The 72,089-nt window shown below is 34.4% G+C and overlaps 1 long non-coding RNA gene across 1 annotated transcript; it reads left to right on the plus strand.

The window, feature by feature from the left end:
- Positions 1-27,583: 27,583 nt before the first annotated feature.
- LOC138923576 (uncharacterized) lies at positions 27,584-42,171 on the plus strand. The gene is made up of 3 exons (XR_011437343.1): positions 27,584-27,718; positions 37,138-37,269; positions 38,731-42,171. It is a non-coding gene; the product is annotated as an uncharacterized lncRNA (long non-coding RNA).
- Positions 42,172-72,089: the final 29,918 nt, after the last annotated feature.

Below are 72,089 nucleotides of genomic sequence, written 5' to 3' on the forward strand. Positions count from 1 at the left end.
GAGCGTCTCCTTGTTTGAACTAAGCTGGGAATGTGCACAATGGGTGATTCAAATTTTTCATCACCCTATACATGTCTGCATATGACCACAAAAGTGACATGAGTGTTGATTTTAGAGAGTAGGCAAATTCACAAATATGGAATGTGTGAATAATGAGGATCAACTGTATATATATGCATATATTTATATATAACTAGATAGTAGAATATTTACTTTTATTTTTTCTAAAAATATTTTTCTATAATATACATATTGTCTTAAAAAGTGAATTTTCTGTTTGTGTAAGTCAAAACCAGTGAAATATCAGGCAAGTTTATATGGTTCTAATAAATATTTATCTCTTTTCTTTGCTAAAGGAAGAACACAACCACAAAATTAATTCAAAAAGAGAAAAGCTTTCATTATCAAAAAATTCACTCATAAATTGAATGTCAAATTTTGATACTATCAGATATATATCTTCTTGCAGTATTTGTTTAGTTTCTTATTCATATCACTTTGATTACTGAGAACATTATACTTTTTCTAATTATATTTATCTTAACAATAGTGTTATATTCATAGAAACATACATTCAAATTCAATAGAAGGGTAATTCAGAATTTAAAATAGTCATTTTTACTCCTCCTATATCCTACTAAAAGTCCAATTTTGAGTTTCTTTTTTTGATTTTTGTCCACCAAAAACATGTATTTTGAAATGTTTTTGATTAAACAAAATTTAACTGCTTTCAATTCTGAGATAAACATGAAACTACATAAAGTATGCATTATAATTGAACAAATAAATTATGACTATTACCACGTGGATTGTTTGTTTTCAGTATCTTATTTGAAACATACCATCTTTTCCAATGTCTTCATGGGCTTTTTATATGTCCACTTCCAAGATCAAAGACAGCAAATAGAATATTGCCATGCCCATGAAGTCTTTTTTCTTTTAAAGATTGGCACCTGAGTTAACATTTGTCGCTAATCTTCCTTTTTTTTCCTTCTTCTTCTTCTCCCCAGGGACCCCCAGTATACGGTTGTATATTCTAGTTGTGAGTGCCTCTGGTTGTGCTATGTGGGACGCCACCTCAGCATGGCCTGATGAGCAGTGCCAGGTCCATCCGCACCCAGGATCCGAACCAGCAAAGCCCTGGGCTGCCGAAGGGGAGCATGTGAACTTAACCACTGGGCCACGGGGACAGGCCAGCCCCTGCCCATGAAGTCTTAATGGTAGGTATGTAGTAACATCTCCTTGGGATTTTATTTTACATTTCTTTGATTACAAATGAGGTTCACAACATATTTTTTCTCTATTTTTATTGGCTTTTGTGATGTCTATTTCAGTCTTTCTCTCTTTTTTTCTATTTCTTATGTATTCCAGAAATTCTATATTCTGGATTCTGGACATTTATCATTTTTATGAGTTTTAACTATCTTCTCCCATTCATTCTCTTTATGCAGTCATTTGAAGAAATGAAGTTCTCATTTTAATATAATTGAATTTATTAACCATTTCTTTGAAAGAGTGCATTTTATATCTTATTTAAAACATATGTAACTTCCTGGGGTCATGATGATATTTCAATAATATTTTCTGGAAGTGTATTGATTTATTTATTACAATAGGTCTATTATTGACTGAAAATTGAATTTTGTTATGTTATGGTATGAGATGGAGATGCAAACTTATTTCTTTCCATATGGATGCACAATTGTCCTAGCACCACTTATTGAAAAGAGTGTCTTTTCCCAATTATCCTGGGGTGGTATTTTTGACATAAATCTGATATTTACATATAGTTGGATCTGTTTCTAGCATCTCTAAACTCTTGCATTTTTCTATTTGTACCTTACTTCACTATTACTACATTGCTTATAAAGTTTAGATTTATAAAAGTGTAGATAATTGTTTGGGTAAATGCTCCACTATGTATTTTTTAAATCTTTTCTGTAATAGATTTTTATTTAAATTTTCTTGCTATGTATAGCCGTATGCTACCCATTTAATTTTAGAATCAATATTTCAAGTCTTATAATAATTTACTAAGCAGCACATTTATTTTCCTATCTTTGTTTTATTTTATAATATATTTCTAAAAGAAAGTTCCTTTGAATAAATATAACAAAACTGTGCAAAACTTTTATAGGGAAAATTTTAAAACTTCATTGAGATACATTAAATAAATAGAGAAATACAACTTGTTAATGGATTGGAATTATTAATTATTTTAAGATTATAATTATTATAAGGTGAGCACACATGTAACTACTATTTTCATCAAGAAACAGAACTTTAACAGCCAGTTCAGAAGTCTCTCATGAGCCTAAATCCAATCACAGCCACCTCTTCTCCTCCTACCCTAAGTAAAGACTATTCTATGATGTTAACACTTTCTTAGTGTCTTTTGATCGTTTTGTCATGCAAATGTGCATCACTAGTCAAATAATTTAGTCTCTCTCACTAACATTTTGTGCCTTTCAAGTTTCTCTTAATTTACAACCCCACTTGTTCTTTCCTTTATTTTATGTTGTATCTGCTGAGAACATGTACCCTCTAACATAAAATTACTCTGTTTGAAACTTGCCTGTTTTATTTTTATATTCTATGTTTTTCCTTCTATTTATTTTTCTTACCTTACTGCATTGGTTAGACCTCCTGTACAATGTAGAATAGAAATGGGGATGATGGGCGTCTTTGTCGTTTTTCCATTTCAAAGCCCAATTTTCAATATTTTGCCATAAAATGCATTCGTTTCTGTAGGTTCTATGTAGATAGATTATTAGATAACAAAAATTTCCTTCTATTCCTGCTAAGAAACATTCTTCTTCATTTTAAACAGATGTTTAATATTATCAAATAAGTTTTGCAACTATTCAGAGCTCACTGAACTTAACCACTTGGCCACAGGGCCGGCCCCCTTTCGGTAATATTTTAAAAGTATATTTCTTCATCTCATTTTGGTAAATAATTTGACTGCAATTAAAATTCTAGACTTGAAATAACTTTTTCTCAGAACTTCAAAGGTCATGCTTTGTTGTCTTTTAGCTTTTCATACTGCTACTGAGATGTCTGATGCAAATTTTGCTGTTTGTTGGAATCTTGCATATTCAAGAAAGAGAGGCAGTGTTTCCTTCTAGGTAGATGTAATATTTTACTGAACGAAAATATCACATTGTTTGCAGAATTTGGTCTCCTTCAGAGTTGGATGGGGGATGTATTTGGGGAGGGGTTCACAGAGATCTTCAAATGCATCTGTAATTACTTCTTTCATAAACAACAATATTTGAAGAAGTAGGTACAAGTTGAAATACATTAAATATAGTTTGTATTATTCTCTGGAGTCTTCTGAATTTCCAACACACACATACATATATGTTTGTACGTATCACATATTTGATGACAGAAACCACATTTCTTTGCAGATTTATTCTTTGAAACACAATTACATCACTTTGCAATTTTTCCTTCAAGTTTAGTCTAAATACAATCAAGAACATACACAAAATAAATATTTTCAGGGAATGATACCAATCAATGCATGAATGTATCGATGAGACAGAAGTTAAATCAAATGAAAGAGACAAAAATGATGCAAGATTAACATGCAGAAATGTTTATGTATCATCAATTTTACTAGAATTTATTAAAATTTAAAGTGTTACCGCTAACTTATGCATTTGTTAAATGGAGAAATTTGTCTGTAGTGTGAATACGTTTGGTAGAATACATTTTCACAAGTAAAGTGTTCCTTGGATTCTTCTCTATTGGTAACGTAGATAAATGACAGAGAAATAAAAATTGCATAATTGTGAATAGACTGAAAAAGTTTCTTTCATTAGTTTGCTTTTGATTTATCAACTGTTGTACATTGGTGCAGCTACAAACCTTCCCAATTTGAACTATTCTTCTTGAACATGTGATGCAAAAATTAATTCTTCACATAAAACACAGCGAGGAGATGTGCCACTGTACTCATTAGCTATTTTGGGGAAATGTTCAGTTTATAAAATTGTCAAGTTTCCTAGCGATTACTTTTCCATTGGAACAAAAATACATTTGTGTGGTTTTGTAATTATAATCATCTCTGTGTGTTCTCCATATGCTCTACTACTTGAGGAACCTATAGTCTTCTTGCTGCTTTTTTGTTATTAGAGTTTATTTTTATGTTTTTAGATTTCCTAGATTTTCTATTTGGGCAGTATAAGACTTCTGAAACCCTGTTTTTACCTTTTAACAATAGCTTTGACATAATATATTGGAAAAATATCGAAAATAAAAAAATAAGTAGACAAGTTTTAAATATTACCAGCACCCAGAAGTTGTCACCCTTAACATTTTGGAATACATGTTTTCAGTTTTATCAATGTGTAAACTATTTTTTAAGTTATGCAAGAATTAAATGATCCCACATATCTTTGAAAAATAAATTATAAAAGTAGAGAGAAAGTTAAAGTTCCCTAGATATCAAAACTCATATAGATTTCTCCAGACATAGGAAAGAGTATCAGCTGATAGCAGCAAAGGAAAATTGAAGTCCTCCTCTGTGTCATTTCAAGACATGGAAGGGTTCCATTTTGTTTGATTTGTCTATTTGTGATTTTATTCACCAAAGTATCCTTACTTAAATTATAGTTTCATTACATAACTTGATGATTATTAAAAGTATCTGCCTTTGTTCTTTTATTCAAAATTATCTTATCTACTATTACATATAAATTTTAGGATTAGCTCTTAAGTGTCATAAAACATCCTTTTAGGATTTTGATTGCAATCATGCTGAAAGTATAAAAGAATCTGTGAAGAACTGATACTTTTCCACAAAGCCCTTACATCCATTAACATGGTATATATCATCATTTATTGAAAAGTCCTTTCAGCAATTGACAGACATGTGTCTACTTTTTTTTAAAAAAAAAGATTTCTGTTCCTCTGGTATTTATTTTATACCAACAATTGCCAATATTAATGTAGTAGCAGCTGTCATTTCAAGAAACATAAGTTTGTTTGTTTTACATTAAGCCTATATGCAAAATGTTAGTGCTGAATGAACATAAGGCATTTTTTAAAGAATGAGGGATATTCCCTTCAAGCGTTAACTTTGACAGATGTCATAAATTGTGTTTTTCAATTCTCTAGAATTTTTGAAGAGGTAATCATATTATCACAGATTTGTTTGTTTTTTATGGGGATTTTTGTGTTTAACACTAACAAACACTTTATGATTCATAGAGTTTAGAACACTGAGGTAGACATAAATTAAATAATTTGCAACAGATTCCTGCTACTCAAAGTTAGGCTCAAAGCCCATAGCATAGACTCCTTAGAAATACAGAATCCCAGGTCCCATCTCAGGTCTATGACTGCAGGCCAGGTAACCATTAGTAAATTGTGAGAGCGTTTTCTGAGACTATTTTCCAGACTGCTGGTCTAGAAAAATGAATAGATGTAATCTGAACATATAATAAGTCAATTGTAAATAACATTTTACAATTCTTAAAACAATACCGTACATATAATTTCATTTAAACTCACAGACACCCTGAAGAGTAGAATAAACATGGTGTGGAAGATGAACTCCATTTTAAAGATAACGAAATTCATGTTCAGAAAAAGTAAATGATTTGAACAATCTCCGAGTTGATAATTACTGGTCCTATCTTCAGAATCCTAGTTTAGGGCTGTTTTGTTTCTTAGTCTTCTATACGGCCACATCTTTGAAAGAATACGACCAGTGGTCACTATTCTTTTCTCTTTTTGCCCTATTTTTTTGAAGTTCCTTTCATTCTGAATTATTTTTATAACGTTTATATTAGTAAACACTACTATATTATTACATTAGTGAATATAACATTTATATTAGTAAAATACTGTATGTCAGTACAACTGAACAGTGTTATTATTGGGCAAGAATAAAATCACCACTAATTCAACCTGCTGAGAGACATGACAATGAGAGAGATATGGTGTGCTTTGTAAATCCTAGTAGCAGGAGCTAGATTCCTCTATATGACATTGGAAATCCTAAAACTCCCCACAGGTCCAATTTCAGCTATTATCATTAAAATGCTATTGTGGCTTTTACAAGACTTTACTAGGTATATTTTCATAAGCGGGCTTTAATACAATCTATTCACAGGTTTTACACTTAACTATAATTTCAGCAAACAACCAAATAGGTTATGCAATGACAAGATGAAAAGTGATTTAATGCCATTGTATTCGACATTGAACTCATGAACAGACAAGAGTATTTAAGAGAAGGACGTGAAGTTTTTACTATAAGGCATTTACCATTTATTAGTTTTCTTGTTTTCAGTCATTAAGATAGCTTCATTTGCAGCATACACGCTTTGCCAAAGTATTAATAGCTGCATCATTAAGGATACAATAAATGCATGCTTTTGAGGAAACTGAAAAAACAAATTTTGTGAAATCTATTTGATTCAGAAAGATTATCACTGCAAGCACAGCACGTCGGTCAATTACATGAGAAGCTAAAACAAAAGCGTGAAGAAAATGCCTAAATACTAGAATACTTACTACTTTCTGATTCTAAAAAGTAATTAATAAGCAAGACAAAGAAAGGTATAATGCTTAAAGAATAAAAAAAAGAAGTTTACTGATTTTTTTAAAGAACCAAAACAGATATGTTACACTCTCTCTCTAATTAGGCTTTTTTTCATGGTCGTAACTTTATTTTAGAATTATTACACACTATATGGTTAAAAAAGACATGTTTTGGGCATAAATAATCTTTGGAAAATGCTCACAACAAATACTTTTATCAGTGATTGAATTAGTATTATTCTGCATTCTCTTCCTATTGTATTGTATATACTCTAACATATGCATGTGTATAAATTATTGAAAGGGTTGAACTCAAGGGGATTACAAAATAAAAGTGGCTTTATTTTATCAACAATCATTGCCTTTTAACCAGAATAATGATGAATAATTTAGAATGTTTATCTATTGAGTGGGTGATCTAGCAGAAAAGAAGAAAGGTTGAGGGAGGGGAAAAATTCAGTACATCAATAAAGGAAAAGAATTTCTGGCTGCAAAGTTGGCACTACACAGTTAGCATTAAGTAAACTTGAGTTTCTCTTCTCATAAATATTATGAGAACAAGTCTTAGCCTGATAAACTGTTTCTTAGTATTGAAACACTTTATACAAGATAGTGATAATTATAGGCTTTGGAATCCTAACTAAACTGCTTCCAAAGTATGGGATGTTATTTTTTAAAGGGCTAACAACTTCTTTAGACCTCAGTTTTCTCATCTTAAACAGATATAAGGAGAATACTTGTCAAAAATATGCTTTGGGGATTAAATGCAATCATTAATATTTTTCATCACACATCATTATTCTTTTCAATTCCCTAATTTAAATGAAAAAACAGATTTACCTTAAAAATACTGCTTTCCTTATAATGTTCTGAAGAGGTTTTTCTCTTTGTTTTGCAAGCACTATTTGGAACTAGAAGGTTGGGGCAACTTTTGTTTTATTTTCCCATATATTTTCTTTTTTTTTGGTGAGAAATATTGGCCCTGAGCTAACATCTGTTGCCAATCTCCTTTTTTTTTTTTACCTCTCCAAAGCCCCAGTACATAATTGTACATTTTAGTTGTACATCCTTCTAATTCTTCTCTGTGGGATGCTACCTCAGTATGGCTTGATGAGCAGTGGTAGGTCCTCGCCCAGGATCCCAACTGGCGAAGCCCTGGCCACCAAAGTTGAGTGCGTGAAATTAACCACTACATCACTGGGCTGGCCCTTCCCATATATTTTCATTTAATATTTTGTACTTTTATATGCTATCTTTGAATATTACCTTATTCTCTTTCTTGTAGCCATTTTATATCAGCATCCATATTCCTGGTATACTTGGGACTTGGGCTACGGTTGTACAATCTTTGATATCTCCTGCCAATGGAATGTGTAATGCTTACATCTGTGGAGTTTACTGGTGGATCCAATCTTCTTTAGCCACCTATGTTGGTGTCACAGTTTTGCTCTTGCCATTGTGAATTATTTTGCCTCTAAAATCTAAAATCTCAAACATAAAAGCCTGCACTATGTAACAAATTTTGTTTGTCTCACTTCTTCTTCATATTCTCTTCCAGCATACCTATTCTCAAATGCATTGTGACTTCTAATTCAGGGGTGAAAAATACTTTTTACCAATAGGCTACTAATTGATAGTGGCTGCTTGGAGCCCTGTACTGAGAATTCTGAACCTGAGGTCAGGGCTCTGCAGGGACCACTCGTGATCAATTATCAGTGTTTGAGATAAAGCAGAAGAGAATGGTTGCATATGTGTCAAATACATGGAATTCCCTCAACCTTTCCTATTCCATAAAACTATCATTCTTTTTCTGAATGCACCTTTCTCATTACATAGTATTCAGGTCAGAGGGTATTAGAAATCAGTGCTATCATTTTACCAGTTCCATCGGTTAACTTACATGTTGGCCTTTATTCCTACCCACTGAATGGTCAATTTTCTGCATGCAAGCTTCTAAATTTGGAGAAATAAATTTAAACAGCGTATTTATTGATTGCATTACACACTTCCCCTTGAACTTAGGCAAGTTTGTGAGTGTTGTAATCACTTAAAAAAAAAGATGTTATGTAACTTCTGGATTACACATAAAATGCATGACTCATTTCACCTACTGTTCTCTCTCTCTCTCTCTTTCCCTCTCTCTACCTCCTTCCCCCTCCAACACCTCTACCTATCTCTCAGTGCAAGTCCTTGAAACCAAATCCCCATGCTATAAAAGAAGCCTAGACCACATGGAGAGGAAGCATGTACGTGTTTGAGCTGACAATCTCAGCTAAGATTTTGGGTTATTGACAGTATCAATTGCTAAATATGTGTGTGAGCAAGCTCTTAAAATTGTACTGTGGATTACTGAGTGGCTATTGAGCACTTGAAATGTACTATTTCAAGTTGAGATATGCTAGAAATATGTACTGGATTTCAAAGATTTAATAGGATTTTTAAAAAAGTAAAACATTTCATTAATATTTTAATACTGACTACATGATGACATGATAACACTATGTATACTGTTAAACCATTATTACATTAATTTTACCTATTTCTTCTTACTTTTTCTTTAGTGTGGTGTTAAAAAATGATTACAGAAGACAATTTAGGTGATACAAACAAACTTTATTTAACACTTCATGAAGCACATAGTGTTCTTTCAAGAACTGCAAATTGGGCAGAAGGCAAGAAGCTTTTATAGTATAACAGATAAAGAACAAAAAAGAGACAATTGGAAAGTATCTGATTGGCTGGGGCACATCGCCAACCTTGTTTGGGGTGAGAAGGCCTGGAGTTGGCTTGGCCTTTGGGGATTGGCTGACTGGATATACAGCAGCTCCCCTTCTCTGTGAGGGATACGCTCCAAGACCCTGAAACCTTGGACACTACTGAACCCTGTATATACATGTTTTTTCCTATGCATATATACCTACGATAAAGTTTAATTTATGATTTAGGCACAGGAAGAGATTAACAACAATAACTAATAGAAAATCAAACAATTATAACAATATACCGTAATAAAATTTACCGTAATTCTTAGAAACCTCAGCATACGGTTTTGGGTTTTTTTTCTTATTAAGTGGAGAACTTTAAACTTTTCACGTAAAGGAAGCACTTTATGGCTTTTCTTTGGCACATCCAAATTGCCGGCATCACCGCTCTTGTGCTTTGGGGCCATTATTAAGTAAAATAAGGGTTACTTGAACACAAGCACTGCGATACCACTACACTGGATCTGATAACTCGGCTACTAAGCGATTAACGGGTAGGTAGTACATACAGCAATGGAAAGCTGGACTAAGGGGTGATTCACATCCGGGGCGAGACAGGGCAAAGCGGATTGAGATTTTATCATGCCACTCAGAAGTCATGCAATTTAAAATTTATGAGATGCTTATTTGTGGAATTTTCCACGTAATGTTTTTGGACCACAGTTGATCACGGGTGACTGAAACCATGGAAAGGGAAATCGTGGATAATGGGGAGACGACTGTACTGTGTTTCTGGTCAAGCAAATATTCAAAAGGGCAGGAGTGGCTCCATCTTGGGCCTAGAAATTTATTTCAACAGTGGTAACTACAATTTTTAAAATTACATATGTGACTTGCAATATATTTCCCTCAGACAGCAATGCTTTAGAGGGTTCCATCTGCCAGCCTTTGAGATGTCCCAAGTTTACTAATGCCAGCTTACCCTGCTGAGCTCTGTCCAAACCACAGATTTGTGAGTAAAATAAATGTCATTGTTGAAACTGCTGTGTTTGGGGTTATTTGTTGAGTATGTATAACCTAATCTCTGATAGTAATGAGAATTTTTTTTTAAATTAGGAAGTGTATGTGAAATATATTCAGATATTTAGAAACATTGTGAAATAAAACATATATACAAAAAGAATATGAAAATATCTATGTACAGTTGTATGTATAATGAATATTTATATAACTACCAGCCAGAAAAGAAATCAAACGTTACTATGCCTCAAAAACTCCCTCCTTATATTCCTTTCCAAGATCTCATTCCACTTCATTCCCTCCAGAAGTAACCAATATCTTAAATTCTATTATTTTATTTTCTTTGTTATTACTACCACTTATATTTCACCAAACAAAGCACTGATTTGTCTATTTTTCAACTTACGTAAATGGATTCAGGCTGTATATTTCTATGATTTTTCTTGGTTGACTGAATATTATTTGTAATTATTATTTGTGATTCATATTGATGCTTGTGACTGTTGGCTATTTATTCTCATTGCTGTCTAGTGCACTATAGTATGAATATTCTACAATATATATTTTTATACCCTCTGTTCTTGTTGAAAATTTGGGTTATTTCCAGGTTTTGGTAATACAAATCATATTTGCTAAAACATCGTGTATATATTGCATGAGTTTTGCATATTTTCTCTATATGAATATATTTTGCATATAAGTTTCTCTTATGCACATACCTAGTAATGGAACAGCTGAATCATGGTATATACTGATGTTCTGTGTTACCAGAATTAGGCATTACTACGCAATGCCCAACTGTTTTCCAATGTGGTTTTGCTAAATTACACCACCACCTTTTGTGGATGAGTTCCCTGTGCTCCAAACACTAGCAACACTTGGAAGTGTCAGAAATCTAAAGTTTGACTTCATGTTAGCAAAACTTGGAGTTGCCAGAAATCTAAAGTTTGACTTCCTTATGTTTGTAGAAAGGCATTTCATTAGAGTTTCAATTCATATTTCTTTAGTAAATAATTAGCTTGAACATCTTTTTGTATACTTATTAGCCATTTGTACTTTCACTATGTAATATTTTTGTTCATTTCTTTGCCAGTTTTTCATTTTCATTTTACTCATTGGTTCATAAGAAGTTTATATATTGTGGATAATCAGTCTAATTGTTCATATGCATATGCATACTGAAATATGTATTCACCATGGATTTGGTGAACAGAGATTCCTAATTTTAATGTAGATTAATCTCTCTGTTTTAGGATCTCCCTCTCTCCCCAGTGAACACATTCTATTGTCTTTTTAAATGATGTTCTTTTCCTTTCCCGTTTAGATCTTAATTTCACACTCAGAGCTTAATTTTGTTTGTAGTAGTAGGTAGTGGTCCACTTTCTTGCCTCCCTTCCCCACATCCCTTGCTTCTTTCTTTTCTTCCCTCCTTCCTTCCTTCTCTCTCTCTCTTTTCTTTCATTTCAGCATATGAATGGCCAGTTATCTCAGGAACATTTATGGATAGTTGCATGTTTTCACAGTGTCATGTAAGACCATTTCTATCACATACAATGAATTCATGTGTGTGGTGAGATTGTTTCTAAGCTTTCTGGTTTGTTCCTTTGATCTAGTTGTTTATCAGCATGCCATTACCATTCACTGACTTAATTATAATAGTTATAGTAGTTAGTGATATCTAATAGAACAGGTACAGGCACCTTATTTTTCTTCCTCAAGAGTGAATGTCTTAGCTGTCCTTCGACTTTTGTATTTCTTTATATTTTTTTTAATCAATTTGTCAATTTAAATGTCCCTCCTAAACTTTTTTGTTTTGTTTTGTTTTGGTGAGGAAGATTGTTCCTGAGCTAACACCTGTTGCTAATCTTCCTCTTTTTGCTTAAGGAGGAGTGGCCCAGAGCGAACATCTGTGCCCATCTTCCTCCATTTTGTATGTGGGTGCCTCCACAGTATGGCTTGATGAGTGGTGTAGGTCCATGCCCAGGATCTGAACCCTTGAACCTGGGCCATGAAAGCAAAGGAAACTGAATTTAACCACTACGTCACCAGGCCACCCCATCCCTACTAAACTTTTGATTAGAATTATCTTAAACTTAGAGAAAAATGTGAAATTTAGGCTATTTGGTCTTCCTTTCTAAGATGTGTTATATTCCTCCATTCAGCTTTTAAAATATTATTCAATTAAGTTTAATGCATTTTAAAATAAATGTTATTCACATCTTTATTAGACTTTTTATAGAAATATTCTTATATTTTAAAATGTGGCTTTAAAAAATGCAATAAATATTTCCAGGCCTAAATATTTATCCTATATCCATCAACCTATTTAACTTCTCTTAGCAATTCTAAAATTTAGTTGTATATTTTTTGTTTTTCATAATGAAAACATATTAATTTTTACAATCATATTACCTGCAAATATTGGCAGTTTAATTTTTGCTTTTTTCTAACCCATATTCACTTTATTTATTTTTCTTGGTATATTGTGCTGATTTTGTTTGTATGTGAGATATGACAAAGTACTACCAAAACCTTTGTATATTTTTACTATTTTTAATGCTACGACTAATACTTCATGATTTCTTACAGACTGAAATTTATTACACTTCTAGTTGCCCTTGAAAATGTAATAAATAATTGCTGGCCTTCTAAATTTTCCTTAATTAGTGTTTCTCTACATTTGTTTAAATAACATTATCCTAAAGATAATATATTTAAGACTTCTCAATATCTTTTTAAAATTCAGGTTTCCCAATGTTTAAGGGACAGAATGAATATTGATAGTGTCAAAATAATTAATAATAAAGTTGTTATGTATTCATGAATAAAGGGTTAGATTTCTGCAGGCTCTTATTTTCAAGTTTTAAAAGAGTTCATTTACAACATTCCTAAAGTAAATTTGATCTCTTTCGTTCTCTTCAGTGTAAATTATTTTTATTCACATTATCAGAACTGAAATATGATTCTATTTTTCTAAGATGTGTAAGGAATTACTTGGTCCCATTGAAGCCAGTAATCCCAGCTCCAAGCAGAAAGGTTTAATTTTATTTTTTTGATTACTTGATACAAAAACTATCTTCAGTGATGTTTTGTATGTTTAACAAGAAAGTAGTTAAGAATGTAGTTATAGGGGCTGGCCCCGTGGCTGAGTGGTTAAGTTCACACACTCCGCTTCAGTGGCCCAGGGTTTTGCTGGTTTGGATCCTGGGTACAGACATGCCACCACTCGTCAGGCCACACTGAGGCGGCATCCCACATAACACAGCCAGAGTCACTCACAACTAGAACATGCAGCCATGTACTGGGGGGCTTTGGGGAGAAGAAGAAGAAGAAAAAAAAAGAAGATTGGCTACAGCTGTTAGCTCAGGTGCCAATCTCTAAATAAAAAGAACGTAGTTATATATAAGGTGCTTTGGTTAAATTAAGAATGTTTTTAAAGATCATATGTGTTTAATCTAGTCAAATAATTAATTTTATAGAATCTTAACTGCATTCTTATTTTATCTGGCATAAAATATGTTTTTACTTTTGTTGAACTTTCAAACTTTCCACTTATGATATTGGCAATTTTGCACATAACAGTCTTTGAAAACTGTAGCTTTTATTAGTAAGTCTCTAATGCCAAAAATTCATGACCAAAATGTCAAACATTGGTCTGAGGTTGTCTTTCACAAAGTTCAATTAATTTTATTAAAAATTGCTTAATAAAATAACTACAAACAAAATAATTGAGCTGTCTCCATAAAGCTTTACCTTGATTCGTATAATTTCTTCACTGAGGGTCCAATCAGCTTACCCTGCTAAATATGGATAATTAAATATGCTAGATCTTTTCTGGCATGCTGGTTATAGAGATACACTCTCTAAGGCTTTGTGGCTTCCATTGTTCATGATAGTAATGCAGTGTCTGAGACATCCCGGTTGGTGCCTGGCCAGCTTTATTTGCTGCTAGAAAAGTACATTTTGAAAATGAAAATATCCTCCATTCAAATCAGCAATTGTTTGAAAGAACTTATAAATCTCCTCATAGAGAATTTCCAAAATGTGTGTAGTATTTTAATTTTTGCTTGCATATGTGGTGTGTATGTGTGTTTTCTAGAGACTTAGAGGAAAAACTGATATCTGTGGGATTTGGTAGTAAAGGGAAAGTGAAGCTAACCTAAATCAATTAAGAATTGAATTTGTATTGCTGTTCAGGGAATAGAGTGGGATGGTGAAGAGGGGGTTTTATTGGTCAAGTTAGATTTAAAAGTCAGCCTTTTAAAATGAACCTAAGTCAAAGAAATTGTCCATTGCTTTAATCTTGGCGCATAAAGTGAAAGGCTATGGATTTCTGTAAGAACCCACCTGGTACAATACTTGAGGAAAGTTACTGATTATAAAAATTATATTAAAAGACTTGTTCTCTCACATATCCCCCTTCCCCAAGCTGCATTTATTCTTAGCTGTAAGATTCTGAAGTTTATCTTACATCTCTATAACTGACGTATTTCAATGTTATCTTTATTTCACAAGGTTATCTCTGAGTTACCTTTATCAAAATAACTATGTGTCTAAAATCTTTGTCATGTTTTTACTTCCGTCTCCTAACCAACTTCATGTACCTCCACCCCATCGGGCCATCTTCCCTCTATAAGCACCTTTAACAGTTGGGAATGAACGTTTTCAATTTTTAAATCTTATTCCCATCAATTTCATATGTATATAAATATGCCTGTATATATGTATATATATGACCCTGAATGAGTGGGCTGGCCTCATCGTGAACCATCATCAGGTGCATAACTCTCAGTTGCTTATCCATCCTGAGGAATACTAAGGTGCACTTTCCTGTTGCAAATTAATGCCCGATTAATGCCTGCAATTTGGACTGTTGGCACATTTTTGTTTGTCTTTTATTCTTCTATGGTTTATGGCGAAATACTTCATGTACATAAAAGAGAGTTTAGTGTTTTTTTAAGTATAAAGTTAACAGATTTGTAGCACCAACCGAGTCAAGCACAATTGTGTTGCCAGCACTGCAGACATTTCCTGTTTACCGTTCCCTGTGCAAACACTTTTGCCTCTCTAAGAGTTAAGCATTATCTCGGCTTAAGTCATAGCCATTCCTTTGTTTTTATTTATATACTTTGTGTGTATAATTGAACCTTAAAATTATACTTTTGCACATTATAGGAATGGAATCTTACGTGGGTCTGTGCAAATTCTTCATTTTTTCTTTCTTTTGCTCAGCATTATGTTTATGAAATTCAACTCTTGTTTTATGTAGCTGTGATTTTTTGCTGTTTCTTGCTATATGTTATTCCATGGTGTGACTATACTACAATTTTGTGTCCAAATATTATTAGTAAATATTTTTAGCATTTCCAGTTTTGCTGTTGGAAACAAATATTGTTGTGACTATTTTTGTACTTTTCCTGGTGCACATAAATAAGGGATATACTTGAATGTTTTCCTGATGGCAGCTTTGCTGAGTGGATATATGAATTTTCAACTTCACTAGAAAATGCCAAATTGTTTTTGTAAAGTAGTCCAATCAATTTATACCAGCAAAATATGTTTTTTTCTGAGACTTTCTAGTAGTCACAAAATTGCTATTTTCAGACACTTAAGTTTTTGCAGATATAGCGAGTTGGTGATACATATCTTAAATTAAAACATACTCACAAAGAAATTCCAGGTCCAGATGGTTTCACTGGTAAATTTTTCCAAACCTTTAGGCACCACTATTATAGCAAATCTCAGAGGACTGAAAAAGAAAAAAAAAAATCCCCAGCTGTAGCTCATTTCTCCCCAAATCTTTTCAAATCTGAGGATTTTCAATAAATAAAAATTATAGAACAATTTCCGCCATGAACATAGATACAAAGCTTTTAAACAAAATATTAGCAAATAAAACCAATTTTACATTAATATACTATGACCAAGTAGGGTTTATTACAGAAATGAAAACTGGTAGAAAACATAGAGTTTACCAAAATCCAAAACAAAATGAAAAAATAAATGAAATATATATATATCTATATAGATATAGATATATATATACTCAGTAGATGTAGAAAAAAAGAATTTGATAAAATTCAATATTTGTTTATGCTAACAGCTGTTATGAAGCTTGAGATAGAATGGGATTCCCCATTTTGTTGGTTAATTTAATACAAAATGAACTTCCATAAATTCATCAGCCTAAGTAAACCATTGAAAACGGTTTAGCCTATGTTCTCATTCCTATCCTGTCTCTCTGTCTCCCTCAGCTATCAATTAGCCTTATCTGAATTCTGTGTTTAATATGCCTTTGTTTTTCAATCAACTTAATTGAGGTATAATTTACATACAATAAAATGTACCATTTTATTATATATTCAGTAAAATGATTTTTGACAAATACATATACTGTGAAACCACCAATATAACAAAGATATATAACACTTTCAACATCATAATGCTTCTTGGCACCCCTTCCCAGCCAAGACCCCAATGACTCTTTTTTTTTAACCTAAAGAAGGAGCCACCCAACATTTTCTGTGAATGAACAGATAGTTAATATTTTAGGCTTTGTGGGTAATAAAGTCTCTGTCGCAACTATTCAACTCTACTTTTGTAGAGCTTTAAAAGACCATAGACAATGTGTAAACAAATAGGTTTGATGCTGTTACAATAAAACTTTATTTTAAACCAGTAAGTGGTTGGATTTGGCCCACGGCACTAATTTGCTGATCATTGTTATAGAGTATCACACAAATGGAAACAAATTGTGTATTATACAATTGTATGGTGTTTTTAAGATTGTTTTAAGATTATATGGTTTTCAAGATTCATTCACCTTGTTGCATCAGTATTTGTTTCCTTTTTATTACTAGGTATTTTAATTGTATGGTTACACCACACTTTGTTAATCCATTCATCCTTGGATGGACATTTGGCTTGATTTCAGTTTTTGTATAATGTGAATAAAACTGCTATGAGCATTTATATACAAATCTTTGTAAGAAAAAAAAAGGAAGATTAGCCCTGACCTAACTGCTGCCAATCCTCCTCTTTCTGCTGAGGATGACTGACCCTGAGCTAACATCTATGCCCATCCTCCTCTACTTTATATGTGGGACTCCTGCCACAGCATGACATGCCAAGCAGTGCCATGTCCGCACCTGGGATCTGAACCAGCAAACCCCAGGCTGCTGAAGCAGAATGTGTGCACTTTGATGCGGGGTTGGTGAGCCGAGGAGTCGAAAGAAAGATTTCTTAGACTCTCAAGATCTGGCAGTAGTGCTCTTTTATTTAGAGAATAGTGTGGAATAGCATGGGGACAGGACCCATGGGCAGGCAGAGCTCCTGCTGCTGCCCTGAGCTGAGGGTTAGGGCTAATTTTATAAGGCATGGGTACGTGACTTATTTTTACTGGAAAAAAAAGAAAAGATGATGTAAAAAGTCATTAAATGATTTCAGTATAGATCAGCATGCAGATGAGGATGCCCCGGGCCTCTCTCCCTGGGGCAGTCCTAATTCATACCATAAAAAAAGTCCACTGGGTCATATAGTTTGGCATGTAGGCCAGGTCACCTTGGGCTTCTCTAGCTGGGGCAGCCTTAATCCACATCACACTTGATCGCTGCATCACCTGGCTGGCCCTGAAAAATATATTTTTAAAAATAATTTTCTCATGTTGATTTGTATGTCTAAATAATACATGTCGTTTAAATTTTTTTCTGAAATTTAGATGTCTATTATGCTGTATTTAATTTCCAAAACACTACTTTTTCATTCAACAAACAATTACTGAGATTCAGTCATGTTATTCAGGATGGCTATAGTTCCCTCTCCTCCCCAGTGTAGAATTTTCCATTGTGTGATTATAACATACCTAATCCATTCTTCTGTGGAATTTGGGTTATTTCAAGTCTTTGCTGTTATGAACAGTGCTCCTATAACATTATGGTGTATGTCTCTTATTGAACACACACTGGAACTTCTCATGGGTATTTCTAGAAATGAACACTTGAAACATAAATTAGGGAATATTTCAAGTGTACAAGTGTGGAAGAGGAAGAAATTTTCCTCTACCCTCTAGGCTCTTCTGGCTGGTCTAAGAATTAAATTTACATGAGACAGATTAACAGGAGAAAATCAAACAAAGCTTAGTGACATGGATACATGGGAGAGACCCAAGACTGAGTAATTTACCAAAATGGTCAAAGCCACCACCTGAAAGATCATCTTCAGCTAGAGACAAAAGAGGATGTTGAGGGTAGTGGTTTGGGGCTTCAAAGGGGAGGAAGGCATTCACATGGAGATGGAAAAGCAAATGTTTGGTAAACAAATGTTTGTCATGCCAGGCAGAGACAGTGGGACACAGAGAGGACTCTGATCTCCAGCCCTGCCAAGTTTCCTTGCCAGAGTGAGCTCCTATTCTTTGTAGATATCACTGGTGATAGCTCTGTTCCTGTTACAGGCCAGTTATCTAAATTCCTTTAGGCAGTTAAGGGGAAGGTAACAAGAAAAACTTTCTGAGTCTTGTTTCTTAAAAATAAACTTCATACTATAGAGATACACTTTGGGGTCACAAATTTTGTTCCCCTTTACAAGAAAATAACAAACTATTTTATATTCTGTCCAGTATCTGGTATGCTCAGATTTCTTAACATATGTCAATAAATGGGTGTAGAATGATATTTCATTGTATTATTGATTTGCATGTCCCTGATTGCTAATGAGTTTCAGCATATTTGTATCCGTGTCTACTCTGTAATTAGTCTATTCTTTGGGATTTTAGTTTCAATTACCACATATTTTACTTCTAGAATCTCTAAGTTTCTTACAAGTTTACTTTGAGATAAATGTAACATTTTGATTCCCTTTCTATATACTTAAGTAGCTTAGATTCATTTATTTGCATCTTACAAATCCATAATCTATGTCCTTGTATTCTATTATTTTATTTTTTCCTCCAATTCTCACTTATTAGCGGTTGGTTTCTGTATGTGCTTATAATTTTGATTGGTAAGTTCAAATTCAGATGGCTCATCTTGTTCTGTGGAAATCTTTTCCTCTAAGGATGATTTTCACCCAAAGTGGATTTCTGCTTGTTTGAGCTGCGCTGGGGCCATTCTAATCTGCAATTTTTCAAAGATGCTATCCAATCTTGATTTTTTTATGTAAATACAAATTCGCATAAAGGCAAGATTGTGGTTATATTCTCTCAGTGAAGACTTTGTCTACTCAGAATCCTGGCAGGGACATGAGAACAGGTTAAAAAGGTAGTACGCCAATGGCTTGTTCTTCAAGAGAAGTGGCTCTCCTCCTCCTTTTGTTTCCTATTTGTAACTTGTGTTAGAATTTGACCTTCAATTGTGTCGTGATTGGAACGTAGATTGTCCCACTGAAGACTGATTAGCACTAAACATATGTCAAGAGGAAATTATGCTTGATTCTGATGACTGATACCAGCCCAATATTTTTCTAGCTCTTTTCCCAACCACTGGAGAGATGCAACCCAGAAGGACACTCAGATTCTAAGGTTTTCTGAGGAAAAAAGAAAACAGTTGGACACTTAGGTCTGTTCCACCCGGACCTTGAAATCGATTTTCTCTTTCCCTACTATCTCTCCATCACGTCACCTAGTTTTATTTTTTTCTTACAATTAGATGGTCTAAAATGACTTTGTTTATTTGTTTGTTTTTTGTTTCCTCTTATTGGTTTTGCCCTGTTAGGTAGCAGGTCACCAACAGATATGCATTCTAAATAAAAAGGTTGTTTATAATTATTATTAAATATAACAAATTGTTCTGGTAGGTTGACTATTGCATTTAAATGTCACTCCCCCTTCCAATAAAAACATTAAACATTCCTTCTCATTGCCACGTGATATAAAGTGCCCCTGGGAAATATTTACCTTCACATCCCATGGAGGGTGGTTTAAGCTATGGCAGTCGCTTTGGCCACTGACATGTGTGACTGTGATAACACCACATCAAAGCAGATGTTTTAAGTGCCAGGGAGTGTTTTTCTCAGCACTTTTGCTCTTGCTGCCATGAGAAAGTCATGTTTGAAGAAAGGGTTGCTCCTTCAGCCTAGATCCTAGAAGGAGATGAAACTGATGGTATTAGAGGAAAATAAATAATTCTTGTTGTGAGGCACTGAGATTTAAGGGTCATTTACTCCAATATCAAAGCTGAATAATCCAGTACAGTCCATTTCCCTAGGAAGTAATCCTTATACACCATAATAAGTGGTCGCTTTAATCATCTCACACTGGGAAATAATTCATTTCTTCTTTATTCACTAATTTATTCAATCATTTATTTATGACTTAAGCAAGGTAAAATGAAGTATTCGTGGTATAAACAGATAAAGAAAGAGTATACAAATAAGATTTGAGTTGAAAATGATGAGTTGTACCTGACATGTTAAGATAAAGTTTGAAAAAATTCAAAATAGATAAATGTAATGTTTAACTGGGAGGCAAGTTAAGATTGCCAGTACAATATAATTTGAGATAGGCTATGAATAGTGTGTAAGCTTTTAACACAGGCTAAGATACCTGAATTGCAGGACAGAGATAAAAGCTTAAAGAAAAACCGAAGGGCTAAAATATCGATATTAGAATATGGAGGCAAAACCAAGAATTGTTTGGTGAGTGTGTAATTTACAAGACGGTATGGTGGAACATATAATTAAAATGCACAGTGACTAAGTAAACATTCCCTTTGAAACATTTAGGAAGGAAACATCAAGTTTCTTAGACTCAGATTTAAATACAGATATCAAGCTTGTATGTCAATAGGTGGACAATGCATCTGCTTAGAAATCGAAAGTAAATTTTGACAGTTAATCCTGTTAACCTTTTGGAGTATCAATTAAAATGACCCTTTAAATTAAGGATCACTTTGGGATTGCATCCAGGTCTTTAACTATTTCATGGGTAAAATGTCAAGATGAGTCACTCTCTTAAATGTGGAAATGCACAATAATAGATAATAAATGTACCCTGAGCAGATAGATTAACTTCATCAGGACACCAGTACTAAACTGAAGATTCTTAATTTAATAATGTTGCCCAGAAATACTTTTTGCAAAAAATAGCTATTGGAAATGTTTGCTTTAGTAGTATTTGAAGTCATGAAAAATGACTCATTTTGTAGTTTTCAGAGTAAACTTAAATAAGTAGTATGCCCTTCAAACCAGATACAGTGTCATCCTTTCATTTTGAAAATCTAGGCATTTAACCAAAATGAATAATAATTCTGTAAATATTATAATTTATAATATCTCACATTTTAACAATCAAATAATTTAACATATCTGAATCAGCACAGTCAAAAAAGAAAACCATGGCAAAATCTCCAAGAACAATAAAGATATATTTTCCTTCCTGTTCATTTCTCAAATCCCACGTGGATTGTATCTGCAGTCTTAAGAGACACAGTGCCCCAAACCTCGCTGTCCCTTAAGGCTCCATCACAGGGCCTCCTGAGACTGACAGGGGGATTTTAAAACATCTTCTGCTCAAATTCAAAGGACGCCTAGACTCAAAAAAAGAAAACAGATAAAGGACCTGAATAAAATAATATGTCCTATCTGTAAGTGTACATAGAATTATGCATGTTAAAATTTCTAAAACCTGTAGCAAAATAAACAATACCCATTGTTTTCAAATATCCATGAAATATTCACAAAGATTAATGGTATCTTGGCTGTTTTTGAAAAACTTCCACAAAACCTAAAACTGAAAAAATCTTGCACATTATTCTAATTACAATTCATTAAACTTTAAAAAATAAGAATAAAAAATAAGTGAAATAACTAATGTCTTCGAAAGTATTTATCTAATGATAAATAACAACATAGCGTGAAGAATCAAAACCTTCCAGGGGCCAGCCCTGTGGCCGAGTGGTTAAGCCCAAGTGCTCCACTTCGGTGGCCCAGGGTTTCGCTGGTTTGGTTCCTGGGTGCAGACATGGCACTGCTCGTCAGGCCACACTGAGGTGGCGTCCCACGTGCCACAACCAGACGGATCCATAACTGAAAATATACAACTATGTGCTGAGGGGACTTGGGGAGAAAAAAAAAGCAGAAAAAAAAAGGAAGATTGGCAACAGTTGTTAGTTCAGGTGCCAATCTTTAAAAATAAGCAAAACTTTCCTAATGTGGTCAAAGTAGTACTACAAAAAAATTGTATCCATGTAAATATAGTTGTTATAAAGCAAGCAGAAAAAACAATTAAATCATCTCCTAACACAGGTAAATGTGCATCAAATTAAGCTTTTAAAAATGGGAGAAAGAGGGCCAGCCCAGAAGCATAGTGGTTAAGTTCGCATGCTCTGTTTTGGCAGCCCAGGGTTTGTGGGTTCGAATCCCAGGTGCAGACCTAGCACTGCTTGTGAAGCCACATTGTGGCAGCATCCCACATAAAATAGAGGAAGATTGGCACAGATGTTGGCCCAGCAACAATCTTCCTTAAGCAAAAAGAGGAAGATGGGCAACAGATGTTAGCTCAGAGCCAATCTTCCTCACCAAAAAAAAGTGAGGAAGGAAATGATAAAGCAGAAATAAATGAAGTTAAAAAGAATCAATTTTGTGATAAATATTTTAAGAGATTCATTAATATATGATCATTTGGAATACAAACTTTATTTAGATCAAATATAGAATATATTTTTATATATACATTACAAATATAGTACACTATATTTTAAATTGTAAATTATATGGATTATATCTATATGAATACATTATATGCATTTATATATAGAATGTAATTACAGAAAAGTAGATTAAAAATGTTATAAGTTGGAGATTGGTACAGTTATATATCAATAAACTTGAAAAACCAACAAAAATATGTTGTTTTTTTTGGTAAAATATCAACACATAGGATACAAAAAGGCAAAAAGAAGTGGAAAAGTAAGTCAAGATCTACATCTAAAAATGAGTGCTATGTTCAGGAAGTTTTATAGGTAAACATATTAAATAATTAACTTTATAAACATTTATTGGGCACTTATGTGCTCAAGATATGTGAGATGCTAGAGTTATAAAGATGAAATTGTCTGGACTGAGGGAGTTTACATTCTAATGGAGGAGTGATGTATTTGAAAAATTAATCACAATAATCCATATATAATTTCTAACAGTATTAGTAATTCTGAAAAAAAAAAGAAATGAGGTCCTTTGCAAACCTCTAACTGTGAATCTGTCCTAGAATAGTGGTGGAATGATTTTGAAGTCTCCTCTAAGCTGTGGGACTGGAACTGAGATGCATATAATGCCCAAGGGTGGATGGTGTGTATGAAGATCAATTAGATAAATATACAGAGTATCTTAAAAAGCCTGGTATATGATAAGTGCACATACGCATCAGTTACTGTTATTTAGATATTTTATGCCACTTATCCTTAAAATATGCCTGGTTTTGTATGCATATAATTTTTTGTAAATATCTAAAAAATTCTAGAAGAATCACTTTACATGGTGAGAAGTTAGATGAATTCTCTGAATTAATAATCAAACAGTAACATGGCAAAATACTGAATTCCAGTTTAATAAAAACAAAAGTAAGCTTTGTATTTAATAAAGGGGTCAAACATAAAGTGGGATACATTGTTGGTGCATCATGTTAACTTCCATGTGTTCTTTTTCATCTATTTTCAGTTATCCATACTTTGATTTTGGGTGAAAATTCTTTCTTGCTTTCAATAAAATATTGATAGTAAAATTTTCAGAAAATCTGATTTTAATATGAAAATTATACTTCAACTTTCATTTAAAGTTTTTTTTGCTGTGTATCAATTATTTGAAGAACTGGCCAAGTCAAACTATTTAAGAGGAATTTCGTTTTAAATTAGGTTTTGGAAATGCCTGCTAAAGCATAGACCAATATTCCAGGAAAGGAAAGGACGTGTGAAATAAGAACAAAGGGAAGCCGTCCGTGTGACTTCGTATTTGAGTTAGCTTAAGAAAAATGGAGTGGTATTGACAGAAGACAAATGACTTCATAATAGCATCTGGAAAGAGCTTCTTTTAATGTAGTAAACAAATGTCATTCTGGCTGGACACATCAGAAAATAGTTTCAAAGAGAATGAATAAAATAAAAATGAAAGAGTTGATGTGCTTGGGAGAGCCAGTAGATGATTGAGCATTCCTCTAAAATAGTTATTTAAAATAAGTAAAAATAAGGCAACCGAAATTTCCCATTTTAGAAGGAATGTCTTGGTGCTACTCAAATACTACCATGGGTCAGCCCACTCTGCCTCTGGACAAATGTTTTCCAGATATTATCTCAGAGTTATGATTTATAAAATAACACTACAAATGATTTATATTATAACTACAGCTGGTTGTATATTTTAACTAGAGCATCATTCTGCTTTACTCAGATGGAAGTAGTTTCAATTTCGCATTATCGTCTTAGGCTATGATTTAAGCTGTCATTGGTGCCTATGGCCCACTCACATGTCTCAGAGGAGAAAGACACTATCTAGAACCAACACTAGTGTTCTATCCTTCTATAGAGACAGAAGATAGGGTAGAGAATCCGTTAAAGCCAGAAATTTAAAAAATGCTTTTCTAATAATGTCATCCTTTCAGTCCACTCACAAATTTTTATGGACATGCTTTCCTAATTTTCCCTTCCACTCACAAATTTTTATGGACATGCTTTCCTAATTTTCCCTTCTCCTTATTCCTAGCACCTAACCCTTGCAGGGTCATCCCCACTTCCTCTCAGACATAAACTTGAATTTCACATTCACACAAAACACTTGTCTTTATCTTGAAAGCTGTTTAAGGCACTCTTGGACATTTTTACTTAAAACGACTTCATGGGTATATAAAAATTCTTTAGGAAACTTCCTTAAGTGAGTTTTGAAAAGGACCCATAACTTAACACTGGAATCTCTCTAAACCCAGTGGAACAGCTCCCAGGACCACCTTGGTATTCAATGTCACGTGAGAAACTTCTTGTATTATGGCCCTCTCAGAAGCAAGCATGTTACATTAGCCCTGATTTATTCAGTTCCAAAGCAAGAGGGACAGCCCTAGATTTAAAAAAGCAAAACCACATGTAATTTTCACCATGTAATGGAGGGTAACAGTTGACACACAATTGGGGGTTAATTGAGAGCCACAAGCCAAGGGAGAGTCTGTATTCAGCTACACGTCTAAACAGCTGTTTTCTCCCAGGCTTTATTTCCTCCACACTTGCTTGAATTTCGTATTGTTTCAATGTATCAGAAACATGAGCCAGATTCTAAGGAAAAGTTTCATTAGGTTGAAGAATATTGGTTCTCTACTTGACTGATTATAAGAAGGAAGCCACTATGGAATTTATACAAAATAGATGTGCCTTATTTCCACATTAAATTTACTATAACTGATTATCTGGAATTGGCACCTAGACATCTTGAATTTTTTAAAAGTTCCACAGATTTTTTTTTTATAAGCCTTCCTGATTGCAAACTCCTGGTCTAGAAACAGTTAAGACCGAATTAAGGAAATTTTGACAGCTGATCTCCATCAGAATATGCCTTATTTTAGAGGTTATAGAATCAATGGCCACTCAATATTTTAATTTGTTGTTGTTGAATATTGTTTTCTCACATAGACCTTAAGCCCAGTGTTGATAGCATTCTCTAATTGCAGCCTCTGGAAAGAAGAAAGCAATTCATACGGCTCCTCAGCGTGCAGCTAAGAAATGAGGTCCTCCCTTTCTTAAGTTAAAAGAATTGTGAAGTATCTCTAAGGAAGAGACAAAGATAACTATCACTAATTTGTCATACGTTATTAAAAAAAACTAATACATTTTCTGGAACTTATGAAGCTGCAGGAAAACTTTGTGGCTTCTCTATTGCCTGCCCTTTTGAAATACCAGACTGTGTGTGTGGAGCATAACCTGAAAACAAAGACTAACAATCTTTTAAGATGCGTGTGTTGCTGCACATTACATTTTCTATGCCAGCCCAGGGATAATGCATATGCAGATGCAGAGTGAATCTGAATTTTTCAGTTCAATATTTTCTTCCAGGAGTAGTGTTTCCATATCAAAATGTGGCTTATGTATACCTCAAAAGGCCGGCACATGCAATTCCCCAAAGCAATGATCAAAGGAGTGCACATTGTATTCTCTGCGTCTTCTGGACTTTATCCAAACTCACATTCATATTAAGTGGGTGTCCGGAAGATATATTCATAAATCATCTGTAGATCATGAGAAGCATATTCAACTAGTATCCAAGGGCATAGAAGATGATGCGGGTCGCTTTAATTTGAAATAGAGAGTTATTCTGAGGTGCCAGAGGTCAATATTGCTTCAGGATGAGGCAATGATCCAAGCTTGCCTCTATAATCACTGTAATTTCTTATTTAATAAACAGAGTCACCTGGTGATGTTTTATAATTGTACCTTTCTCAGAAGAGTGCTTCTAAGCCTTGGAAGTACATTTTAATCATTGGCTAGGATCCTACCACAGAGAGTCTAATTTAATTGATGTTGAGTAGAGACTAGAAATACCTTTTTTTTAGTCCAGGTGTTTCAAACATTTTAGAATAATCGTATTTATCCTAATAGCTGTTGGGCTATAGTAATATAAAATCTGAAAACTTGTACATAAATGAGTGATCCAATTGTACTTACGTGAATATCATGAAATGTGTCAAGTTCATAAGAGAACATATGAAGTGACATGCAGGGCTGGCATTTCTGGCTTAAGGGTGAATATCATAGAGACGGAAGGAGTTTTCCAATTTTTCCCTAAAAGCTCTGCTTATCTTTTATCATAAAATTTGTGACGGGATTTTGCAGTGTTGGAACAGAACTGAAATTGACAGGAATTTTGATATTTTGCCACGGTAGGAAGGACTTTTACATGTGAAGTTTGTTCAGGATATCTATTTTAAACTATTCTCATGAAATTAATTGTTCTATTTCCCAGAGTGGATATGGTGGCAACTAAAATATTTTCTACGATTTCCATGATACTGTAACATTTTCTCATGTTCTCAAAAGCAGAACTAGTCTTTGGCATTTTAAAAATTATCCTAGGAATTGATGGGTGTAGACCAGATAATTATCCCCAACTATTCGTTCTCTCCCTGTAATAGAATTAAATCTCTTCATCCGTTGCCATGTGACTTGTCTGTGCATCCACTGGGAGTTGCGTACATTCTTGCCTCATTGATTTAGGGCTTGGAATGAGACATACTTTGGCCAGAGGGATGCAAGAACAGTTTGCTCTATCCCGGCAGAAGCTTCAAAGATTACATAGCTTAGCTTGGGTGCTTTTGCTTTTCCCCATAATCAAAGAAAGCAGTCTTGCGTGGTAAAATTAGGAAGACATTGTGTGTCTGTAGGGAACAGGCAGGCCCACAGTCAATCTGCAGCCTTGAAAAGTACAACATGGTAACAAACCTTCAGAACGACAGCAACCCACAGCTGACATGTCATGTGAGTGAAATGACAAAACTTTATTGTTTTAAAGCTAGTGAGACTTTTGGACTTGTTTGCTAGGATTACTACAGCAGAAGTTGATTGATATATACAGCTATTGATAAAATATCTCCTAATGTTAGTACATATTAGGGCAAGCCACATGCTTCCTCTAGTGAAAAACACTAGGTCTGGATAAGTCTCTTTATTTCAAAACAAGTATAAACACTGGGGAAAAATGGAGCCTACTATAGAAACAAGACAAAACCAAGGGACATTGAAAATGATGCTAAAATCTACGAAAAGGAAAAAAGAATCTCTGAATGTAAAAAAAATTCCCAGAAATATTTGGAATTATCAATATAATACAAACATGTACTTTTACATGAAATAGAAGCAGGAAAATCTTATGAGGGAATTGGCTATGATGAAAGACAAGAGGACAAGATAAATAAAGAGATTGATGAAAGAAAGAACTACAAGGCAACCAAAACTCAAAAGCAGATACAGCTAATGCTTCTGTATGATCTATTTGAAAGTTGTTAAAAGAGTAGATCCCAAGAGTTCTTATTACAAAGAAAGAACATTTTTTCTTTTTTTTTTTTATCTATGAGATGATGGATATTGACTAAACTTATTGTGGTAATCATTTCACAATATATGTAAGTCAAATCACTATGTTGTGCTCCTTAAATTTGTAGAGTCCTGTACGTCAATTCTATCTCAATAAAACTGTAAAAATACCTAAAAATCAGAAATAAATTTCAAATTGTATGTATGAAAATACAGAATTGACACTGGACATATTCGACTAACAATGTGTATGGAAAACATGAGAAGTCAGAGTAGAAGAACAAAGTTAAGAAAATTATGAGAAAGGGGAAGTCTACAGACTACAAAAACAGAGCATAAAACTACACATTCTAGAGATTTCTGGGAAAGAAGCCAGGATGACTGAAATATATGGCAGTTTTAAAGAAAAATATACTAAGCTTGAAAAATTCAGAGACCATATATATTGTGTATGTATACGTATACACACATGCACGCTCACACATGTGTAAATTTTAAATATAAGTCCTATTAACATCCAGAAAGAAAGAAAACAATTATTACCACCCTCTCCTCCAGAAAAGCGCAATTCCAATGGAATGAATCTATCCCTTTTCCATAGTTATTGATCTGGGTTTCAAGTCGGATCCAAGACAATTAGTAGGTAGCGTTTCCCTGGCCACAGTCACTGGTCGTTGGTTCAAATTATTTCAATCAGAATAAAAAGCAGAACATTTTGCTTGCTTCTTTTTGCAAGAAAATCCCTGTCCCTTTTCTCTGTCTCTCTCTCTGTCTCTGTCTCTGTCTTGTCTCTCTCTTGCTCTCCAACCCCTCAACTCTGAGTAAGAAGGTGCCTTAACCAGAGCTGTTGGCAGCCACCTTATGAACACAAAAACAGTCAAAGAAAATTTTCCTCACACTGTGGAAAGCCCAGTGGAAGGATGGGAAGATCTAATGTCATCAACGGCATTGTTGAATCAACCAGGAAGCCAGGCTCACACACGGAATCTACAGTCAGCTGAGCCGCTGCAGTGCCATGTACAGCTCTCTGTTATTAACGTGAATATTGCTTTCAACCAAAGTTACCCTAAGTGAAACTAGCTCTAAAACTGGCAACTATTTATTTTCTATTTTTGAAAAAGCTATAAGACTACTCTTTCTACTTGTTATGAATCAAAGTTGAGTCTATTAGTGAGGACAAGGTGTTATTCACAAAGCTAATTAAAACATAAAGTCATTTGAAAACATAAAGACAATTTTAAATACTCTTGATAAATGTGATGAAACAGAATACAACTGATTAAAAATTGTTCTTTGAAGTTAACTCACATATTGTGAAAATGTTTTTTCAAAAAGTATATAACTGAAAAAATCAATGAAAAACTAAAGCAAGTAAATAAACAACACAGCAAAAGAGAAACCAACTTTTACAAAATTAAACAGTGATATTTAAAAGTGGAAAAGAGTAGAGGAAAAGGCAATAATCTAAGAGAAAGAATGATATAAGTTGTATGCACAAATTATTCTCAATTTTGTCATTCATTCATGTGATGACTGCATATTTGACTGAGTTACATGTACTTTTCATAGTGCACCAATAGAGACATAGACAGATAGATAGATAGATAGATAGATAGATAAATAGATAAGTGATTTATCAATCCATATCTACAGCTGCCATAGATGCACCAAATTGATGGAAATATTTATCTTCAGAGGAGAAATATTACAATGTATTTAAAAATTCTTTTCTCTGTGCTTAAAAAGCCCCAAAATTTGAAGCGCATGATCAGAAAAATGCTTTAAATAAATTAAGAAAGTCTTCTCAGGCACATCAAAATATTGAGGCATCGATCCGCTAGGTTGTCAGCTCAGGGTGGAGGCAGAAACTTAGATCAGGTAACTCTAGGCATGTGATCATTTATCTTTTCTGTGGAACAGGACAAACTTAACATCAATTTCATAAGGTCTCTCTGAATGATGGTAGATAAAATGATTTAACTTGTATTTGTCTGTTCCAAATATGCAACTGACTTAAAGAAAAATAAAGAAAATTAAATACCATCTGAAGACGAACTTGTTTGGCTGATATATAGAATGCGGTATTCACAGTGACACGCAGATTTCATCACATTGACTTTAGCCAAATTACGTTCTCATTTTTAGCTGCATTGGTGACTTTCTGGATAACAAACTTCGATTTTAGCAGTCAAGGAAGCTCTTTCTAATCAGAGATCTTTTGACCTCAGTTTATAAAGACAGACAATTTTAGATTAGCCACAGTCATTTTATATAAGATTCACCTAAGAGAATTTATACTGTTTTATGTTAGCTTAGTAAAAATATGAGACAAATTTTAGAGTTGTAAAATGAGTAAAACAAATGAATTTAAAACAAGAATGACAAATATGTCCAGAAAATCGCAATGACATCTAGGTAATATATACCATTTAACCAACTCTTATTTCTTTCATTTCCATTATTTCATATGGGAATAAAATTCAACAATGGAATCCCATTGAAGAAAAAAAATACAATCTTTCAAGAACAGAGTGCTGCCCTGCAATATGAAATAAATTAATATTCCACAAAACATCTTAAAATTAACTAAATAAATTTTTCTTGTTAATAGTAAACTTGTGTATTCAGTTTGCAGTTTGGTTTTTCTCCCTTCTCTTATTTACTGCATACAGTATTGATGAAATTTTACCAAGAGCTGAAGGGAATATGGATAATATTTGATTAAGCTTAAATATAGTAGATATAATTAAAGATGCAAGGCTAGAAATAGTAAAATCAGAGTATTTTGATTTACCATACTTCCCAAAAGAAATAGTTAAAGAAAAAGAAAAGAAGTTCAGCAGCTAAGGCAGTAAGCCAGGAGAAAGAGAGACGATGTCCCATTTCCTTCCCGTTCCTGCTCTCTCAGCCACACTTCACTCACATCAGACCTCCACTCCTCCCCCATCTTGACTCTCAGTTCATGATCCTGCTTCCTATTTCACTGAGAGAAGAGAACAACCAGACAAGAACTTCCAAAGGCTGTCACCATGACCTCCACCAGCCTTCCTGGAGGACTTCCCATAGGGTCTGTCTTCCTCCTGTTACTACAGAGAAAAGGTCTGTGCTCTGATTTATGGCCAACTCCTCTGCTTTGAATTAGGTCCCACCTCCTCTCACCTACCCAGGACAGTGCCTGAGATAATTGAGCAAAATTCCTGATAGTTCTGCCGCTTGTTTTTTGTTTGTTTTGTTTATTTGGATATATAGGCAATATTAATTTTTCCAGAAAAATTCAAAGAAAATGCTGATTTAAGAAAATTTAGAAATGATGTAATATCCATCAACACTAATTTGCACTGGAAGAAATCTCTGCTAATATATTATGCTTCTGTCATTCTTGAGTTACAAGGGACTTGTGTTAAAAGAGTTCACCTATAGCCCCATTGGAACAGAACCAAACACATAGCATTTCCTTCCCTTCCAAACCCATCTCATTTTCAGTTTAGTTTACTTCAAACATAGAAAATAAAAGACGTTTTGTCAGTTCTCAAAGCTCTGGTATCTATGTTTTCAAGCTTGGTTGAGAGCAGTCAAAGTTATCCTGATTGCACTTCACTTGTGTACATATTCCAGTGTTGTTGGTGAATGGAGGTTTACAGGCAGTAAGTTGCTTATGTCAACCATGGGGCTTTCCATTGAAAATGGTTACAGCTTTTACCTGTTTGATTAAAAATGAATACATTATTATGAGGATCATTATTTAAACATTTACTTCATAATATATTCATGCCTTGGAAAGACTGAGAGAAACTTAGCCCATTGCTCTTTCAAGAAAATCTCTACAGGATTCTGAACCAATGATTTTAAAAAAATGTTTTTCCTAGTGCAGCCACTATGGAAAACAGTATGGAGATTTCTCAAAAAGTTAAAAATAGAAATACCCTATGACCCAGCCATCCCACTACTGGGTATCTATCCTAAGAACCTGAAATCAGCAATCCCAAGAGTCCCATGCACCCCTATGTTCATGACAGCATTATTTACAATAGCCAAGATGTGGAACCAACCTAAATGCCCAGAACCTGACGACTGGATAAAGAAGATATGGTATATATACACAATGGAATACTACTCAGCCATAAAAAGGACCAAATTGTTCCATTTGCATCAACATGGATGGACCTTGAGGGTATTATGTTAAGTGAAATAAGCCAGACAGAGAAAGACGAATTCTATATGAGCCCACTTATAGGTGGAAGTTAACATATAGACATGGAGAACTGATCGGTGGTTACCGGGGAAAAGGGGGGGTAGGGGGAGGGCACAAAGGGTGAAGTGGTGTACCCACAACATTACTAACAATAATGTACAACTGAAATCTCACAAGGTTATAATCTACCATCATCTTAATAAAAAAAAAAAAAAGAAAAAGAAAAGAAGGAAGGAAAGGAGTCAGGAAGCCAGGGAGACAGAGAGAGAAAGAGAAAGGACAAGAAAGGAATATGATAGTCCACTTTTTCTTCTGAGATCTGCATCAGTTACCAAGTTTCAAATGTCATCTTTGCTAGAAATAGCTTCAACCCACCCCCCCCCCCCCATGCTTTCCAGCCCTGGTCACACTTCATTATTTATTATTTTATTATTTTAATTTGTATAACTTTACTGAGTTATAGTTGACATGCAATAAACTGCACATATTTAAAGAGTAATATTTGACACATTTTTGCATATGTATGCTGCCTTGAAACCATCACTACAGTCACAATAATGAAGATATCCACCACCCCCAGAAGTGGCCTTATGCTCCTTTGTAAACCCTCCTTCCTGCTTCTCCCGGCTCCTTCCTCTAGGCAAATATTGATCAGCAGTCTGTCACTATCTATTAGTTTGCCTTTTCTAGAGCTTTATAAAAATGGCATGACGCAGTATGGACTCTTGTCTGACTTATTTCACTTAGCATAATTATTCTGAGGTTTATTCAGGTTGTATGAACTATTGATTCATACAACATGTCTATGCATATTCATGCATAAGTCTATGTATAGACATATATTTTCTTTTGTCTTGGATATTTGGGGGAGTAGAATAACTACACCAAGTGGTAGGTGTAACTTATCTTTTTAAGAAACTGCCAAATTATCTTCCAAATTAGTTGTACCAACCTCCATTCCCATCAGAGAAGCATGAGAGTTCCAGTTTCTCCACATACTTGTCAATACTTGGTATAGTCAGTCTTCTAATTTTAGCCATTCTCATGATTCGTGGTCTCTCATTGTGTTTTTAATTTGCATTTTCCCAGTGACAAAGATGTTGACCATCTTTTTATGTACTTGTTTGCCATCCACATGTACTTTTCAGTTGTTACTGTTTACACGTTTGGTCCATTTTTATTGGTTTTTTAAATTATTATTTGGGTTTGAGAGTTATTAATATACTCTGGATATGCTACCTTTATCATATATATGCTTTGCAATTACTTTAAACCAGTCTGTGGCTTTTCTTTTCATTTTATAACTATATCTTATCGAAGAGAAGAAATTATTAATTTTGATCATCTAATTTATCAATTTACTCTTTTATTGATTGTGCTGTTTATGTTGTACCTGAGGAATCCTCACCTAACCCAATGTCATAAAGATTTTCTCTTACGTTCTCCCCTCAAAGGTTTATAGTTATAGGTTTTACATTTAGGTCTATGATTCATGTTGAGATCACTTTTCTGATAGGTGCAAAAAGGATAAAAGCTCACATTTTTTGCATGTGGAAACTGAATTGTTCCAGCACAATCTGTTGAAACACTATCATTTCTCCAATGAATTGCCTTTGAATATTGGTCAGAAATCTGTTTCTACATATGTGCCTTATATTTATGTCCCACGTCTTCCACGACTTACTAGACATGTTCATCAGAACATTTCACAATTGTCTCAAACTTAAGATTTCAATCCATCCTCCTCCCCTAAGGTGAATTTCCAATTTGTTTTCCACATATATGTCACTGATGTCCATTACCTGTTTTGTGTGTGAACATTTATGGTCACCTCTGACTTTATTGCTCCCTTTCCCTCTGCCGTCACTGCCACTTCTCCATCCTTACTACATTGATTTCTCTTCTCCATCAAGCCTGTCAAACTCCTTCCTCCCCAACTCTGCTCTCTGTTTCTCTCCATCCCACGTCTATCATGATATCAGATAGACCATGTTTCTCGTCTAGACTACTGAAGTAATCCCGTAACTTCCTCTCTAGTCTTTCTCATGGACAGCTGCAAATTAATTTTCATGGAGAAATTTTATTACAACCTTGACTGTTCTCAAAATTAACCCAATACTAATTGCATATGGGTTAAAATCTGAATGGTTTTGTTTGGTGGACTTTCTACGCCATCTGCCAAAGTAGAAAAATTTGAACTGACAATGATAAGACAAAAAGGAAACAAAACAAAACATCTGAAAATATAAACATATGCATGTAGGAATATTATAAGAGTATGGGTGGGATTTAGTACTTGGTGGCGAGACCAGGAATGGAACTAGAAGCAGCAACAATGTTAGATACCAACTACTGCAATAAGAAATGTCAAATTTTAGATGAAAAAAAAGAAAAACAAAATTCTCTGGATCATCATAGCATCAAAAGCCAAGGAGAGAAAGTCAATAAACAAACATGGGAAACAGAAGGAGAATTGGGCTGATCTGCATTAATACCAACAGGGGTGGCAGTCCATGCAGGTGATACTTTTGAAGGACTGAGGCTTTGATCCTCTGGGCTTCCTATTTTCTGTCTTAAAGGAGTTTCTACCTGAATCCTACATCCCAGAGCCATCATTAAAAAGTGTTCATAATTCATCCCTAATTTTTTTTGTGGTCTAATTAATGTATAACATTATATTAGTTTCAGATGTACAACATACTGATTCAATATTTGTATATATTGCAAAATGATTACTGTAATAAGTCTAGTTAACATCTGTCACCATACAGTTACAAAATTTTCTTTTCTTGGGATCAGAACTTTACAGATCTACTCTTAGCAACTTTCAAATATGCAATACAGTGTTATTAACTATAGTCACCATGCTGTACATTACATCCCCATGACTGATTTCTTCTATAACTGGAAGTTTGTGCCTTCTGACCCCTTCACCCTATCTGTCCCTAATTTGATCATCCAGTTTCACCATCTACTACTTCCTATGTGAACTTCTGCATTTCCCAACTGGTCTGCTCTGCACTCATGGAATACACCTTGTAATTCTCTGTTTTCTTTTTTTCATTTGTGTACACTAACTCTTACTTGGATTTTTCTTTTTCCTCCTGTCTTCCCAGCTTAGCTTAGGATCCTTTGATTCTCAGCTCAAATCCTATCTCATTTGTGATTCCTTCCTAAGACTGCAGATCACACAGCTTCCTCCATCTCTAAAACCAAATAACTCATCATCTATACTATTCATTGGACAGAAAACTTTGTATGTTTGCTACTGCTTTTGTTTTTATTGTTATTTAACTTCTTTCAGATTATCTTTTTTTGTTTAACTTGACTGTAGGCATTTGGAGAGCAGAAGCCATGATTTTACTATATAACACCCATGACATTAGTAAAGGGCCTTACCCATAGTAGACACTTGTTCAAAAACGAGACCCTGGGCACTTAATATGTACTAGATGCTGTTGTTAAAACAACAGCGGGGTTCTGTGAATGCTTTAAAAAGGCTTGTAGATTTTCCTTGCGGAGAGAAAAGACCTGTACTAATAATCCAAGTGATACTTCAGAGAGGAGCCCATGAGGTATGTCTTGCAAGGTTGGTGTTGTAGGGAAGGGAATTTCTTAAATAAATTTAGGTCTAAATTGGTGCTTTCCTAAGCATGAGAAAACGAAAGAGTAAGGGACAGGTGTTCTAACAGAGGAATGTTTTGAGAAAATACCACTGGTTAGTCAGTGTGAAATTGTTTAGTTCACAGGACTCACATGGTGTGTTAAGAAAAACATGTTCACCTGGTGGTTAGTGTGGAGGAGAGTGATGAGTTGATTTGGTTTCAAGCTGTTATTACGTTAATCAAGACCAGGACTGACTCCTAATTATTTGTTATAAAACCTAAAGTCTGACAGCTGATTTCCAGATCCTCCCATAAACTGACTTCAAATTCTGACTCTATCTATCATAATCCACAAAGGACTCTTATCTCAGCCAGGAAATATATTCACTGCCTCTAGATTTGTTGTATTTTTTTAACCTCTCTGCCTTTCCACAATGTTTTTCTCAGAAATTTGCTTATTAGGTGCTATTAGTTTTCAAACCTAAAATATCCTCAAAGAAATTTTAAATTAGTCAATGTGTACTGATTTTTACCCTTTTATTCAATAACTATTTAACCATTCACTGCTTTTCATTGATCACCTATTATGTACAGATAATTATCTTGGGCATGATGGAGGATGTAGATGCTGCTATTCAAAATATTTATTCTCCAGAATAAAAGTATCAGATGATCATAAATAACTACAAAGGAAGGTAGGTCATGATAAATATATACAAGCAGTATAAATTTACTGCTTTGAGAGTTTTGAGGAGGTAGATATTTTTGCAGACTTAACGGAACAGGAAAGATTTGACAGGAATTATTGTGTTTTATGTGATCCTTAAAAATCAGTCTTGGGCATGAATTTTCTAAGTAAATATTAAAAACATGTATACATATGCATTTAATTACTCTGGACCATAAGTATTGATTATTTTTTTTAATGTTACTGTTTTCCTACCTCATTTCTTATAAAGAGAGATATACCTTATGCTTTTTATCTTTATTTCTGAAAGTGCAGATTTTAGTGCTTGTCTAAAGTGGCAGATTAATAAATATCTCTGATTGGTCTATCTGTGAATCAGATTTAGAAAAACAAATGTCAAGAAGAATTTGAAGGCATAATGGTGCTGAGCAATACCACATGGCCTTTGAAACCTGCATTGTTCTTCAGTTAAGCGGCTATTGAGATAAGTGATGTTACCTCTTCACTCATGGTAAGCATTACCAATTTAACAATAACTTGATAAAGAGCGATTGTATTGGGTGAGCACAGTATTTAAAAATAGTGACATTGCAACAGAGAAAACAGTAGATATTTTGTACAAACTTATAATTTTGCTTCTTTTTGATGTAGAATAAAAGAAAAATAATAGGAACTACCTCCAGAAGTTCTCTGTTTAACGGAGCATGTACTATATGGTCTTATTTTGCTTACAATTGTTTTTGCTTTTTTCCCTGGGGTTGCTGCTAGATAGCAGGGAAAGAAAAACAACAATTTAATAACAAGTCTGGAAAGTCACTGCAAAGGGTAATCATGAGTTCTCAACGATTACAATACAAGTAGAGCTACTTAGGATTGAAATAACCACATGGAGTTTCAGTCCCTTGGGAAGAATTACACTAGACAGACTGATTGAGTGGAAACTATCCAATAAACTGTTCATGGACTTGACAATCAGTGAACTGTATAAAAAAGACGCAATTTCCTGAATGTCAAGAACTAAATTTACATGACATATCCACTTGAAGTAAGCATAACTAAGCATGCTGGTACATGGACTCCTTGGGGACAAAGGGAATATCACTGAGCCATTGCCTGACTTCCTAGCCGGAATACTCTATGTGACTGAGTGAGTGAATATTGCTGCTTTGCGGGAAAAAATATAGTGCTATTAAAATAATTATCATCCCTTATTAACAAAAATGTGATAGTTCCATTATTGCTAGTTGTACCAGTTTGTACAACAAAAGTTCCTAGAAATAGAAATAACGGCCTTCCAGTAATGGCAGACTAAGTAGGCCAGATCAACTCTCCCTCAGAGGATAACTAGAAAAGCCAGATATACCTAAACATCAACTTAAAAGCAATGAGGTAAATAAGGAATCACCAGATGTAGAAGATTAATTGTAATATCTGTACCCTCTACAATGTGACTCTTTGGTTCCTCCCAACAAAACGTGGAGTCTTTTTTCTGCCCCTTTGAATCTGTGATGGCCTTTGGCCAAAGTAATTGGGCAGAAGTGGCAGTTTGCCAGTTCTGAGCCTGTTTCAAAGGAAATTTCAAGCTTCCATTCTTGGAACCCTGTCACTATAATTAGAACAAGCCCAGGCTATCCTGCTAGAGAACAAGATAACATATGGAACAGAGCTGAGAAAGCCCAGGCAAGGACATCCTAGACCAGCCAACCCTCAGTCAGCTCACTACCCATCCATCCATCCATGGGCATGCCCAGCCAAACACAATCACATCTGACCCAGATAAGAACCAGTCAGGCAATTCATTCATTTGCGAGAAATAATACACAGGAATTGTTTTAACCACTAAGTGACTTGAAATGCCGCTATAGTTACCTTAGACAGCAGGCCAGAAACCAGGTTTCATGACGTTTGGAGAACTGAAACCAGTGTTTAGGGCCAATTTTCCTTTTACCTTGTTTACTAATTTTTGTTTCAGAAGCTTGAAACAACAGTAACAGTGACACCGAACTGTTGACTTGGAATCCCATAGAAAGAAACAGTCTTCAAGGACGAAGAAAAAAATAAAGGTATTTTCAAAGACTAAGAAAGACTTTTTATCAGCAGATGGCACAAAAGGAAGTACTAAAGGGTGTTCTCTTGGCAGAAGAAAAATGCTCCCAATTGGATGTTAGAGACGCAGGAGGAGTAATCAGGCGGGCATAAATGGAAGTATATTTTTCTCAGTTCCTTGCGTTTTTTTTGTAGAAGGGTGAAAAAGCTGCTTGATATTTAGACTTTGATAAATCGGGAATCATTCTGAAATCTCTAGGGGAATTACTAATGATAATTACAGTGTGTAAATTTCAAGCTAACAGAGTGTTAAATATAGGAGAGGGAAAATCAACCAAAGAGAAGATGAAAAATGAGAGAAGCCAGAACACATAGAGCCATCAACATGATAAAGAAATCCAAAAATAGTTTGATTTATATCAAATATATTGATTTAAGAACAAATGTAAATGAGCCAGAGTCCAATCATAAGTCAAAGATTATCCCACTTAAAAAACCACAAAACTTTTCTTTTGGCAGGAAGCACATCTAAACTATAAGGATACAAAAAGTTTAAAAATAAATTCATATATACATACTCACTCAGTAGTCCCCCCTTATCCATGGTTTTGCTTTCCCTCTTTCAGTTACCTGAAGTCAACCGTGGTCTGAAAATATTAAATGGAAAATTCCAGGGATAAACAATTCATAAGTTCTAAATTTTGCCCTGTTGTAAGTAGTGTGATGACATTTCATGCTTTTCTTCCCACTCCTTCCTGCTCTAGACATTAGTTATTTCTTTGTTCTGAGTATCCATGCTGTATATACTACCCACCTGTTAGTCACTTAGTAACCGTCTGGATTATCAGATTGGCCCTCTCAGTATCTCAGTGCTTGTGATCAAGTAATCCTTATTCTACTTAACAATGGCCCCAAAGTGCAAGAGTAGTGATGCTGGCAATTTGGATATGCCAAGGAGAAGTGGTAAAGTGTTTTCTTTAAGTGAAAAGATGAAAGTTCTTGACTTAATAAGGAAAGACAAAAAATTGTATGCTCAGGCAGTTAAGATCTATGTAACATTTATTACAGTGTATTGTTACAATTGTTCTATTTTATTATTAGTTATTGTTGTTAATCTCTTACAATGGGTAATTTAGGGTTCAGTACTAATCACAATTTCAGGCATCCACTATGTGTATATATATATTATTATATATCATAAAAACGTCAGTCGAAGTTGTATAGCTATATTTATACAGCTAAATCACATTTTAAGGCAAAAGGCATTAATAAAGTTAAAAAGAGATATTTTATTTTGATAAAGTTTTAATCTACCTGGAAAACATATCAATTATACATTTATATGCACCTAATAGCATAGCCTCAAAATATATATAGTAAAAAGTGCAGATCTGTAGAAAAAGAAACACGTCTGAAATTCAAGTGTAAAATGTTTACCATCCTCTCAGTACCTGCTAGAATAGGGCAAAAAAAAAAAAAATGCATATGGGTAAGGATGATTTGAATAAGGTTAAGTAACCTGATTTGTGAAATATAGATATATTGTGTCTATCTATATATATATATATACGCAGATACGCAGATTGTGTGTATGTATATATATACAATCTCCAATTGCATAACACATAGTCTTAAGCAAACAAAGACTATATCCAACAAGTGACCATAAAACATAAAAGCAAACAGAGGTAAAATACATGGAATTTGTCTCTGACGTCATTTCAACACACTTCACCCTTCTCACAGAGCTCAACACCCCAATCCCCAGCTCCAGACATTAATTATACACTCAAGCTCTCAAATTTTAGTAATAGAACGTTACTGAATGTACAGGTTTTACATGTTTTTCAAAAATAAATTACTTTTATACTTTCATTCATAAATGTGTGATTATTGTTGAAAATTCGGGAAATACAAAATAATTTTAAAAGCTCGTGAATCATCAATAATCTCTCACTTATCCTGATCTTGGTGTAAGAGAGTGAACACAGACTTTGGAGTCAGACCTGTGTCCAAAAGATGTCTCTGACTTCCAACAGATGTATGACTTTGAGGAAAGGTACTTAATTTCCGTGATCCTCAATTTCCTCAGGTATTAAATGGTTAGAGTAATTGTACTAGTTAAGACTATGTTGGTTATAAATAAATCGCTTCAATTTCACAGAAGCATATTCAGAAATTAATTATAAATATACAAATAGGTTGTCTCATAAATTCAGATATGGAAATATAGTGGGATCTCAAAAGGTGAAAAACTGGGATGGAGGGAATCTGAAAATAAAAGAGTCATCTTTAACCATCTCCTACCTCGATTTTTCTTGTCATATATAACCTCATTCTTCTTTCTCTAGTTCTTAGATGAGATAACAAATAATGATGAAAGGTACTCTGAACCACGCAAGTTTGGGCCAGTGCTTAGCCTAAGTCCAAGTCACTGTGAGGAAGGAAACAGTTGCATTTTACAAAAATGTCTGCTCAATTGCAGCTGCTGTGGGGAAGGTGCAGCCAACGAAGTATTCCCTATATAAGCAGAAAAATTCACGACATGGCAGTGCTGCTGTGAAAATTAAAATATAAAATCTGGTAAGCATTGATAGTTATTCTGATCAGAAGCATGCAGTTTCAACTACTAATTCTATTCTACTAAAGTAAATGAAAATAAATTCTATTCTACTAAAGTAAACATCTACTAAAGTAAATCATTCTACTTTTTTTATACATGTACATATATATGTATATCGTAAATATGTACATGTGTATATATACCTATATATATACCTATCACTTAGATGAGATTATGCAGGAGTAAAAGCATGTAGATTTAAACTCTGCACTTTTCAGATGTTATATTATATATTATATTCTAAATATTATATTCTAAACTTCTTTCTGGGCTGCTTAAAACTCTTTATAAACAATATTTTTGGTTGGCTGTGGTCTTACTCTTAATATAAAAGTGCTATAATTATTCTATTTACATAAACAAACCTTTGTCTTCAAAGTGAATTGGAGGCTTAGCCGGAACAGATTGAAAAGCGCGGCAATAATATTCTAAAATGGTAATGTATGCAATTTGTCCCATTTTCAGACAATGCTATCTGATAGATAATATGTTTTTGATGTCAGATAAAATGAACAAAAGAGAATTAACAGATACGCATATGAGCATATCCTTCATAAACACAATATGCCAAATTCCAAACTCTGTTAACGCTAATTGTTAGTAACATCATTTGGCAACTAATCAAGCCTTGTGACATTTGTGCTTTGTGATATTTCTTGTACTGTTTAACTGTTTTTTTTTTTTTTGAGAGATCTCAATAAAGGGAAAATAAACAATTTTCAAGAGGTTTTTTTTCATTTATTTCCTGGTTTAGTGTAGGGAATTGGAGTGAAATTGGCTCTGATGGAAATATCTCGCTTATATTCTTTGAGATTAGATGTTAAAGCCCTTGATACAATGCATTTATTTGTTTGTAAAATAGAAGAAATAAAACTATAGTATATCAGGGTAAATATGTAAAATAGTGCCTGAACTCCTTGTTGTCTCAAATATTTTGCCATCACATTGCTTTTAGTTAATAATCCTGCAGTTCTCTGCTCTGTTGATGCTGGCTATGAACCCAAAAGATGTCCACATAATTCTTTAAGATTATAGCTCAGGGGCAGATGTTCTAAGTTGAAAAGTGTTTAATTCTCAAACAGAAAAGTGAAAAAATCTGCAAGTTTAACGTTTTCAAATTAGTGATAAAGTATAATAATGAGTCAGACAAACTCAGCTTCCATTCCTTCTCCTTTTTCATGGGATAGTAAATATATTAATGGAATTAGTGTGAAACTCAGAGAGGACTCTAGAATGCTGCGAATGGAAAAGTGTTCTTCTTTTTATGACAGAAATAAAACTTGCTCCAATTTTGAGAAAGGCTTGAGCTAGCACATTTTTTGTTTCCATGATGATCATAAACACGATGAGGAAATACAATCTCTAAGATTAGTGTCTCCATTTGCTTACTCCAAAGACTTCATGAACTTTCATTCTAAAACAGGGGTTTGAGTACTTGCAAAACTATTTATATTTTCTGTTGTTACTTAAATGTTGAGATTAATTAGGTTGTAAACTTGATAGCAAGAGGTGCGTATTCTTGGCCCAACCTTCACGGTACTTTTGTAGACAATAGATACCACCGAAGAAGTGAAAAGAAATTAATTTGATTCTTTAAGATAGAGAAAGGCACTAGCTCTTTTTCTGAACTCAAGAATCTATATTAAGTTATAAAGCCTATAACTTTACAAGCTCTAAGTTACAATCAGCAATAAGTTACAATCATAATGTCAAACATAAGATACATTGTATTTTAGAAGCATGTGTAAAATTTAGGGCAAATAACAATACACAATAATAAATAAAATAAGTGTAACATAATAGAATAGAATATTTAGTATAAATATTCAAATGTATAAACATACGTTCTGTTACATGTTTAAATAACAACAGTAAAATAGTATGAACACTTGTCACAGGCAGTACATATGTAATAGTAATTGGTAATAAATAACAAAGGTTTTTCACATTACTGCCAATGCACATCAGATAGGTGTGTGAGAAAAGGGTGGAGACTGGGCTTGGTTTACAGACTGACTTATGTCACAGCTGGTAACAATATACTATTACTGATAAGAATGTATTTTGCATGAGCATGTCACGTGTCATTAGGAAGACAGTGGATGTTAGATCATCACAGAGGATGTTAGATCAGAAAAGATGAGTTAGACCTGGAAGATTTCAAAGAAGAAAATGACGCTTATGCTGGATTTTATAATTCATACAAGACTAGCTGGATAGGTGAAGAAGGTTAATTAATGATATTTTGCTAGTCAATACACAGAGGCTGGAAGATTAAAGTTCTCGTAAACCTTTTAAAAGAGTTAGAGACATCATGCAACCAAAAGTGGAGTAAATCTTGGAAATTCCTTTGAGACTTAATTATGGAAGGTTTGGGATTTCAAACCAAGCGGTTTATTTGTTTCTTCCAGAATAAGGAATTAATTAATATATATATTCCTAAAGTGCAAAGTAAAAAGAATTGTAATTAATAATAATAAAATATGTATGGTAAAAATTGTAATACTTTAAAAATCTATGATTAATTATTAGTGATATTAATGTTCTTACAACCTTGAAATGAATTTTTCCCTGTGAAAATTATGACAAACTATGTCTCTATCTATATTAAATATTTATTTTCTGAATAACTATAATCACAAACACTGTTTACGCCTGAAATTTTAACAACTCTTGAAATACATTGTATATCAGTTGATATTTCACCTGTAGGATTTGACATTTCTAAAAGATTTGGCCCGTATCTAAGTTTTCGCATTTTGTACACATTGAAATATCATTGTGCCATGTCTCCTTATTCAAGGGAAGCAGCCACTTCAAATGAAAAGGGAATAAATGAAGGAAGACTGCTATAGACTTTGAAATAAGCCCAGACTGAAAACAAAGTTTTGAATTTGCAAAATATTTCAAAAATATCCTCAAGTTGGTAAGCATAAAGGAAATGTAAATTTTATGAAACGGTCATGAATCAGTAATATAAGCCAGCAGTGAAACTCAGGCCATGTAACTCTGGAACCAAAATTAATTTTCCTCGAGGGAAAGTATAGAAGGTACATCTAAGTTACAATAATGTGAGATCAGAAATACTGAATGTTGATATACAATAATTTGGAGCTGGGAAAGTCTTTATTGATATCGACTTAAGTAACATCATTTAATATTTCATATACTCTCTTGTTGTTAATGCTGTTCCCTTACCTGAAATTTTCTTCCACTTTCCTCTGCTATTGAACTCTGGCCTATACTTCAAGCACCCTGACGAATGGCAACTCTGAAGCCATCTCTAATACCACAATAACATTAACATCCTCTTTACTCTAATAGTATGACATTTTATGATAGGATTTATTTCCTTCTACCTAATGTCTCCACAGTAACGATGACAGGCTTTTCATGTTTTTTAGCACTTGGTAAGTGTTGGGTAAATTGTACTGGATTGATAAGCACATGCACTTAGGCAGTTTGAGAATCTGGCCTAGAGACATCCTAACCTGGAAGCTTTCCATGATTCTCCCAATACGTGTTTAACTACAGCAGTGCTTCGACGATGTGCCCAAATGCCGAATCAAAATGTATCTTTAATGCATATCTGATCAGATGATCTGAAAGAGTTACTTAAGCTCTCTTGCATCATTTCCTGCCTTACGCTAACCTGCAAGTATAACTCTAATCAGAAGAACCCAAGTACACATTATTACAATATAGGATCCTAGAAGAAATAATTGGAACAAATTGTTCACATGCATCTGGAGGTACATGGGAGGAATATATATATATATATATATATATATATACACACACAGATATAATATTTGGGGCATAAATGGGTGATTCATTCCAATTAACCCAGTCAAAGAGGTCCTAAAAAGGTACCTGAATCCAAAAAGAACATTCATCAGGTAACCATAACGGGTTAACAGGTTTTGTGTTCTATGTCTAGTAAAAGATCAGCAAAGAAACAAACATCTGTGTGCATGTTTGTGTGTGCATGTGTGTACATATGAAACATTCTATAAAGCAACACTTATTAAAATATTTTCTGTTAGTATTTTTCCTTTCTCCTTGTGTGAGACAACTTAATTTTCTAAAATCTGTTTTCGTCTTTTTGCATGTACGGAAATATTTTCGTATTTTTTTCCCTTTTCTCTTAAATAACTACAGGAAATAAAACATTACTGATTACTAATTTATATGTCATGTAATTATTTTTCCTGAAAAGCTTATTTCACTGAGATATTTATTTTTAAATATTTTAATGCTTTTACTCTTTAAATATAATACACAGTTGGTTTGGAAGGAGATAATTGAATGAGATTGTTTTGCCAGTATTTTTGGTGTAGCATATGTTGGGTTCTTACTTTAGGTGCTTCTTTTTATAGCTCACCCTGAGAAAGCCTGTTCTTTCCTTATCTATGCCTTTCAGTGCTTGCACTTGTTATGTTGTCCCAGTGTGAGGTGTGGATCAGTGGTCAAGCCAACTCAGTGTCTCCATCACTTATCATCAGACTTTGTAACCTTGGTGGCTGGGAATTAGTTTATGATTCTGTGCCCAAAGGCTCTGGGGATTTGGAAGGGGAGGGAGAGAACAGAAAAGTGATGGCTCTTGATGTTGGTTTCTATAGTAACAGTGGAATTGTTCTTGTTAAGATATGACTTGGCTCAAGCAGATTCTTGAGATTGTGGTTTTTTTTTTTAAGAAATGTGAAGTAAGCTACATTACACGAAACTGCGTGTACCTGATTATCTCATTCTTAATAGAGAGCTTTGCCATATTGGTTGACAAGATCTGTATTGAATTAGAGACTCATTTGTGGATGACGAGGTAAAACCCATCTGGTGAACACCATTCTATGCTCCAATGTCGTTTCTCTGAATAAATAAATTGGGTATATTATTAATAAACACACAGAGATCTGCATTAATTAAAAGGAGATCTCAGAAGGTAGGCAAATCTGTTATGTCTTCTACTAAATGACATTTTCTTAACCCCGGATGAATTTGAAACTTTAGACCTATGTGGGTTATTTTTCAAAATTATTTTAATACTATAATAACTAAATTATATTACAATTATATTAAGGGCAAGAATCTATTCACTTAGGGTCAATTTCTGCTCCTGTGACCAATATAGGTAGAAAAGGTGAGGTTTGGCTATATAAAGAACATAGTTTAGAGTTTTTAAAAATACAATTTGGAATGCTAAAGCGTGCTTTTTTTAAATATTTGCTATGTGCATTACATGATTATAAAATATGCCTATTCAGATTTTTAGAGCTGTTTGAGGTTCACAGCAAAATTTAGAGGAAAGTATAGAGATTTCCCATTTTCCCATGTTCTCACACATGCCTGGCCTCCTCCATTATCAACATCTCTTCACCAGAGTGATATATTTGTTACAATCGATAAAGCTACATTGACACATCATGGTCACCCAAAGTCCATAGCTCACCTTCTTTTTAATAGCTGTTTCACATAGGAAAGAAGACAAAATTATATGGGGAAGATGTCAGTGAAAATATCTACTATTATTCCCAGAAAGTGATGAAAAGGGATATGACAGGAGAAGTGCAGAGATTTACAGTGTCCTGCTGGAGAAGATGGAAGAGTAGGAGTGGGAAACAAAGACCAAGAAAGTTGTTGTTATAAAATCTTTGTGAAAAACTAATTTTGTGTTGAGATCCAGCTGGGGCTTTGCTTGACACCTATGTTACCAGGCATGGGAGGGGACATCTTATAAAAAATAGCATCTCCTCAGATTTTGTCTGATCTATGGTAGGTCAAGCTATGAAAAAGGGCATAAGGGGCTGGCCTGGTGGTGTGATGGTTAAGTTCACGTACTCCACTTTGGTGGCCCAGGGTGTGCAGGTTCAGATCCTGGGCGTGGACCAACATACCACTCATCAAGCCATGCTGTGGTGGTGTCCTACACACGAAAAGTAGAGGAAGATTGGCAACAGATGTTAGCTCAAAGCCAGTCTTTCTCACCAAAAAAAGAAGGGGAGGGGGCACAAGTTGGAGGCAGATTCTTGTAGTGCTAAAAGTCACGTTCCAAAAAAAGTACATGGCTCTATGTCAACGTGAAATAACTGTTGCTGCCCCTTTTAAGAGATAGGATAGACAGAGTACTTGTGTTCCTGATGCATACATTACCTTTATTTATCTGGACTGGCTTTTCAAGCAAGATGGCAGCATAATCTATCTAACTGAAATGGCTATTGTAATAAATAAAGCATCTGCATCTTTAATTTGCATGTAATTAGACTTCAATAGATAGTGATGTCCTTTGTCTTAAAAATAAAAACTCTACCAAGAATAGTTGAATTAGTCAGAATAGTACAGGATTATGTTAAAATAGCAAACCTCCTAAAAATCTCAGTGGCTTCTCCTCCCCTCAAATTTTCTCGTGCATGCAAAGTCTCTGTTAGGTTTGTTGATTCTCTAGGGTAATCGTCTCGTGTTGACTTAGGAATTTAGGGTTTTTTCCTTTTTTTTTTTATCTTATTCTCTCTGTAGCTCATCAGTGGGCCTCCTCACTCGGTGTCAGAGGTGAAGACGGTGCATGATATGGAACACTGGCATTTCCTCTTTAATGCTTTGCACAGAAGTGACACTCCTGCTGATAACTTGTTCAGTAGGACTAACCACCTGCTCTGCCTACTTGAAGGAGGAAGATAAATGAAAGACAGCACATGGAATATTTGATGAGCATTACTACCTTCATAAAAAGATCTAAGACAATTTTGAGAAATTATGTAAGGTTACTCACCTTACCAGATATTAAGATTTATGAAGCTATAGTAATAGCATCAATTAGCAACAATATTGTATACTAGATAATCTGAAAATAAACCCAAAGATATGAGGAAACTTGATATGTGAAAGAAAAGACATTAAAATCCAATGTGATAAAGATGACGTTGCAGTGCCGTGCAGAAAGAATTGTTTTTAGTAAAAGGTGTTGGATAAATTGAATACTCATACTGAAAAAAAAAATAAGACTACAGTCTCTACCTCATACATTTCACTGAAGTCAATTTCAGGGAGATTCAGGATCTACATGTGTAGGCAGTGTACTAAATCTTTTAAAAGAAAACATAGGAAAATCTCCTTAAGAATTTGAAGCGGTTAAAAGTTTCTCAAAAAGGCCAACAACATTTGCAACATTTAAGAAAAATATGCATAAATTAGACTACATTGAAGTTAATAACTTCTTTTCTTTTAACCTACGTAAGTCAGAGAGTGAAAACACAAACCACAGTGCAGAAAAAATATTTTGCAAGACACATATCTGCAAATGACTCATGTCCATTTTATATTTCTACAACACAGAAAAGGATGATAACTGGACAGGGGAACAGAAAAGACTTGAATAAGCACTTTGTGAAGGAAGATAAACAAACGGCCAGTGAACATATTAAAAGATGATCAACTTTATTAGTTATTAAGAAAATGGACATCAAAGTTACAATGCAACTCCATTACACACCCAGCAGAATGGTTAAAATGAAGAAGATATACCAAGTGTTAGCCTTGATGCAGATGTGAATTAATCAGTAAACTTATCTTAGAAAACTCTTTACCAGTATTATCTGAAAGTAAACATCCCGAGTGCCGCTGAGCTAGGATTCTGCTTCTTGATATAGACCCCATAGAAATGAGTTCATGTGTTTACCAATTACGTTTTCAATAATGTTCACAGCAGCCCTACTCTTAAAATCCCCAGCTAGAAACAAATCAAATATCCATCATATACAGCATGGATCGGGGCCAGCAAAGCTTTCTCACAGAAGGCCAGATAGTAAATAATTTAGGACATGTATATGCAGGACCTATGGTCTCTATCACAACTTCTCAACTCTGCCATTGTAGGTTGAAAGCAGCCACAGAAAATACATAAATAAATGGGTATGGCTGTGTTTCAATAAAACTTTACCGACAAAAAAGATGGCCTACCAGATTTGGCCTATGGGTCATGGTTACCCTACCAGTGGCATATATAATGAACTTGTGGCATATTTAGACAATGGAATATTGGAGACCTATGATAATGAACAGAGTACAACTACGTGCATCAACATGGGTGAATCTCATATATTTTTGAGTGAAATAAGCCAGACACATAAATGTATAAATTGTAGAATTCCACTTATAAACTGACCTTCTGAGGCATAAAATTGAGGAGTGTGTGGGGGTGGGGAGCAGGCTCAGTGTAGTGACTGAAGGAAGGTCTGACTGTGGGAGATGGGAGGGTGCTCCGGGGACCTCATGCATTCTGTTTGAATTGGCTTCTGGCTAAACATGCATGTTCACTTTGTGAAAATTCTTCAAGTGACACATTTATGATCACTGCATGCTGCTGTATGTACATTATACTTCAATAAATACTATCTTATAAATTCCATGAGAAAAGGATGGTTATAGGAAAATTGGTTATCTATATCCCCTTAATCCAGCACTAGTAGGCATTCATGTTTCTTATATGCTAATTTAAATCTATTTGTCTATGTTAGAGAAATGACAGCCATTAAATTAGATTTAAAAGGAGATCATAAAACTAATTCCTATAAAAAATTAAAGAATAATTTTCAGTCACATAGGCACATATAAAAGTGGAAAAATAATTTTTCTTTCTATTTTAATACATGACAAGATAGTTATTTAAATTAATACGTAAAGATCTGAGATCTAATTTAGACTCAAACTAATGAAAATTTGGGGGTTCTGGATTTCTCAATATTAAAATAAGAATATATTTCCACTGATTTTTTTTTTTTTTTAGGAAGATTAGCACTGAGCTAACATCTGCTGCCAATCCTCCTCTTTTTTGCTGAGGAAGACTGGCCGGGAGCTAACATCCGTGTCCATCTTCCTCTGCTTTATATGTGGGATGTCTGCCACAGCATGGTTTGACAAGCAGGATGGGTCCGTACCAGATCTGAACAGATGAACCTCAGGCCATCAAAGGGGAATGTGTGAACTTAACCACTGCACCACTGGGCAGGCCCCCATCTAAATTTTTCTTTTTAAAAATCATGTGAATACAAGTGGGAAAATTTAGAACATCAACAACTTTATGGAGTTACAAGAATTCTCTTCTAGCATAAAGACATAAACTTAAAAATATACTACTAAAAGAATATATGGCAAATATAAACATCATAACATTATTTATAATTTTATAACATATTAAAATGAAGTGCATCCTAAATATTCAAGAATATTGAACTGGTTAAGTAAACGACACTATTCTATCTGAATAAATATAATGGAATACTTGGGGCCAGCCCCGTGGCCTTGTGATTAAGTTCACGCACTCCACATCGCGGCCCAGGGTTTCACCGGTTCAGATCCTGGGCATGGACATGGCACCACCCGTCAGGCCATGCTGAGGCAGCGTCCCACAAGCCATAACTAGAAGGACCCACTAAAACATACGACTATGTGCTGGGGGTATTTGGGTAGAAAAAAGGAGAAAAAAAAAAAGATTGGCAACAGTTGTTAGCTCAGGTGCCAATCTTAAAAATATATATATATAATGGAATACTAAATTAACTTTTAGAAATTTTTATTAAAATAAAATGTAACTATTTAGGAAGGTTAGTAAAAAAAAGCAAGTTCATTTTAAAATTTAAAATAAATTATGGTCATAAAAAAAAAGCATAAGCTATATCTACAATAACCGTCTAAGGAAATGATCCAGAGTTTAAAAAAGCCGTTATTTCTGGCTGATGAAACCATTTATTTTTCCTTCTGCTCTTTAGAATTCTTTTCAATCTTCTGTAATGGTTATGCATTATCTTTACAACTTTAAAATAAACAGCTAAATATGTATTCCCTTACTTCCTTCATTTTATTCTTTCTTCTGTATTTAAGATTTAAATATTTTTATCACAGTTACATTATGTAGGAAAGTTTAAACTAGCAAATTTTTATTAAACACCTCTGTGTCAGCACAACAAGGAATACAAATGTGCTTAAAACAAATACTCACCTTCAGAGAGTACTTAACTTCATTAAATGGAGGACTTGAGGAAAAGGTCAGAAAAGTTACTTGAACTTTTACTAAGTATAGTTTCAACTATAGAATTTATTTTCCTTTCATATAAATCTCAAGTTTAAATTTAATTAATCGTAAAATTATTTTAAGAAAAATCTTTTGAAATCAATTTTTTCTGCATGGTTATGTAAACTTCCACATAACCAGTGATAGTTAACATTAGGTGGCACTGTTTTCCTTTTGCAAAGAATAAAAAAAACCCCATCATTTGCATTCTGTCAGCCCGTAAAAGAATCTTAAAGTATTTACAAAGAGGTAATTTAATTAAAAAGTAGCAGATGTTTTAGAAATGTATTGCCCACCCAATATTTTACATACTTGGTGTTCTATTCACAGTAATGCGATATCTTATAAAAGGAGGAATACAAATGCATGTAAGAGGATATGAATCAAGCATCCAATGAGCATACTTTAAATTCTGTTTCTGTATGCTCATTCTCGTTCGTCTTCATATTTTATACCGTTCGCAATCTTTACCTTGCAATCTGAAGCCCTTCTAGTGGTGAGGAGGAAAATTAACTTCTCAATAGAGAAACGAAATTTAAGTTAGGATAGCATTGTTTATATTCTTATCTATGTTAGTAATTAGTATATTTGCTTAAGCATCTAAAATCAGAATTTTTTATCCACTTGCTTACTATTGCTCCACAAAGGAAAAATCCTGGCTTTTCAAATTTAATTTAGATTATATATGTTATAAATGCAGTCTAAATAATTAACATTTTGATATGCGCAAATACTTATCTAAGATCATAAATGTATGTTAGCAGCAAATGATTGGGGAAACACACACACACACACAATCACATTGTTAACCAGTTAACGAGACATTTAAAGGCAAAGCCGTGTTTTTGCTCCTCTTTGAATGGTTATCATCTCTTACTAGGACTATTTTAATCACTTTTTAAATTATCTTCTTGCTTGCCTTAAAATCAGCCTCTACCCTAATGCCATGAGATTTCTTCCAAAACATAGATTTTCAAAGGGTCCTCACCACTATGATATAGTATTTAATTGCTTCTTTTGTGATTTGACCTCATCTATCACTAAACAAATCCAAATTTATTCCCATCATTTTCTGTGTAACATTGAGGTGTTTACAGTTCCTGAGCAAGTTTCTATTCTTCATTCCTACCTTTGCACATGCTGAGCATTCTCCACTTCAAATCGCCTATCCCTCTTTTTCATTCTGGCAAATTCGTGTTTGTCCATCAAAAACGTCAGCTAAATTGTCAACTACTGCCCATAAGTTAAGGTGCTTCCCGTTGTATCCTATTGTGGTATTTCATTAGTGTGCATACCACATTGTGTTGAAATTGTGCACAAATCTTCTCCCCGTTACATTTCATGGGCCATGACGGCAGCGACGGTGTGCCCATGACTGTGTGCCTCAGGCTCAGCACACAAAGAGGCCGCACAGCATAATTGTGGGGAGTACAGTCTCTGGCAACCGGTGCTTGCTTTTAAACCCCAGTTCAGCCCTTACTAACTGTAGAATATCGACCAAGTCACTTAACTTTCTGAAGCACACATTTCTCATCTGTAAAATGGGAATAATAATAATAAGACCTAACTAATAGAATTGGTGTCAAAATATTCATTCTATTCTTAGGTCAAGCCTGGAACGGTATTAATGTTCATTAAATATTGATGGTTATTGTTATAATAGATACCTAAAGAATACTGATTGCATGGATGTGTTCCTATTGATACCACACTCCCGTGTAATCACAAACATTGTGAGAATCCTTTGTAAACTACAAATTATAACAGCTTGCAAAAAGGCTACCTGCAAGATGGAATCTTGACTTCAGAGGTGTTGTTTGGCCAAAGTGGAATTAGTCACCAATATTTTGCATTAAGAGTGTTTACATCAATATCAGGACTTCCTGTTTTATGAGGTTCTTTTCCTTTTAATTAAACTCAGAAAATTTGGCAACTTTTGACCCTATTCCTTATTGGCAAAAATAGGCTTGATCAGAATTACAGCACTTCCCCTTACATGGGGCATACACTCCCTCCTTCCTGCAGTCTCCGCCCTTTTCAGCACTGAGGCTGTCTTTTGTCATTCTTAGCACTTGAATGATATTTTTTAAAAACTTTGCCAATAATAATTCGTATACTAAACAATTCACCCACTTAAAGTGTGCAGTTCAATGGTTTTGCTATGTTCATAGAGTAGCGCACGTATCATCACAATCAATTTCAGAGCATTTTTATTATGCTCCCCATATGCCTGCACACCTTACCTGTCAACATTAGTCTCCCTGTCCCCCAGCCCAGACAACCACAAATCTACTTTCTGTCCCTATGGATTTATCTGTTCGTGTGTTTCACATAAACAGACTCACACAATACGTGCTCCTTTGTGAGTGGCTTCTTTCACTTAGCATGGTGTTTTCAGGGTTTGTCCAAATGATAGCATATATCAGTATTTAATTTACTTTTATTGCTGAATAATGTTCCATTCTATGGGTATATCACATTTTATTTATCCTTCTTCAGTTGATAGGCTTTTGGATTATTTCTATTATTTGGCTATTATGGACAATGCTGCTGTGAACATTAATGTAAAAGTTTTTGTGTGGGCGTGTTTGCATTTATTTTAGACACATACCCAGGAGTAGAATTGCCGCATCATATGGTAACTATGTTTAACATTCAAGGAACTACTAGACTGTTTCCAAGCAGCCACATCATTTCACATTCCCAACACTTGCATGATGTCAATTTCTCCACATCTTTGGCAACTCTCATTATTATTATTATTATTTTTTTAAAGATTGGCACCTAAGCTAACGTCTCTTGTGAATCTTCTTTTTTTTTCCTCTTCTTCTCCCTAAAGCCCCCAAGCACATAGTTGTATAGTCTATATTCTAGTTGTAGGTCCTTCTGGTTGTGTTATGTGGGATCCTGCCCCAGCACGGCTTGACAAGTGGTGCCATGTCTGCAACCAGGATGGGAACCGGAGAAACCCTGGGTGGCCCAAGCAGAGAGATCGAACTTAATCACTTGCCGATGGGGCCGGCCCCTATCTTTCTTTTTTATTCTATCCAACATAGTGTGTGTGAAGTGGTATTTCATTGTGGTTTTGATTTGCATGTCCTAATAGCTAATGATAAGGAGCATTACTTCATGTTATTGTTAGCCATGTGCGCATCTTCTTTGGAGAAATATCTATTCAGATCCTTTGTCCATTTTTAATTGGGTTATTGGTCCATTATTGAGTTGTAATGGTTCTTTATATATTCTAGATGTAAATCTTTTATAACATATAATTTGCAAAAATATTTACCCTTCTCTGGAAAATCTTTTGATTTTCTTGGTTTTATTAGAAGAACAATGTTTTTAATTTTGATAATGTTTATTTTATCTTTATTTCTTTTTCTTGTTTGTGCTTTTGTTATCATATATAAGAAACCATTGCCTAATCCAAGATCACAAAGATTTACACTCTCCACGTTTTCTTCTAAAGGTGTTATAGTTTAACCTCTTACATTTAAGTCTTAGGTACATTTTGAGTTAATCTTTCTATGTAGTATGAGATAGAGGTCCAACTTCCATCATTTCATGTGGTTATCCAGTTGTCCCAGAAACGTTGATGAAGACACTATTCTTTCCCCAGTTAACCATCATGGAACCTTTGTTGAAAACCAATTGACCAAAAATATGAAGGTTGATTTCTGGACACTCAATCTTACTCCATTGATCCATATATTTTGATCCTTATGCCAATTCCCTACTGTCTTGATTACTGTAGCTTTGAAGTAAGTTTTGAAATTGAGAAACTTTCATTCTTCTTTTTTGAGATTGTTTAGGCTTTTCTGGATCCCTTGACTTTCCATACGAATTTTAGTATTAGCTAGTCAATTTCTGTAAAGAAGTCAGCTGGGTTTTGATGAGGATTGCATTGGATCTGTGTATCAATTTGTGGAGTACTGTCATTTTCATAATATTGTTGTCTAATTGATGAATGTGGTGTAACTTTTCATCTCTTTAGGTACCTTATTTCTTTCCAGTGTTATGTAGTTTTCAGAGACTGTTTTGCATGCCTTTCGTTAAAATTTTTCCTAAGTGTTTTATTTTTTTGATTCTACTTAAATGGAATTGTTTTCGTCATTTTGTTTTCAGTTTGCTTATTACTACTACATTCAAGCACAGTTGATTTTTGTATGTTGAGCATGTATTCTTTAATCTTACTAGACTCACTTATTAGCTCTAATAATTTTTTGTGGATTCTTTAGCATTATCTATATGCAAGATCATGTTATCTGCAAATACGATTTTATTTCTTCTTTTCCAATTCGGAAGCCTTTTTTTCATTTTCTTACCTAATCATCCTGACTGGAACGTCCAGAACAACGTTGAACGGAAGTGGTGAGAGGGAACAACTTTGTTTTACTCCTGATATTAGGGGGAAAGTAATTAGTCTTTCACCATTAAAAATGATGTTAGCTGTGGGTTTTTTATAGATGTTTTTTATCAGATTGAGGAAGTTCCCTTCTATTCCTGGCTTATTGAGTGTTCTTGTCATGAAGAGGTATTAAATTTTGTCGAATTCTTTTTCTGTGTCTATTGAGATGTTCATGTGACTTTTGTCCTTCATTCTATTGATGTGTTGTATTATATTAATTGATTTTGAATGTCATTTTTAATAGAAATTTCACAGGGAGGGAAGTAAAATATTTGTTATATCCGTATCTCAAATTAGAAAAAAAATCTTTCCCAAGTTGGTACATATTTATAAGGAAACGAGAATAAATTGTGACAATGAGACACATCTGTCTCATTCTAAAGTCAATGATCTTAATCCTTTGATGAAGAGCTAGTGAGAGTTCACAATGAACACTTCATTTCACACTGCATTGATTTCTTTTAGTGACATGATTGGAATTCATAAACAGGATTAAAAGTATGAATGGTATGTCTGGATTTTAGCAACACATAGCGTCATGGTACTATATTATACTTTTAAACAAAAGACAAATATAGACCAGAGGCCTCAGTCTTCATGAGGATTATTAGCATACAACTGGTCACGTTGAAAGAGTTCCAATAAAATGAATGCATCTTGAAAGATTCACTAAGGTTATGTCTTCAGCCCAAACATTCCCAAATTTTTAACAATGACTTAGATTACTGTATGACTATATACTTTCTGCTGTTTTGATAGTTGTGGTACCACTTTAGTGTACAATGGAATATTTTTCAGCCATGAGAAAGTTGTAAATCCTACCACTTGGAACAACATGCATGGTCTTGAAGGACATTATTCTAAGTGAAATTCGCCAGAGAGAGAAAGACAAATACTGTACAATATCACTTATGTGTGGAATATAAAAAAGAAAAGAGTTGAACTCAAAGAAACAGAGAGTAGAATGATGGTCACCAGGGGCTGGCAAGTGGGGACGATGAAGAGATGCTGGACAAAAGGTACAAGTCTTTGTGGATAAGATGAACAAGCTCTGAGAATTCATGTACAGCATGGTGACTGTATTGTATACTTGAAATTTGCTAATAGAGTAGATCTTAAGTGTTCTCACCACACACACACGAAGAGGGACAACTCTAGAGGTGATGGATGTGTTAATTAACCTAATGTGTAATCATTTCACAAAATATATGTATATCAAATTATTATGTTGCACATTTTATACAAAATTTTGTCAATTATACTTAAAGCTGGTAAAAAGAAATCTACATTTGTAAGTTAATTAGCAAAAAGGGGTTTTATAAGTAATTCTGTCCCTGGTGGAAATGAGATGTCAGAATATGAAGCTGTTGAACCCTACTGTCCTGGATGAGCACAGTATCAGAAGAGCTTAGGTCGTGGAGCCTCACATCTTATGGGCAGCTTTGCCAGTCCACCGGTCTGCAGGACCCGAGTCCACCATGTCATGGGGGTCTCTGTTTCCTGACCCCAAGTGGGGCTGCTTAGTCCTGCAGTCAGAATACTCTCTATTTGCCTGAAGTAAGTCATTCATACAGGAATCCATTGGTGTCTCCTGATAACAGACAGAAGAACGGCCCCAGGTTTATGAGAACAGGTTGTGTGATGTTTTTATTCCTATTTGCTAATAAATGTAGTTTGTCAGAAAAAAACAAAGCTTACAGAAAATTTATGTTCTCATTTGTTATCGTATCATTGGACTTTTATTTTCAATCGTGTATTATTGGTTCTTTGGGTCTAACGTGACTATGATAATCATGCGCTTTTGTCTGCAGATCTTATTTCCTATGTTTTGGACAGATTCCTGTGGGAATTCCATTAATTCCAGGTGAACAGTTCATCACTGAAAAATTGCCCATTCATTCAAAGTTTCATTTAGTATCTTTTTCTGTAGGAAATTGTCATTTAATATCTACCACAAGACTAGCAGAAAGGAGAACTTGGTTCCAATATTTTTTAGCTGTGTAAAGATGGTAAATCACTCTTAAACTTATTCATATATTACTTTTTCTGTTGTATTGTTCAGACTTGAACTTTGAACTTTTCCTGGTATTTTTAGATGTCCCACAATTACCTTGAATACAACTTCTCTGGTATTGACCTCGTTTTTCTTATAATATAATTAGTTTCGTTTTATCTATATTTGCTAATATTATTGATATCTATTTGCTGAAGCCTGAAATCTGAAAACAAATTTTAATATTCTCCACTCCACTCCATATCACTTAGATCCACAAGCCTCATAATCTTCTAAATACTATATAAATCTTTTCTTCCCTGCCATCTTTTCTGGTACAGACATTATTATTTTATATGTATAAATGTATTATTTATATATAAAAACATTATATATATAGATATAGTGATAATGATAATATATATACACCACATATTCATCTGATTGCCTCCTAAATACAATTATTGATATTCATAATGATGCTAAAGTATGCTTTTTAACTTTTGGTTTTGAAATAATTTTAGATTTACAAAAAGTTGCAAAAATAATGAAGAAATTTCAAATATGCCCTTTACCCAGCTTCCTCTAATGTTAACATCTTGCACAACTAATAAATTAACATTGGCAAAATGTTATTAACTAACCTACAGGCTTTATTTAGATTTTATAAGTTTTTCCGTTGATGTCCTTTTCTTTTCCAGAATCCGATTCAGGATCGCATTTAGTTGTTGTGTCTCTTTATTCTCCAGTCTGTGACAGTTCTTCAGTGTTTATCTTTCATGACTTTGGCACTTTTCAAGTATACTTGTCAGTTATTTTGTAGAATGTCCTTCTTTTTGGATTTGCCTGATGTTTTCTCATGTAGATTGTGCTTTTGCATTTTTAGAAAGCATACCACACAAGTGAAGTGCCTTCTCGGTGTATTATATCAGGGTTATATGATGTCAAGATGTCTTATTACTGGTAATGCTAACCTCAATCACTGGTTAAGATGACCTTTGCCAGATTTCTTCAGTATCAAGTTATTATTTTCTCTTTGTAATTTATGTCTATTTTGGGGAATATAGTTTGTGACCATGCAAACATTCTATTCTTTCTTAAAATTTTGACCACTGAAGTTTGCATTTATGTGTGGATCTTGCCTGCAACGGTTATGACTATGGTGTTCTTAGTGTAAGTTTTTATCTCCCTAATTCATTCTACATTTAATAATTTAAATTCTTTCGTAAGGAAGAGTTGTCCCTTCTCCCTCATTTATTCATTCTATTATTTATTTATTTATTTATTTATTTATTAAGATTTTATTTTTTTCCTTTTTCTCCTCAAAGCCCCCTGGTACATAGTTGTATATTCTTTGTTGTGGGTCCCTCCAGTTGTGGCATGTGGGACGCTGACTCAGCGTGGCTTGATGAGCAGTGCCATGTCCGCACCCAGGACTCGAACCAACGAAACACTGGGCCGCCTGCAGCGGAACGCACCCACTTAACCACTCGGCCACGGGGCCAGCCCCCTATTATTTATTTTTATCAATAGGGGCTTATAACTATTCTATGGGTTATAAACCAACACTATCATTACTTCGTTGTTTCTGGCAAATTGTTTCAACTTTGTCCATTGGAAGTGATTCAAATTAGCTATTCTGAACTTTCTTATTTTGGCATCAGGATATTCTCCAGGATCATTGTGAACTTTTCCTCTCTGAACCCTGGAATTAACTGCTTCTTCAAGGAGTCCTGGTTCATTTTATTTGAGAAAGTCATTTGGAAACCAATGTCTGGGATGTCGTTATTCTTGACCCTCTCAGAAGATAAGTTTTGTGCAGTCTTCTTTGCCTTTTGTGTTATATTATCTACTTAAAATATTGTTTTCCAGTGTAACTTGGACTATATTTTTACATCCCTACCTCCTTCAGTGTGGTTATAATTGAAAAATTATAAAATAGCTATTTGTTGTTGTTTATATTCCATTTTAATTTCATCCAATATCCTGGATGGTTGTTTTAAAAAGTTTTGTTTGTAGTAAAAGTCTATCTTTATGGTGTACAAATCTGTAAGTTTTGACATACGAAAAGAGCCATAAATCCACTAAGCAATCATGATACAAAATAGTTCCATCTCCTCAGCAATTCTCTTGTCCCTCCTTTTTGTGGTTGATATTTCCTCCTATGCCTGATCTCTGAAAATCACTAATTTCTTTTCCATCCCTATATTTTTGTCTTTTCCAGAATGTTTTATAAATGGACCCATACAATATGTTGTCTTTTGTGTTTGGCTTCATTCATTTAGCAAAATATTTACAATGTTTGTTTCTTGCCATTTTAATAGGTGTGTAGTGGTATCTCATTTGATTTTAATTTGTATTTTTCTAATGATTAATTATGTTGAGAATCTTTTCTTATGTTTCTTTATCATCTACATATGTTATTTCTCAAAGTATTTATTTAAATCTTTTGCCCAATTTATTATTTTTTTCTTATTGTTGAGTTTCGAGGATTCTTTATATATGCTGAATACAAGTCCTTTCTCAAAGATGTGATTTAAATATTTTATCCTTGTCTATGGCTTTTGCTTGCATTCCCTTGACAATATCTCTCACAGAGCAAAAGATTTTAATACTTATAAGCTACAATGTGTCATTTTTTCCCTTTACGTGTCAGGGTTTTGCATCATATCTCAAAAGTCCTTGCCTAACTCAAGGTCACAAACATTTTTCTCATGTTTTCTTTTAGAAGATTTGTAGTTCTAAATTTTATATTTAAGTTTTGTTGAGAGGTAATTCTTTCTCTTATATTCCCACCCATCTTGTCCTTGGAGTGACGACACTGACAGCCAATAAAGATGAGAAAGCATAAAAGTATGGATGACATAGTGAGTAAAGTTGAAAGAACCTGTGAAAAGTCATGTCTTTTTTATCCCAAGTCCCACCGCTAGAGGAGAGAGAAGATAGCAGGCACAGAAAACACAATTTTAGTCAGAAGCAAGAAAGAGAGAGTTAGGGAAAAGAAAATTTGTTTGACTGGGAATATTGAAGAAAAGTTTTCCTCAGTTCACAAAATGAAAAGGAAACATCTTATGCTTGCTGTGCCTGTGAAACTTCACAGTGGAACAGTCAAAGTTGGCAAACCTAGAGAGAAAAGGGTTGTTTCATACGGTGAGAACCTCTCAGGACAATCTGTGGTCCTTCAAAAATTGCCTTTGCCCCAAGTATGGATGATCTCGAAAAGTTAGAGTCCTGTAGAAGCTGAAGTGCCCCGCTGATTGGGAGGGTAGATGGCTCACCATGCATCACGTTGATGCCATGGAAAAGACACAGTTCTGGAACCACGGCATAATTTTATTTTGTGGGTTTGTGGGGTCCTGGATAGATTCCTTAAAGATTCTCCCAAACATGGTAGAAATGAACCGAAGTATAAAATGTACAGGAAAATTAACAGAGATGCTGAGTCTGTAATTGAGCTTCATACCTGCTCTAATTGCCCAATGCACTTAATACATCGCATTATGAAATTTCGTGCTGATTATATCTCCCTTTATATACCATCTCCCAAAATGCTGTCTTTCTTTGAAGAATGAGCTATGACTTACCATCTTCTTATTTTGCACCCAGAACTTTACCTCACTCATATTAGGCTCTGAAATAATATTAGTTGAATAAATGAGTAAGCAACATTTATAGAAGTACTTCTAAACTAAAATTGCTAAATGTCTTTATTTTAACATTTGAGAACAGCTCTTATTACCTCATAAGGAATTACATTTTGGTCAATAGCCTAGGCTAACCTGCTTTAGTTTCAAATGGAGAGTTAGAGATCAGTTTTTGAAAATACATAGCTTTTACAAAATATTTCCCTATAAATAAGCTTTAATGTTCAAGAGGATTTGAGGGATATTCAATAGTAAAAAAAAAACCAACCCTTTTATCCTTCCCATAGTTACCCAGTGTAAAGTTGCTAATGTATTCAATGTTATGAAAAAATCTTTGCCTTTGCCCTATATCCCACAACACGAAACTGAATTTGCTTGACTGACTGTGTGGACTATTCATTTGATGATTCTTCTATTCTTTTGCCACTTTATACACAAATTTGTGATTATGAGATTTCTTCTTTTCCTGAGAAAGGAAAGCAACTAAAATAATGTTATTACACCTCATATTATGCGACAGAGAATGTCCGATAAATTGCATGTAAATTGATCTTGATGAACCAAATTATATTTTCTTCTGAAAGTTATTCATTATAAATTGAGAAAAAAATAGTCTGAAATCATTATAACATTCACAACTGAAAAAATAACAAAATATACTATTTTGTATTTTTAAGTATTCTCAAAGTAAAATAGAAATAAAACCTAAAGCAATACAGTATGCTGAGAATATATGAAAAAGTATTTCACTATAACTGAGATAGAATATAGTCTCAAAGGATGATGCATGTTAAGATAGTAACAGATTTGACTATATACACATTTAAAGTTTCCATTCAACAAGAAAAAGTATGCTACACTAAAATTAAATGCAAATGATGTGTCAGAACCTCCAAAAAAGTGGTACTATTTATGAAATTACGGATACTAAAAGATACAGTCTTTCCTTTTTATATTTTTCTCCATATCTGATTGCCTAGATGCATTTTAATAAATTCACTTGAGGGCAGGGGACCTTGTTTATTTCTTTGTTTATTCTATGATCTTTATTGTGTTTGAATAATAAATAATGTGTGTAGGGAAATCTTTTTCCACAATTTTTATCTATAAAGAAAAAATGGTTTATAATTACTAAGGGCTTATTAAATGCTGGGGCAAGGAAGCAGGTGGGTTATATTTATTTATTTCAATTCCTGGATATGCTTTTCAAGTAGAGAGCAACCTTTAGGAACTGATAAGCACTTTGCAACAAACAGTCATGAATGGGGCCAAATCTGCTGTGTCAAAGTTAAATGCACAAGTTTACCATTGGAGAAATTGAGATTGAGTAGGTTACATAACGTGTGCAGGTCACCCAGGTTGTGATTAGAAAGGCTGGGGTTCATCTTCAAGTTTCTTTTTAAAGCTGAAATTCTTGCCATCATGGCAATGTGTGGACACACAATATTGAGTGTTTAGTGGGCTCCAATACTCACTTTACTGAATGGAGAAAAGTCCCCTTAAACAATACTGTCCTCAGAGATAAAGTGAACTTGGGTTGAATCTTCAAACCCATACATTCTTTTAATCAAAACCCTTCCTTGAAATTTCTGAATTCGACTGGCCTAAGTGCTCAGGCTCCACTCAGAAACCAGGCTCCCATTGATTAGTTATGCTCCTTGGTATCAACTCCTGTCACTCCAGGTCCAAAGCCTGATGGTAACTTTCAAAATAAAATAATGATGTCTGTTCGTAATTTGAGAATTGGCAACTTTACTGCAGATTTGGAGGCAGTGATAAAGTTTGTATACTGAACTGCTTAGCTTTCTGCCAACTCATCAGGTCTTTCTTTTCCTTGCTCAGCGCAAATTTCTCCCCGTAGTAGCAGTTCTAGCCACACCCAGGCCCCTGGAACGTATAAGCTGCTTTACTAAGCCCCTCCTCCACCACACACACACACACACACACACACACACACAGAAAAACAAATTGTTTTCTTGAAAAGCAACCATGTGAATATAATGGTTCTCAGTCCAGTACCAAAATCATTCTGGTGACTTGTCTGCATCTCCTCACTCCGAGAGCTAATATTCTCTGGGTTCTAACCTATTCTTCCTTGAGTGTGGGAACAGATGTGGGGCATGGGAGTTGTAATGGACATTTCTTGTTTGTTACTTTCCCACCCATCAGCCACAGCCCATTTTGTTACTTACAGAACCTTGCTCTTGCTTTCCAGAAACTATCCTTCTCTTACTCTAAGAGCTTCAGGGAAAACTCTCCCATCCTGTGACTAGTTCAGTCATGGGATGAGCACACAACCCAATTCAAGCTGGTCAGAACCAGCAAGACCAATGGCATGATGTTTGAACCCTCAGGGAAGTGTGTGGTCTGTTTCTGCTGCTCTTGATGCTGGAAGAGTCTGCCCCTGGAATTTTTACAGCCCTCTGAAAAGCATTTGTGGAGGGACATCTCAGAATGGAGACAGCATAATGAACAGCAGACTGAAGAGAGAAAAAATATGTTCTAGGATGTTGTTTACATCTTTATCAAGCTATACCTATGGCTGCTTATCCTTGGCTTTTTTAGTTGAAGGAGACAATGAGTGTGTTAGCATAAACCAATTTTAGTTAGATTTTATGTCACTTGCTTAGAAACATACAAAACTATTTAGAAGACATGGTGGCATGAAATGCTAGCCTGAAAATATTTTAAGCAAACAAAATATAATCTCTTATTAGGCACTATCACTTCTTGTGTTTTCAAAAAATACTGTCAAAGAAATGCACAAATTTTATGCATAAAAATATTCATTTTCCTGTTTTGCTTTCTGATCTAATTGAATATCATATGCTTCACACTCAGATAAAATATAAAATGATAAATTATTTTGAATTAGGTCTTATTTTTTATATTTAATGAAATAGAGAATATAAATTGAATTGCAAGTTGTAGAAAGTATGAGATATTGCATGGATGACAATCTGCTAAAAAAGTGCCAAAATAGACTGGGCTAAAGTGCTTAATAAGCTGGTTTTTCACGGAGCAACCATTATGTGTACTACATTTTTTCTTATTTCTCTGATTGTGCAGATAAATCTTTGTTGACTCTTTTATTTCTCTACCCTCTCTTACATTATCCTGTGAAAGCAGGCAGATGAAATGGTGAGGCCACTGGAAAGCTTGAAGCATATTCAACTATGACCTGCTGTAGTATTTTGAGAAAGCAGATGGGGCCCATTACGTAAAAAACAAACAATAATAAATAAATAAATAATAATAATAAATAAACAAAAATAAATAAATGTTGCCAATGCCCTTGGACAGTCCTTGAACCCTTTCTGTACTCAAGTATTCTAACAATATAAGCAATCAGAGAAGGTAAAATATTCTATATACCAAGCTGGAATCTATTTTCACAGATGTTCCTTACTGCACTTGAGTTATCCCTTCAGTGTTACCCTTTCTGCACATCCGCTGACCTTAGGTCATCTCTCCCTATTCTCAGATTCAGGCTGATATTCAGATTATAGCTGTGGGCCCTTTACATGCCCCTGACAAGAATTTGGCAAAGATTGGGTGGACACTGAGTTTCACTTAGATGTGTTGCTGTTTATGTATGAATAGTTTCTTTCCTAGAGGATTTCTTGATGGTGTATACAATTTGTTACTTTGTCTCTCTCTAATGTGTCTGCTTAATTCCTTTAAAATTTCCTTTATAATTTTCTCAGAAGCTTCAGGTTTAGATTTAGTTATGGAAAAAGGGGGAAAAATGAGGTCTATTTAAGAATTAAAAGACTATTCCCATAAAAAGCTGATTAATATGAACTACTCGAAAAACACCTGTTTTCTAAAATCTGTAAAAGTGATTGTATATATGATTTTAACAAGTGCAAGCTAGTTAAAACATTATGAACATGTTGTCTTTTCCGAAATATATCTCCCAAATTAACAATTGGCTTGAGATTTCCTTGGAGATTTGGTTTGAAGATTTCATGCAGAATTAGAAATCTAAATACCATGTTGACAAAATTTAAATGTGGCAGAATATGTTAATAATGTCTGTCAACTATTCATGAATGGCTCTTTTATTAGTAAGGAGGTAGTGATATTTCTCAACCTGTTACTCCCTTCAGTCACAAGCTTTTAACTACTATTGTGAACAAACAGCTTGAAGAACAAATCAGATCCTTAACAGAGTGTTAATACGTTAGGAACAGTAAAATCCTGCCACAAACTCTGGCACGTGGAGGAGTCTCCTCAGCTGGCAGGCTTTAAATTAGCGGTGGCCGATCTACTCCTATAAAACATTCCTTGGAAGATATGGCCTTCCGTTCTGAACATGGCCAAGCTAAATGAAAGCACATTCTATGGACAGCCCTCTGGGTCTGAAGTATGCCAAGCTCAGCTTAATAAATAAATCTGATTTATGGGCATTAAATATAAAGTTTATTCACGGCTGTGTAATGGATGTTTTGCAGAGACCATTTTTACATGTGCAATATTTCATTTTCCACAGTGAGAAGAGTAGGTCCTTCATAAGAAGTGAAAGGAGGATGCTTTATTTTATATGTACTCTTCTGTTCTTTCATTTTTGAGGCTGAAATACTATTTTTCTTCATTATATGTTGTTACATTAAGAGAAAGATCCTGAAATAAAATGGAGAGGGCATATTTATCAGTTCCGCAGGAATTTCAGAGTGAGCTTAAGAATCATAATATTGACACATAAGTATGTGTAGATCATTGTTATATAGTTATACTATATTATATATAAGGATCACGTAAGTTAACTTACAGAGTGTACCCACACACCCAACAACACACTTAAAGGGTTTTGTTTCCAGCTAGCATCTGGGACTTTAGCATTTTTCTCTGTTTTATTATTAAATATTTGATGCATACAAAGTAATACAGTAAAATATATGCAAGGTATAAAAAATACTTTAATCATCTCCAGTAGACCTGCTACCCAATTAAGAAACAAAACACTATTAAATCCTGCATGTCACTCTATAAAATATCTTTCGTTTCTCCACTCCATTAGGTAACTATCGTCATGAAATTTTGCTTATTATTTCTGTGTGTGTAGTGTTTTGGTACATACGTATCTCAATACAATATGTTGACAGTCTTTTGTAAAATTATTTGCTTGCTTTTAATATTACCATGCATGAATATATAAACATGTTCATATATTTAGACATTTTTATTAGTAATTCTTTTTACAATCATTATTATGTTTCTAAGATTCATTGGATGCAGCTGTTGTCCATTCATTTGCATTTCTGTGTAACATTTCAATTTGTGAATATACAACAAAAATTAATCTGCTTCGTTTGTGGACTGCTTTTGCTTTGTACAATAATGAACACTGCTGTTATTATGATTATTGTACATGTATCCAGCATGAGTTTCTGGGCCTTTGGGTGCATATGTGTTCATCTTTACTAGATAATGTCAAATATTCTCCAAAATATGTTTCCAAATTTATACTCCCACAAGCCCTGTGTGATAAAAATGTTTCTTTTGATTGCCCCTCAATCTTTTGGTATTGTCAGAGATTCACATTTTGCCATTTCATTGAATGGAGAGTATGGTAATTCTCATTTCCCTGATTTTGGGAGGCTGATGTTCCAGGCTTCTGAACCATTTGTGCTTCCTCTTCTGTGAAACGCCTGTTTATACTTTGCCCATTTTTCTTTTTGTAAGTTTGTATTTTTCTATTTGGTTTGTAGGAATTGTTATTTATTCTTTATACAAATACCCTGTCCATTGTACATGCTGAAAATACCTTCTCCCAGTTTACAAATCATATTTTTCATTTACTGTACGATGTCTTTGACCCTCCTTAGCTCCAGCTTTCACAGGGCTCCTGGCAGGACTAGAGAGTGTAAGCCCTTACTGACGCTGCCAGAACTGGAGTGGAAACAGGGACTGAGTGGGACAAGAATAGTCTAACACCTGTATGCCCTCTAGTCTCCTCTTGGCACTTCTCATTGGTTGCAACCAATGGGGTAACAGAGGGCAAGGGAAACTGGGCGATGACGTTCATAGGCATTAGACCCTAACAGTAGGGAAAATAAAATGAATCTGGAGCGAAGGATATGAGAATAACAGTACAGCTTGTTATAATTTAGTTCCGCTAAGTAAGTTGTAATAGTTTTCCCTCTTATTTGGTGAAATAAATTTTATTTCTGGAGAAATAAAGTTATAAAAACAGAAATGATATATTTATTAATTAAATTATCTATGGCTATTGTGAATAGTAAAATAAAAGCAGAGAAAATATTAGATCTGGAACTAATGGATACAAATATAAAACACCTCATTCATAATGAGTTTGATTATGATTTTTGTGCTGCTATAAAAAATTTTCAGAAGAATACAAAATGAAAAATGAATTACAGATGTATAAGGAAATAGTAAAGTAGAAATATGTGCGTGTGTGTGCATGTGTGTGTGTATATATATATATATATGTATATGTATACACACATAAAATTATACATTTCAGAGCCAAATTCTGGGCAACAATCTTGAACCTTCTCCTGCACTTTCCCCACTGCAATCAATCACCACAGCCTGTGAATTTGACTTAGGTTTTTTTAATATCTCCTTTTTACCCAATCCCATTTCAAAATTCCGCTAGCCTTCCTAGATTACTTATAAGAACTTCACAATTTGTCTCTAGTCTCTAGTAACACCTTTTTCAATTCTTTCTTCAGCTGAAGTCAGAATAATCTCTCTTACAATCAAATATTCTCTTTTAAGTTTAAAATCCCTTCTTTACTATAAAAGTGTTTTTGACAGCCCAAGCACTTTAAAGTATCTTAAATCTTCCAATGTGGTATAGCTTCTGCTTACATTTTCAATATTTTGTGCTTTCTGTTCCATTGTATATATAAAAAAAGCTAACTTTATCCACTCTATCATGGTCTTTATCTGTTCATTTCCCAATCTATTTTCAGTTCTTAGTTTAACACAGGTTTATTGAAAAGTCTTCATTGATCCTTTAAATCTGAGTGATCCCAAAATATTGTGTATTTTTTCTAGCATAATATTTATAACTTATTGTTATCATTACTTCCTTTTACTTCTGTAGTCTAACACTGTACTCCATGAAAGTAGAATAAATTTCTCTCTTATTCATCAGTTTATATCCAGCATCTTGTACATGTGCAAGATGAATGTTATATAGTGTATATAGCATATAATTCATGTGATATATAGCATATAGCCAGTAAATACTCATTGCCTTGATCCAGGCTGGGGTGGACTTATCAAAGCCTCGGCCCATCCCTGCAGTCTTAAAGCCTGTATGTTCCCACTGCTCCCACTCCCTTCCTTGTCTCCATCGTGTGCAGATGCCAACTAAAAACGAGAGACCATTGCGGCTGTACTTTGGCTGGCGTGAATGCACAAAAGTTCTAGTTGTCCAAAAAGTTGCCTGTAAGGGCTAAATTAACAACACAGAATCACAGGAAAGTGGGCACCTATGAGAAGGATTTGGATTTGACCAATGTGAGAAAAGCAATGGGAGGAAGCCAGCAGATAAATTGTTTGACTTCCTTACCACAATGGGTCATTCCAAGATACACTGCTCTCATATGCCTTCTCTGAAGATATCCCACCAAGAATGAGCAAGCAGCGGTGTTACTTATGGAGATTTGGCTAGCTCAGTAATATTCCCCTTTGCATTGGCTGTCCCCCTGTCCATTCTTGTCTTCTCCCTCATCCTTGTGAAGTGTTAACATGTAACTGTTTCTTGAGGCCTTTTTATTGTTCTAGGAAAAATGCAGACAAGGACTCTAGGTCCAAGAACGGTGCCAAAAAAGAATAGTCTCAGGACTTGATTTTGGAGTTGGTTTGTCCACCTGTCTGAAGACACGAGTAATAACTCTAGTCATTTGGTGAAATCACAATTACTAAAGCTTTCATCTGTGGTTAATTGGGATGAGGTGAAGGTGAGAAGTCAGGTGTTGGGATGTCAACTAGCTTCTTCACTTTATCCGTATAGGCACAATGAGAAATAAAGATTGTGAAGCTTTGGTGGATTGAAAGCCTTGCAATCGGAAACTAGAAGTTAATTCTTAAGATCTGCTATAGAAAGCGGACATCATTTCAGTAGTTTTAAAAAAGATATCATATTTGAACTCTAGGAACACTGTACTGAAAATTAGTGTCAGGATCTGATCATAAAAGTCATAGGGCTAAAAAAGAGATTGAAGATACAGTCTCGAAACGTCCCCCATTTCAAATCCCTGGGAGTGAAAGAGTGGGATCCCTGAACCAGGTATGGAAATATTTGAGTTAACAAGCCTGAGCATATTTAATCCCCCCAAACCACTTCTAGATAGTAGAAGCAATTATTAACATCTTGCCAAAAAAGAACTTCCTCTCTATCCCCTGTAACCTTGCACTGACTTGACTAGAATGCCTATAAGAAGACCATTATTTTCCTCAGATCCACCTTCATTGACACTCCTGGCTTTCAAACAAAAGAGTCAAGTCTTAGAATAGTTACACTAGAAAACCTATGCTCCGAGAAGAAATAGCCTACAGGCTAAGTAGTTTCAGGACTACACAAGAAGTGACAGAACATGTCCACTTGTAATGAGGGACTCAATATTATGTCAGGGGCATTTGAAGTTGTTCCTGTTCATTTGTTCAGATGTCTCCTTGAAACTCAGACATGAACATGACATACAGAAAATTAGATGATGTGTTGGAACTTCACTGAATTCACAGAGATGCGGGGTAACAGGAGACTCAGAGTGAAGTCTATATTATAATGAATATACTATGTAAGTGGCGGGATCCTGCATCTGATTGCTCCCTTCCCAGTGGTAAGAGAAGGAAACTCCTCTAAGAGAAGTAAGGAAGAATGCACAGGAAGGAGGCACTGGCATGTCTGAGGAGCTCAGTGGTGAGTATGTCATGTAGACCAGGATTGATGGCTTGGATGCTACCATCAGTGGTGATTATGTAATTCTGGAATGACAGAAGCCAAGTGGCAGCATATGCATCAGAAGAAAGTGGGCATAATTATTGCAATGGGCAGATAACATGGTCATTAGGAAACCTGGACACACAGAAGTTGTGACTTCTATCATATTATTCTTACTCAGTTCACTTTTCTGGTTTTTGCAAAAACCAGATGGATAATGGTGAGATCACAATTGACTAACATAAACTTAATAATCATAGATTGTTCTGTCAGGTTTCTACCTTTACTGGAGCAAAGCAACAAGTCTCTGGCACTTGGTAAGTGGCTATTGAATTTACAAAGCCTTTTCTCAACACCCATCAGGAGAGCAGGTCTTAAAGAATTCACTTTTACCTGCCAAAGATAGCAGTATCCTTTCACTGTCTTACCTCTAGTCTATGTTAACTCTCCTGAGTTTTGTCATAACACTGCCCTGTGCATCTAAGTTTTAATGCACATATAAATCCTCTGGAGATATTGTTAAAATGTGCATCCTGATTCAGTAGTTCTGGGGTGGGATCTGAGATTTTAAATTCCTAACAAGTTCCCTGATGATAGCAACATTACTTAGTAAAGATATAGAAGGGATCTTAATTATCTTGACAATTGGGAGACTATCATGCTTGTCCTCTCAATTAATGATATTAGACAAATTGATTTGCAAATATTTTCTCCCGGTTGAATTGTCTTTCTGATTTGTTCATGGTGGTTCGTTTTGTTCATGGTTTCCTTTGCTTTGCAGAAGCTTCCTAATCTGATGTAGTCCCATTTGTTAATCTTTTATTTTGTTTCCTTTGCCTGAGTAGACATGATATTCAAAAAGATGTTGCTAAGACCAATGTCAAAGAGCATACTGCCTATATTTTCTTCTAGGAGTTTCATGGTTTCAGGTCTTACATGCAAATCTTTAATCCATTTACCATTAATTTTTGTGCATGGTGTAAGGGAATGGTCTACTTTCATTCTTTTGCATGTGGCTGCCCGGTTTTCCCAACATCATTTATTGAACAGACTTTCCTTTCTCCATTGTATATTCTTGGCTTCTTTGTCATAGATTAACTGTCCATAGATGTGTGGTGTTAATTCTGGGCTTTCAGTTCTGATCCATTGATCTCCTTGTCTGTTTTTGTGCCAGTACTGTGCTGTTTTGATTGCTGTAGCTTTGTAGTATGTTTTGAAGTCAGGGATTGTGATGCCTCCAGCTCTGTTCTTTGTTCTCAGCTATTCGGGGTCTTTTGTTGTTCCATATAAATTTTTGGATTCTTTGTTCTATTTCTTGAAGAATGTCATTAGGATTCTGATTGGGATTGCATTGAATTTGTAAATTAAGTAGTATGGACATTTTGACTATGTTTATTCTTCTGACCCATGAACATGGACTATCTTTCCATTTCTTTATGTCTTCTTCAATTTCTTTCAATAATATCTTGGAGTTTTCAGTGTACAGGTCTTTCACCTCTTTGATTAAGTTTACTCCTAGGTATTTTATCCTCTTTGCTGTGATTGTAAATGGGATTATAGTCTTGATTTCTCTTTCTGCTAGTTCATTGTTAGAGTACAGAAATGCAACTGATTTCTTTAAATTGACT

Source organism: Equus caballus, chromosome 1 (assembly GCF_041296265.1).
Source record: "Equus caballus isolate H_3958 breed thoroughbred chromosome 1, TB-T2T, whole genome shotgun sequence".
Classification (NCBI taxonomy): domain Eukaryota; kingdom Metazoa; phylum Chordata; class Mammalia; order Perissodactyla; family Equidae; genus Equus; species Equus caballus.